Source organism: Arachis ipaensis, chromosome B4 (genome assembly GCF_059453495.1).
Source record: "Arachis ipaensis isolate K30076 ecotype BB chromosome B4, ASM5945349v1, whole genome shotgun sequence".
Classification (NCBI taxonomy): domain Eukaryota; kingdom Viridiplantae; phylum Streptophyta; class Magnoliopsida; order Fabales; family Fabaceae; genus Arachis; species Arachis ipaensis.
In genome coordinates this window covers 7,716,491-7,787,913 of record NC_142439.1, presented here as the reverse complement: position 1 = coordinate 7,787,913, position 71,423 = coordinate 7,716,491, and the positions used below count along the sequence as shown (strand labels likewise).

Below are 71,423 nucleotides of genomic sequence, written 5' to 3'. Positions count from 1 at the left end.
TCTTTCTACGCAGATAAGGCATACAAATTAAATCAAATTATTTAAGAACAGTTTCTATAAGTAACGCAAGGGTTGTTTCAAGTTTCAATTTTTATGGAATTCTTTAGTATAAAAAATGAGCAAGAGTTGAGAGTTGAGAGTTGAGTGTTGAGTGTTGAATATTGACTAACGAGTAACGTGTTTTCTTCCGGGTTTGCAGAACTTGCACTGCATTGGTTGTGTCTGATTTTCACAGAAAGCGAGCATTTTTCAACCTCCATCAACAATGGAAGGTGGTCAACAGAGTGCAGACAAGACGGAGTTCACAGAATGCTGGCGGAGATCCATTCAATCACCATATATTATGCGCCTCGCTCTTTCTGCTGGCATTGGAGGCCTTCTCTTTGGTTATGATACAGGTTTTAATAACAGTAACTGTAACACCCCCTTCTTTCATTCCAACAATTCATAATTGTATCTTTTTCCTATAGGTGTTATTTCTGGCGCTTTGTTGTATATCCGTGATGATTTTGAACAAGTTGATAAGAAAACATGGCTCCAGGTATCCATGCATCTTCATCTTCTCATCCTTTTGTTCTTTTCATGTTTAGAGAGGATATCATATGGTTTTATAGTATTTACATGAAAAGCATCTATGGAATTCCGTCATTAGGAGGGAATCAGCCGGGAATTCGCCATCGATTCCGGTGGTGGATACCCTGATTTCTCTTAATTGTTGATTGATCTAATGGGACAAGGCTTTGTTTATGGAAATACTTTGTTGTCATGTGTGTAATTATTGTTATAATTATTCATTGTTTTGGCAGGAAACTATTGTGAGCATGGCTGTTGCAGGAGCTATAATTGGTGCAGCATTTGGGGGGTGGATGAATGACAAGCTAGGCAGAAAGAAGACACTTTTAATGGCTGATGTCGTGTTCTTTCTGGGTGCAATAGTTATGGCTGCAGCTCCAGCTCCATGGGTTATCTTAATTGGGAGGATTTTGGTTGGTTTGGGAGTTGGCATGGCATCCATGACAGCTCCTCTGTACATATCTGAGGCCTCCCCTGCTAAGATCAGAGGAGCATTAGTCAGCATCAATTCTTTCTTAGTCACTGGTGGCCAATTCCTCTCTTACCTTATCAACTTGGCATTTACCAGGGTATGCAAAAACTGAGAGTGATAGATAAAATGGAACAGATTGAGTAGTTTGATTGATTTATGTTTTTTAATCGATCTTTCAATTTGATTTGTTTAAGGCTCCTGGAACATGGCGTTGGATGCTCGGTGTAGCAGGCGTTCCTGCTTTGGTTCAGTTCATATTGATGTTATCCCTCCCTGAGTCACCTAGATGGCTGTATAGGCAGGTAAATACTAAGTAATTGCCAAGCAAAAAAGTTTCCATGATGGTGAAGATTGAAATTTCCATGCATTAGTCTTGAATGATTCTTAATCTACTGAAATTTATGCTGTCTCTGACAAAATACTCACAGATATAGGTTTGTTTTTTCTTATGTTGAATAGCAAGGACAAGGCTAAGGTTTGATATCTGAATATCTGATACATAATTATGATGAAACTCAGATGTTTGTTAACTTCTTCCTGTGTATCTCATGAGCCACGAGCAGTCTCCTAAAAACCAATGCTGTGAAGGGTTTGCTAACAAATGCCCTTAATTTTTTTTTAAATTTCAAATGAGTATTTTCTCTCATTAGAAACCTTACCAAATCTTATGATTTAAACTAAAATTCCATAATTTTTAACATCTAGCTACTCTGTTGATGTCATGTGAGCTTATATAAGCATATAAAGTTGAAAAATTAATCCCAAATAATTTATTAATAATACATGAGAATGATCAATCATGTGGAGCAAGAATTCTGATTTCATACATCTGCTAACCCCAAAAGAATTTACATTGGTGCCAATTTCATGTATACTAATTTAGTTCTTTTTGGCAGAGTAAGGAAGACGAGGCAAAGCAGATTCTGTCGAAGATTCTTCTCGCCAACGAAGTTGAAGAGGAGATCAAGTTGATGCGTGAATCCATCGAAACAGAGAAGGCAGAGGAAGGCTTGATTGGGCAAAACCTAGGACAGAAACTCAAGGGTGCATTGGCTAATGAAGTTATCCGAAGAGCACTCTACGCAGGCATCATAGTGCAAGTTACTCAGCAGTTTGTTGGCATTAACACTGTCATGTATTACAGCCCTACCATTGTTCAATTCGCTGGAATAGCCTCGAATTCTACAGCTCTTGCGCTTTCTCTGGTTACTTCTGGTCTGAATGCGTTTGGCTCCATCTTGAGTATGCTCTTCGTTGATAGATTCGGAAGGAGAAAGTTGATGCTAGTCTCCATGATTGGCATTATAGTTTGCCTCGTAGCGTTGAGTGTTATATTCAACCTCGCAGCTCACCACTCTCCTACCATTAGTAACAAGGATACCCTCAGCTTCGGTGCAAACTCTACATGCCAGGCTTACACAAAGACTCCGAATTTCTCCTCATGGAACTGCATGCAGTGTTTGCAAGCAGAATGTGCATTTTGTAGCAGCAGTAGTGGTGAAGTAAGTTCTACTAGCTTCCTGTTCAGTTTCATATAATAATATCAAAATTTTTTGTTCACCATTTAATGATGCACAAGTACTATACACAATCATATATGATCGGTACCATGGTAGTATATTTTCAAGAACCGTGTAACCTATTGCATGGTCATATCATGTATGCCTCATGCTTTCCATTGTGTTCCTCCATTCTAAAATATGTCACAGTGAGAATTCGGTATCTTGATATTATCTTATCAATTTTTTTAAGTCAGATATTTTGAACACGGAGAGTATATTACTTGAAAATCTGAAATTTCTCCTAATGATACATAGCTTGATTAAGCAAGACTTAATTCTATATCTTTTTATCTGTGATCCAGTTTCATCCTGGAGCATGTTTGGCATCATCAAAGAGTGTCAGGGGCGTGTGCCATGAGCATCATCGAGTATGGTTTTCGCAGGGCTGTCCAAGCAGAATCGGGATCCTTGCAGTCGGACTCCTCGGATTGTACATATTGGCATACTCTCCAGGAATGGGAACGGTGCCTTGGGTCCTGAACTCGGAGATATACCCATTGAGATTCAGAGGTCTGGGTGGAGGCATAGCTGCAGTTTTCAACTGGTGCTCTAATCTCATTGTGAGTGAGTCATTCTTGAGCATGACAAAGGCATTAGGCTCCTCTGGCACATTCCTCCTCTTTGCTGGATTCTCTTTTCTTGGGCTTTTGGCTATCTATATGTTAGTCCCTGAGACCAAAGGGCTTCAGTTTGAGGAGGTTGAGAAGTTGCTTCAGAAAGGGTTCAGACCTTTCCCATTTGACAAGAAAAAAGAGGATAACAAGGAGAAAGAGCTAAAACAGCAAGGAGTAGTTTGATGCTAATAGCCACTTGTCTCCTTTGCTAAACAACAAAGATAATTGGTTGGCTTTCTTTATCTTTGTGGATGAATTAGTTGGAGGTGAAAAAGCTGTTTATAAATGTCGTTGGGGAATTATCAAGTATCCGTAAATAAGAGGCTTAATTTTCCCGCAAGGTCATGGTTTAGACCTCAATATAATACTTCTGTTGAAGAAAACTATTATTATAAGTGTGTGGTAATTTTAAGTGGACAAGAAACCAAGTATAGTTTGTGAATAATCTTATGAACAATTTCAGTTTTTTTTTTTCTTTCTCTTCTCTTGGTGTCTTTTCCTTTTTCTTTTTGGTTGGTCTTGGAGTCACACCATTGTAGAAACCAAGTTGAAAGTAACTTTGAGTAAGATATTGCAAGATATGGTGGAGTAAGCTCTAAGTAGTGTAGTTGACGAGAAACTCAACAACCCAAGCTTTGTTGAGTTCCGGTAAGTCCCAGGAAACTTCAAATATTTAGATAAACCAAAGAAATCTCATTATCACTAAATAGCTTCACTTTCTGATGATGCAAGCAATCAACCTAATAATAATTTATATAATATTCATACTTTTAAAGTGCATGAACTATACTGCAAACACCGACACTTGATCATTCAAAACTCTGGATTTGAAAGTGCAACCCTCCAAACAAACATCGTGACAAAACATACCTGCTCTGCCAGCTAATTGGTGATTATTAAAAGGGACAATAAGATTTGAAAAGTTAATAGAAAATAAAAAAACAAGATGTGAGATGCTGGATGAGGAAACTTTGTACAACAAAAAATGATGTAATCTTTGGTGGAATTGACTGCAAGGTGGGGCTCTAGGTGCAACTTGGAATCTCATATGGTAGAATACAGCGGTAGTGCCGCTTCGTTCACAAGGACAAGCCACCCGAGGGACCTACAGCATGATCACCACCCAAATTATTCATGAAAACACTAATAATCATGCCCCACTCTCGTCCTTAATCTTTCTTAACACCACCAAACATTTATCTTAAGTTGAAGATCTTTGCGGTAAGATAAGGTACGCAATCTAAATGGCCATTCAGAAGGAGGAAAAGGATAAAAGCTAACTCCAATATTACAAGGCCCATCTTGACTGAATCTATCAGATTCGCTCCTTTTAGGAAATTGATAATCAAGTGTTTTATAAGACTCTTGTCGTTTATAGAATAATTCTTTTGATTTTCTGTAGTATACTGATAATTGTTTGAATAATCACCACACCAACTTGGACCTTGCAGACAATTCTGAATTCTCAACAAGTTTCTGGGTTACCCTGCCTATGTCTTAAGATAAGTACATATTCCGTATTTTCACTCCCAACTTTCCAGCCAATCATAGTCCAAACCTTCAAGGCAAACAGCCATGAAATGAATAATTCCTGGGTATAAAAAAGCTGATACATTTGTTGACTTCGGATATGTTTACTTGGGGGGTTAAAATGAGTTGAAAATTTTCCATGGGTGAACGTCGTGTGTACTTTTTCACCTCATTTTTACCCTATAACTAAACATACCTTACAGAAGATTCTCTCGAATACCAGCTTCAGTCGAGAGTTACATCCAAAGTGTTAAACAGATAGAGTTCATCTAATAGCCTATAAATTAGGCAATGCATTCAGCAACATCCAATATAAGAAACTCAAGCTCTGTTTAGAGTTTAGACCATAGGAGACTATGGACACTAATCACTAAACATTCCAGAGGTAATAGTGTAGTAAAAGGACCGTACTTCCACTAAAAGCAGGAAAATTAACATACAATGATACAATCAGCAACCCTTTTCACAAAACAAGGGTCATTAAAAACAAAGAAAATTTAACAACCTAATTAAAAAAAAAAAAAAAAAAAATTCAAACACAACCAGGTAGCTCCAGGGAAACATAACGAATTGAACAAGGGAAAGCAAAATCCCAAACCTAGCTAAAATCCATGCATCTAAGGTGTCAGTCTATTATAACTCGCTAAGCTGCTTCTAAATTCAATAGACATCGTTCAAACTATGTTGGACACACTGTACAAACAAGCAAAACACTATATATACAATAACCAATTACATTGTATAATTAATTACCTCCCTAAGTAGTAGTAGTAATAACTCCACCTTAAGAACTTGAAGACGATGCTTCTTGTCTTGATTCTCTCAAATATCGAAGGAGTGTTTCAGCCTGCAAAGCCAGAAGCAAACATAAGCTTGAATACGAAAGAGGACAGCAAGGAAGAGGGTCATGTAAGATTTAAAAACTAGAATAATAATAAATTAAATAATAATGAGCAAGTTTTCAATCAAAATAGCACAATTTGCGGAGGATGGAAGACCTTCTCCTTGGTCAATTCCATTTCATATGTTGTGAATAACATGAATCACGTGAGCGTTATCAGGTCAAGGCAAGCTAACTGACATTGAACACTTTTGATAAATCGGCGTGTTTCAGTGAATGAGAACTCTTTGATGCAGATATTATAATGAGAAAATATAAGCACAAGATTAAAGAGTAATAAAGAGAAACTAAATAGAGAGACTCCAACTGACCTTGTGCTTAGCTCGAGCAGTACCGGACTGGGAAAGAGCAACGAGAGGAGGAATGGCGCCTTCCCTCACAAGAAACGCTCGGTTGATAGCACTCTCACTACACAGCTGAAGAAGCGTTAATACGGCGAACTCCTTTCCCTTCATCGAACCATCTTCGATCGCTTCAACCAGAGCAGCGATTCCACCTTCCTCCACGATTGCGTCTTTTCCTTCTTGAATAGCTGCTAGGCTGTTCAGCACTACCATAGCCTTCTCCGCCATGCCAGACCCCTGTTCCGCCACAAGCTCTACCAGAGGCCTCACCGCGCCGGCGCTCACTGCCCGCTCCTTGTTCTGCTTCACCGAGCACAGCTTGTACAGCGTCGTCAGCGCGTCCTTCTTCCCGCGGCTGGAGCCGTTCATCAGCAGCGACACCAGTGGCGGAATCGCGCCGGATGCGCCGATCGAGCTCTTGTTCTCCTCCACAAGCGCTAAGCTGAGAAGCGCACACGCTGCGTTCTGCTTCGAGGTTTCTGTTCCTGTCTTGAGCACGTAGATCAGCGACTTCACGGCGCCGGCATTGGTTATCGGCGTCTTGTTGTCCTCGTGGAGTGAGAGGTTCAGCAGCGCCGTCACCGCGTGCTCCTGCGTCATCGGATCGCTGCACCGAAGCAGCGGAACCAGAACAGGAACTGCGCCTGACTCGGCGATTAGGACTCTGTTATCGGCGCGGTTCTTCGCTAAGAGACGGAGCTTGGCGGCTGCCGATCGCTTCACGGCGATCGACGGCGACTGGAGGCCGTCGATGCAGAGCTTCACTGTTGGCTGAAGATCCTCCGGCGAGATGCTCTCGATGATCTCCGTGGAGAAATTCTCCCTCTGCAAAAACCCTACGCAAGGCTCTGGCTCCGTCTCCTGTTCCTGGTTACCTCCGTTGCCAGCGTCGTTGCTCTTCTGGACGTATTCCGGCGACGGTAAGCATGCGAGGCGCTGGAGCTCACCGGAGATGTCACTGCTGCAGGCGGAGAAGTCACTGAAGGCATGCGAGAGGTCAAGAAGTTCCTCATCGGGGACGGGTGAAGTAGGCTTGATGACGTTCCTGGAGGCGAGCTCGCCGAGGCGGAGGTCGACGACGGAGTCGGAGAGGTTCTCCGATAAGCACGTGGATTTCTCAGTAAAAGAGTAGCAACTGTTGCTGCTGTTATCGTCTTGAAAAAAGTTGGAGCGTATGGTTCGCATAGACCTCCCTATACGACGGTGCGTTTTGGGAGAAATCGCCGACACGGAGTGGTAGCTCCTCTCCAACGGAAAACGGTTAGTGTTGTTGGAGCCAGATTCCTCCAGCGAAACCATATTCTCAAACTGAAAAACCAAACAAGAAACACTAACGGTTATCGCGTATACCTTTAAAATGTTTCAGTTCATAGTAGCAAGTGAAGTGAAGAAGATTGTGCTTGGAGGAGGATTGAAGGAACAAGAGCAGAATAATTAAGTTGCCTTTTATTTATTTATTTTCCTTTTTTCTTTTTTTGTGAAATGAAGTTTTTAAATAGCTGGTTCTTGATGTGAGTGGGGTGGCTTTGGTATCAGGGGGAACGATAGCCTCACAGGGCGCTCAGATTTGTAGGGGTGACGGTCTGTCATGAGTTAGCTAGGGCCCACTATAATCGACGGTTCTGGTGAATCGAAGAGATGTCGGAAGGTGAACGAACCGTGGTGATGGGACTTAGATAATTTCAATTGGCGTTGTCAGCGTCGGCTTTAACCGTCGTCGTTTTGTGACCCCTTTCTACATTTTTTACTGTTCTACTCAACTTGATTTCAGGTCCACCAACAAAATTACTGAAAAGTCCTCGTCACTCTTCCAAGTTCCAACTCCACTTTACCCAGTTTTGATTTTTTAACCACTTTTTCTGAAGATTCTGTGGTTGGAGCTGTACGAAAAGACTAAAACACAGTTGTCAAATCCCAGGAATGTACGCCACGTGTTGCCCTCGCCATATATTCGCCGTCGGATCTGTGTACCATTGGTTATTTTTGGCAAGTCAAATCGCTGTTTTCATTCATGACCTGTTACTATACCATATGTAGCTGGGCTTGGGCTTTTTCCTGGGCCTCCGATCTTTTGTTTCTTATTCTAAAAAGTAAAACTCTGTGTCTGCACGTGCATGTTGGAGGGAACTATCGGCCCCTACGCAAAACCTTATGACATAACAGTCGAATAGTTTGGTTTAAGAACCATGATACCCATGGTAGTGTGTGTGAGTGTGTTGTTTGTGTATGTGTGAAACATGGGTGTAATGTTTATGATTGGAGGTTGTCCAATTCACTTGACCAAAAAAAAAAAAAATAGTCTAATAGTCATTTTATTTATCTGTTTAAATAAATATGATATAAGATTATTTATTTATTTTATTGATTAAATATTAATTAAATTTTAATGAAAATATTATTTTTTAAATTTTTTAATTATAATTAATTAATAAATAATAAATTTTTAAATAAAAATTTATTTTTAAGAAATTAATCTTTAACTTATCAAATTAAACCAAAAATGGTAGGAGATGAAAAAATTAACCTCGAAACCTACGAGCAAACAGTCAACCCAACCCCGGTAAAGTACAATTATGAAAAGGAAAATTAATGGGTTAGTACCTAAGTCAATATTTATTTAAAAGAATTTCAAAATGCAATCAAAGAATTAGGCATGCATGACCAAATATTTATTTATTGGATATCACTGTGCCTTTGTGTGCTGTGGAAAAAGCAATTGCTTTTACTACTTTAAGTTTGGTGGAGTAGCTTCTATATTCACATATCATTATCACTACTAGATAAAAAATACATAATTATATAGTATACCACCCAAAAATATATGTACTATATTTCTTAATTTCATATGATGTTGATGTTATAATAAGTCCAAGCCCCCACCCTTCGGAATTATCAATTTATCATAATATTAACATGTTTAATCCATTATTTTTAACTATAAAAAATTTTCTAAGTCGTAATTTGGTTAGGATATATACTTTTAATTAATCTGAAAGTAGACTAGGAACTTATTTAATTTCTTATAAAACAAAGAGTGAGCATTGAAACTTTCTGTCAAAGAGAACTAATTGATAAAAACTAATACTTGTGGTGACATAATTTTTGTATATTTCTTTATTATTGTACGCAATTGTTTGATTCTGTTCTAGATGAACATATCTGAATAAAGAAAAGTTGAGATATCGGCTTCAAAAGCGACCAATCAAAATGTGTAGTGTTTTTTATACCAATAACAACGTATAGTTTTGCCGGGTTCACTAATTAATTAATTAGTTTGATTAATTATTTCTGCGTTAATGATTTTTGCACGTACAATTAATGTACACATACAACGTAACCACTAGATAGAAAATTATAGTTAATATTATTATTGTGTCTATCTTTGATGGAACGGATCTAGACTACAGATGATACAAATTAATTAATTAAAATACTTGCAGTGCGTTCTTGGCATTATATATGTATGACTGCACATTAATAATTTAATTCTATTGTTATCTAATAATGCAGCATTATGAGTTGTCCACAACAAACCGTAGTCTGACATAGATTTAGACAAAATATATATTGGTTTCGTTCATATTTTGCAGGGAATGGTTTTATCTGATGCATGCAAAGTTCGATTGCCTTAATAGCAGACCAAGACCATTAAACTAATAATGAAGGAAAAATATTAATATTGTTATATATTCTACATTTTCTTAAATGAATAGAAGTTGGAAGTAGACATCCAAACAAGAGTTTAGATAATTTCACATTAGGTTATTATTATAGTGGAATAACTAATGAAGAAATAAATTTTGTTGCTTAAAAAAATACTATTTGTCATAAAATCATTTTTTTCAAAAATTTAAATTGATAAAAAAATAATATAAATAATTATATTTCTAATATTATCTTACCAAAATTAAAGTAAGAATATATATATGTTTGTAAGATTTTAAAAAGTAGTAGTATAATTTTTTATCATGTTATATAATATATTTAATGTTTTAAAATATATTTTTTCTTAAAAATTTGCTACTTGAAAATTTATTTTAAGAAGTGTTCTTAAGAAATTTAGTATCTAAATTAAAGTTACGAAATTATAATTTAAACAAGTAAATTGCGAATTGAATGTTTAATTAAGATAGAATCTATATGTAGAAGATATAATTTATGTGTTTGTTTCTATTAGTTTAATAAGTTTTTAGAAAAAATAGTATCATGATATAAATGATGATATTAAAGTTTCTATGACTAAAAATCTAAAGTTAGATCTTTGTTGAAAAAAAAACGAATTTCAGTATAAAAAAATTAAAAAAATAAAAATTTATAAAAAAAGTCAATTTTTGTGTGAAAATATTAGAGATATAATTATTTACAATTTTTTTATCAGCTTAAATTAAAAAAAAAAGTAATATAATGACGATCCTTGTTTATTATAATTAATATGGTTTATTATATATTTATGTCATCATATAGTTATATATTCAAGGGGAAACACTTATAATAGTTGACCAACATCTAATGGAAACGATTAATTAAGCTTAATTTTGATAGTTGATTGATATGTATACTTCCAAGAAAAAAAATCCTATGTATTATATATTTGTATATATTTAAAACTTCATTATTAAGAGAGTTTATGAGTTGAACTACGAGCGTTGTTGTTCATGATAACGCGCATTTGACCTAAAAATATCGCTTATTAGCTACCTGATGATGAAATAATTAGAATTAAGGAAATGTGAATTAAAGTGTTTGATAGAGAATTAGTTATTGCTTGAGTCTTGAGACACGCAAGGAAGCAAGATCACAAAGAGTGCGATATAGAGTAAGATCATTAAGATTATCTTGTATCCACAACAAGCTACTTTTCTATGTTTATGAGGCTAATGATGATGGTTGCGAACCCTTAAGCTTATCATCGTCGCACTTTAGTAAATGCGATACATAATTAAGAAACTTGTAGCAAAGTAAGAAAAGCAACCTAAGAATACGATGCTTATTGGTGTGGTCATCACTACTCACTAGTCACTACATTCGTGCAATGTTTCATTCACCTAGATCTTTTTTTTTTTTTTTGGCAGATTTATTATGTCTTGAATGTTCCATTTGTATAATTAAATTTTGAATGTGAAATCTGTATTACACTATTACTCCCCATCCTTGTTTGAAACCTGTCTTTAGAGCTGTATATATGTAAATTATCTTTAGAAAATCATACGTATAATCCATTCGACTATGTTAATGTTGCAAGTGTAAGGAGTATTGAAGTTAGTCCCACATCAAAGAAAATAAAGAAGAATGAGGAGTTTATAAAATAAGAGACTCATTTACTTGACACTTTAAAGTTTTGAGTTAGATGTGGTGTCTTTTCATTTTATATTCTCTTCCTTGATTTCTTCCTAATGAAGTATTGAAAGTCTTCTCGACAAAAGGGTGGAGACTGGAGATTCGCACTTAATAAAAAGAAAAAGTGTAAAGAAAATTTTTATTAGTTAATTAATATCAGTCAATTTTTTTTCGCTATAAAAAATCTCATTTTTGGGAGGATTTATTTAAAGAGTATAATTTAAGATTTAAAGTTAAGAATTTATGGTTTAAAATGTCTAGAATTTAAAATAAAAAATAATTTTAAAAAATTAACTAATATTGTGATAAAAAAAAAATGATTTTCTATCATTACTCTTTAAAAAAAAATCCTTTTGTTTGTAGCTAGTTAAACTCATGACAAATTATATGAAACATATACCGTAAAATCTTAAGCCTAAGGCATCAAATTAAAAGCTAGCGTAGCCGTTAATTAATACATAGAATTTCATAGAGCTTACCTTGTGTGTTCTATTTTCTTTCTCTCGTTTTCTTCGAATACGTACGATTCTATTAAATTTTCTAACAAAACAAAATATATGTCAAACCACTTTACATATAGACTTTTTGAAATTAATCAAAGTTGGGAGCACAATAATATATATGGAGGTTGTTAAATGATGCAACATATATAATTCGTGATAATGAATAATGGGCCATTTGAAATGGACAATGAAGCTTTGTTCACCTCAAACTACACTATTATATATTGTTGGTGTTTATCACAAAATTAATTAATGACCCTACTACAAATATGTTAGCTAGTAATAATTGAAAATTTTCTTCTTATAAGAATCCACGTGGGGGCAGCATATCCAAGACCAAGAGTTTCATATCATATGTTACAAATCTAAAGCATATATATATCCAATAAGTTGAAGAGTCTTCTAGCTTTTTGGATTTTTTTTTTCCCCTACTATTATTTTCCCCATTCTTTTTGTCACTTTATCTATCTTTCGGTTTTTGTAGCCTTTCCAAGTTTTAATTCATCTGGCTCTTCTTTTGTGATCCGTGTAGCATGGATGATGAAAACTCAGGTGCAGTCGATTTTCACGTGAAGTTGATATCTGCGTAATCGTTAGATGAAAATTTAGTCAAATTAGTCAAATTATTTAACTGCTCTCTACTATCAACTTCACGTGAAATTGACTGCACCTAAGTTTCCACCAGCATGCATAACACGACTCGAGTCTTTTTTTTTTTTTCCTTTATCTTTCCCAATTAATATTAAACTAATGAAAACGATTACATATAATATAATATCAAGCAAAGTAAGCATGAAAAATAAGTAATAGTTTGTGTAAAATATTATTCTTATTTCTAAGTTACATATTCACAGTAACCGATTTACCGAACCTGAAGTCGCAGGTTATACCTATATTATTTTACGTAAAATTTAAGGAAGATTCCGTACGACTAATTATTAACCTGCATCATCTGCATGTGGGTTCAAAACAACATAGAGTAGTTTGCAGTGCTGTCCTTCTTTCTTAGCATGCTTTTCATTCTTCACTTCTCACCGACACTCTAAACTACAACACAAAAAATAGTCATGTAAAACTGTAAAATCCCTTATTTACCTTTTTACAAAATTCGGTAGTTTGCTTTATCATACCAAAATAAAAATAAAAAGGAGGATGCTCTAAAAAATGTGTAAAATATTTTTTTGTAAAGATACTTATGTGTCACATTATTATTTGAGGTATTAATGAATCGATTATTTTTGAGTTTCTTAACAAATTAGAATAAAACTGATTTTTTATAACAATAAAAATAAATCCAATTGTTATCACATCCGGTCGAACTTACCAATTTACATAACCCACTGGATTATGATTTTTTTTAAAACAAAAATCAAAGATATATTTGTCTATTTATCAAAAAATTTAAACATGATTAAGTTTAGATTGTGTAAATCGATCGGATCAAATCGGGTCTAATAATTATAATGTAAACAATTGGATTTATTATTATTAATATAATAAACCGATTTTGTTCTGGTTTATTAAAAAATAAATTATTAACCGATTTAATAAAGATGTCCAATAATATCATAATACATGTAAACGTCTTTAAAAAAAGATATTTTATTTTAGTATCTTTATGAAAGTGGCCTCCAAATAAAAAACAATCACAACAACAAAATCTTAATATCCTACTAAATAAAGTAGATTACATAGATCGAACATCAAAGATACTTGTATCATATCATGTTTACAGTAAAATTGTTGACTTGTAGATTTTCTTAGATCAAGATAAAAATAAAAAAAAATCAAAGGAATAAAGTAAAAAAAATAAAAAATTTAGATTGAATACTAAAAATAAATAATAAATTAAATTAAATCACTATTAAATTTGTAATTTTTATAGTATATAAATCTACTATTTTAATTTAAAAATAATTATTTTTTATTTTATCAATTTATAATTTTTCCATTTTAGAAAAACTTGATTCGGATAGAGATGTGATGGCGGGGTGGAAAGTTGAAAGGAAGAGTTATAAGAAAAGTCCAAAAGGAGAGGCACATCAGCATGAATCCATAACCCATAAGGAGCAGTCCCATAGAGTATGGGCCTAGCTAGTTCTTCACTATGACTTAGGCTACAATAGAATCCTATTAATAAAAACAACTCGAGTGGGCCAAACTTCATTTTAAACTTTTATTTATAGCGTCAGAATATTTACTTTTACAAAAATACTATGTACATATTTAAAATTAGTTATTACATTTTTATATTTGTGTGTATAAATACTAAAATATATATTATTTAATTTATTTTTAATATATAAATAGTATGATTGTTAATAAGAATTTTGTTAACTTGTGTGTTAATAGTATAAGTTAAATATACTATAAAAAAATATTTTAAAAAAATTATTATTATATTTTATTAAATATGGCCTACTAGTTAAATCCTATTAATAAAATGATGTATGCTAAAATGATCTAAAATTTTGTGTCTCCAATTGTATGTACTAAAAGAAATGATGATAAATATAGTGGTTGCAGGGATTATGACATATGAATATGGATGATGGAGCAATGAGGAAGTATGATGATCATAGTTTGATATAGGGACAGGTGGAGACATAGGCCTATTTTATGGCCTTAAAATGGAACACGAATCACCACATGTCCAATTCAAATAGCAGTGTTTGGTTTTGCTTCTTTTCTTTGGTGGTCAACAACGCACCGGTGACTGATTTTCTTGTAACTCTAAATTCATAGTTTATTGTAGGTTTGTAGGCATGCCAACCCTTCAAGTCACTCACTATTATGACTTCTTATGCTGCCAACTACTTTGACCTTATCACTTCTTATGAAAGCATTTCATTATTGTAATAATGATTCTCTGCTCATCCCCATCAACTTCCCATACCAATTATGGTTTAAACAGAACTTCTCTATAATTCCTAAGAAGGAATTTTTTAAATGATATAAAAGTGTTGAATTTTTCATTTAAAAAGAGATAATGACTTCTTATTCTGTATTTAAAAAAAAAAAAAACTATATGCCTAGAATTTTAATATTTTATGAACATTTATCTAGAACTTTATCAATGGTGAGGTTCTTATTTGGGCCATGATGGGCTGGAGAAGTACAAATCAAATTGCGTATAAAGCCCATAAGTCTCATGAAGAATTGTGAGTTCTGGCTTCTGAGATATCCAATTGAGTTTATGGGCCCAAATTGCTTCCTTTATACAAAGAAAAAAAAGGTTAAAGCCCATTTCAATTTGGATTGTTGTCCAAAAAACAAAAGCTTTGAATTGTTGTAGAGGAAATATTCAACCTAAACTAGTGTCAAGTCCAAAAAAAAAAAAAAAAACTAGCGTCACACATCACAAATTAATTAAAAAATAAATAACTAATTTACGTCAACATGGGATTGATTTAGCTCCAATCATCCTCCTGATCAGATTTGTAGTAAAAACAAAAGAACATCAACATGGGATTGTTGGAGTAATTTAATTGCTAATTTGCTATAGTTCAATTAAACCCAAAACAGCTAAAAAAAATGTCATAGTTTTGGAGGAGGACTTTACACCTTAGTATATCAATTTGAAAAGGTCATGAAAAATGGGATTAACAAGTAAAAATAAAAAAAAATTGAAAAATCAAAATGGAATATATTTTTTCATCGGTTATATGGCAGCAATGATATTTGAATTTAGGCTTATTTAGATCTTTCATTGAACCATTTTCCTTCAATTTGAAGAATGTAAATCTTATATTTATTTTTTAACATAAAGATTTGGTTATTTTTTTTGGATATGAAAAGGATGTGTGTTGTGCATTATTGTAGAAGATGTGGGTGCTAGACATGGATGTGGGAACAGTTTTTTCTAAAACAGGGATGAAGAAATCGGACCATCCGATTTCTTTATAAAAAAAATTAAGCTTACTAATCGGACAGTCTGATTAGTGTGAAAGATGAAATTTAAATTGTGGTGAAGATAATCGGACCCTCCGATTTGTATTTAAAAAATTAAAAAAATTTGGTGTACTCAAAAATCGAACTGTCCGATTTTTACTCCTAACACCGCAGTTGCGTAAAGCACCTATACACTTCATATCTACGTCCTATACCATTCCCCTTTCCATATCTAAATTAAAAATGGTAAAGATTTCTGTGTAAAATCATTTTTCCAAATGTAAACTCACACTCTATGCTTAAAATATCCGAGAAATAATTTTCTTATACTATGAAAATGAAACATCCATTGAGTGAGATTTGAAATTGAAAGCGATATTATGATATATAATCTTGCAGCCTTTCATGAATCCATAAATATAAAATTGCTCCACATTATAAAAATAGTGACAAGGCTAACTCTCTTTGAAGGAAAGATTTGATGTTTTGATGTTTGAAATTGGAGAGAGTCAAGATTTCAGAGTCTGAGATTTTCATTCCACCCGCCACTACACGCACGTAATGACCTTATTATGTTCCACACTTTTTCTTTGGCTAATAATATTTTAATTGGTAAACTATGTTGTCTTTAATTAATATTTTTTTAAAAGTTTAAAAGATAATCTGAAATATGTTTTATTCTTTTTATTGTTTGAAATATGTTTTAATGTTATCTTTATTATTAATTTTTTGTGGTCAAACTAATAACAAAAATAAGATTAAAATTTATTTCAAAAATAAAGAACAAAATAAATCAAATTAAGAAATACATTTACCCTAATTTACCTTAACATACATGTGTTTGATCTTATATGTGTCCTTAGAACTAACAACATATATTCTATCTGGACGTACTTAATTCGACCCAATTCGATCTGTATATATTTAGAATATATCTTACTCTATTATATGTGTAGTAAAGAAAGTGGATATTAAATCCATAATAACTTGCTTCTTGTAAAAATTCAAAATAACCATTAAGTTAATAATTTAAATTACTAATTTATTACACTTGTTATTAAAGAATAATATTATAAGAATTTGGAGTTAGAAGAAGAACGACAAAATATTTGTCTTTGTTTGTGTTATTTTAATTTTATTAAGAAATTGATGATCATGTTATTGTAATTTTATGTTAAATTTTTTTAAGATTTTATTATTTTTTATTTTAATTTAAATTTAATTTTTTATGTTTATTTTATTAATATGTATGAAATATAGAATGATTAACATTATATTTACTTAAAAAAATTGATTTTTTTACGGATAGAATAGGATTGAAAATTTTAGAATGCATGTAAGGTTAAAGTTAAAAGATTCTTAACTCATAAATAAAATTAAATTAAATTAAAAAAATAATTCACAAATAAAATTAAAATAGAATCTAAATCCTATTTTCTCTTATCGATTGCCAGCCTTAGGTGCCGGTGTTCCATGTCCACCAATTCTAGGAGTAGTTCTAAGCTATTACTCAATTTTCAGCCACTAAAATGATTCTCTTTTCTATATTTCCTTTGGTGAAAATGATTTTTCAACAGCCCATTACTACACCTTATTATGTTCCGCACACACCACTTATTTGGGGCAAGAAAAACAAAACAGGTACAAAAGAGAGAAAGGAAAAATATTCCATCTTTTTCAAAGTAGATTTAATGATTTATAGATGGGGTTGGCTTAAATGTACCAACTTCAATTTGGTGCATGGTGTACCTTCTCTATCATGCTCTGATCTAACGGCTAAAAATTATGTGGCTCTATGCATGATAATATGATATAGCATTGTCCATCCATAAGTAGGGGTGTACGCGAATCGGATCGGATCAGATATAGCCAAAAATTCGATCCGATCCGCACAATTCTCATCGGATCGGATTGGATATAATATCTGCTTTTTTTAGTGTCTGATCCTATCCAATTCGATCCGTACATTTGCGGATCGGATCGGATCAGATATCGGGTATATCCACATAATTGAATATTCTCTTTTTAATCATATTTTTATGTAAAAGAAATTCAATAAAAATATTTCTTTCACATTTTTAAACTTATTTATTTCTAAAATATTTTTAATCAATTTTTCTAAATAACAAAAATAAAATAAAATAATATATGAATAATAACTACTAACTAAAATATACAATCAAGTAAATATAATATCAAATATATATATATTTACTTTTTTTAATTATTATTGTGCGGATCTGCGGATCCGCGGATCGGATACGCGAATGTAGAGTTGATATTCGCGATTCGATCCGTAAAGAGCACTATCCGATCCGATCAGACTGCGGATCGGATCAGATCCACAATTTTCGAATCAGATGCGAATATTTACCACGAATTTGCGGATATAATCCAATCCATGAACACCCATATCCATAAGAAAGAAACATTATTATTGTGTGATATATCATAGGCTATTTTTGCTATGGTCCTTATGAAAAAAGTTGTATTTATAATGACGCATATTTTAGTATTACGAGAATGGATCTTCTTAATTTTTTTAATTATTTGATAAAATATTATTTTTATTTTATATTTTTAAATAAGATAAAAAAATATAAAAATATTAAATAATAAAAAATAATACTTTACCAATATAATTAAAAGAAATTTGAGAAAATTTATTCTTCCTATAAGCTTTATAACGATGCATTTTTTGATAGTGATCACAATAGATTTTTCTCATAAAATATAATTTCTCATGTTATATTTTTTAAATGAAATTAAGAAAAAACATGTAAAAAGATATTGAATAATAAAAAATACTTTTCTAACATAATTGAAAAAAAATGACTATTATTTATTATTAAAGGATTCATTATTGTTGTTCAATTTCGTTAGATAACCAACAAAAATTTAATCAATAATAAGTCAATAAATATTTTTAAATTATACTCTATACTAATTAATTATTATTAATTAATGATATTTAAATTTTATTTTTTTAAAATATAAAATTAATAATTATTAATTACAATTATTTAAAGTTGACTACTTAAAAATTATTTATTTATATCTTTTTATTGTTATCTTAAATTTAAACTATGAACTAATTATTGTATCTTTAAAACTATAATTGTGAAACCTTTTTGTGATATGTCATTTTTGAATTCGTCAGTCAACTCATAGTTATCATATTCATTAAAAGTATTATTTTTCGCTCTATAATATTATATAGGGGTTCTTGTCCCATATAGTTATTGAAAAAATCATTAATTTGATTGGAAAATAGATATATTAATAGGAAAATAAACGTTAAGAGTGATCAATTTTAAATACATCAATTAATTACTCACTCCACAAAACCCTAAAACGTATAACTACTCTATGCATGTCTTGATATACATCAAGTCTAGTCATAGCTATCCTTCGGCGTCAAAAAATATTTAAATAATTAACTAGAATGTTAAAGCATGAGAACAAAAATGTTACCTTTCTAATAATTAAAGTACATATATATACATTATTTAAACTCCGAAACAATGCCAAGTCATATAGGATTCCAATAGTTTAGAGTTTTTTTTTTTTTTTGGTAGTGTTGTATCAAATCTTTAATATATATACGTAATTAACTACGTAATTTTTTTTTCTTTTTCATTACATGTTATTTTATTGCTAATTATACATGCATGCATGTTCATTGTCATGAGTTAGCAATGTATAAAAGAAAAATTGACTAAGCTTCAAAATTTTCTCCTCAAATTGCCAGTCAAAAACTCTATAGTAGTCTTCTATCTGATCTGACTTCAAATTCAGACGAATTGATAATTAAGACCACCAAAATGGAACATGATCATATGAATTCATTATATTACTCTTCCTTTCTTTTTCTCTCCCTTTTAATATCTTTCCATTCACTACCGTACAATCAACATGCATACGGCTTTGAAAAAGTAATACTCTCGATGATTATATTACAGATATTGATGTCATGCATGTATCTGAACAAATTTTGAGGTTTGTTGTTAATCAAATTATTAATTCGATAATGTTAAAGGAATAAAAAAAATTAAATTTATCTTATTTAATATTTATTAATTATTAAAATAAATTTATACTGTTTTAATTGAATTTTTTTATCTTTAAAAAATTATTGTTAATAAAAGGTGATATATCATATATGTCACTAATTTTTAATTGAAACCACTTAGATAAAGATGTCAAAAACGTCTTTTTTTAAAGATATTTTTTAAAAATTAAAATTTAACACATATAATCAATTAAATTGTATTATTTTTATTAAAATTAGAATTTAGCAAAAAAATTAATAAATTAAATTTTAAATCGGTATAAATTAATATTTTTTTATAAAAAAATTACTACAATATTTTTATTATAAAATACAATTAAAATATTTCTATTATATATATATATATATATATATATATATATATATATATTAATTTTAAAAATTTTAAATTCTAACCCTATAACGATAGAGAAGAAAAGGGTTAGAATTTAGAATTCTCAAAATTAATATATATAATAAGAGCATTTTAGTCATTTTATATAATAAAAATATTATAGTAATTTTTATAAAAAATTAATATTAATTTAAACGAATTCAAAATTTGATTCATTATTTTTTGATCAAATTAATTTGTCTGACCTAATTTTAACAAAAATAATATAATTTAAATTATTATATGTATTAAATTTTAATTATTAAAAAAATATCTTTTAAAAAAGATATTTTCTGTGTCTTTGTAGGAGCATTCCCTTTTTAATTAAACTCTTGTGATCAGTATGTGAAACGAAATGGTGAGATAATAACAACTGGAAACAGATAATAATAGACTCTCCAACTAATACGTTTAATAATTGAATGAAGATATGACAAATTGCGCGCTAATTAGCACCGGTGTTAGTTTTCATTAAAAGTTTAGGTGAAGGAATAAATTAAGAGTGGTAAACTGTGATTATCATCATCATCACTTGGCTTTATGAATGTGGAGATAGATCGAGAGGCTTAAGCCATGAAAATAGTGCAAGCAAAACAATGTTGATATAAATTAATTAAAATGCGCGTGGCACAAAATTGAGGCACCCGTTAAAACAGGTGTTTTAACTAAAAAACTCCGAGGTTTAGTTATAATTATTTAATTAACGTCTAATTCTAAGTTACTTACTTGCTTAACCTTTTAAAAGCTTCTAAACAAGTCCGGCTAAGAACAAAAGAGAAAGTCGCAAGAGGACAATTAATTAATTAAAGTAAAGTAAAGTATAAACCAAAGTATTATCGTTGTATTGTGTAACAAGTCAAGTGGGCCCCACCATGTCTCACGAGGACAACAGGAACCCCTCGAATTAATTCTAATATGTAATTTCATTTTTATTTTATTATTTTTTGAATTGTATATATATATATATTTATTTTCAGAAGTAGCTTTCTTTGCTAACATCAGAATTACCTCAAATATTCGTATGCATGATGCATCAAAATGTTTCTAGATAATTCAAATGAAATATACTAAAATTCAGACGCATTAAATGCCAGAGTTAAGTTTGTTATCCTGTATTTAGAGTTTTAGACATATTATTAATATTAATTTTAACTTTTAATATACATTAAATATATTTATGATAAAATGTTATTAAATTAGTATGACATCATCAATTTCGAAATCGCATCATCCTTTTTCATTAAATGCAATGTATTCATTTTTATTTTTTTGTTAAATTAATAGTATTACATTTTTCATAAAAGAAATCCATTTTAGCATTATAAAAAGGGTTTTGTAATATTTTTTAAATTAATGAATTATAGAATCATTAAAATATTTTTAATAATAAATTTTTACATTAAACATGTTGACAGATAACCTTCTCCCGTTAGTAATACTCTAAGAAAAGAAATAAGAAAAAAAATATTGTATTATGATATTATTTTACAACACTTAGTATTTTGACGCTAAAAATGCTATTGTAGTACATTCTGATATTAATATGTATACTTCTCTTCTAATAATATTTTAAAAAATATCTTTAAAATTATATAAAAATTGATATTTAATGACTAAAATTTTATTAATTATCAATTATTTTAATTAATAATTTGATATATATATCTTTTTTTATTATATAATAACCTTAATTAATATAATTTACAAATAAAATACATACATCTCATTGTTTAAATTAATTAGTTAAATTTCTATTAAAGAATAATAAATATTTTTCACATACAAGTTTTTTTCGTTACAAGTCCATACAAGTTTCTTTGACCTAATTCATCTTACGTGCATTATCTAACCAACTTTTTAATCAATGCACGAATATATAACTACCTTTTTCGAAAAGATTTCATTTTCATTTTTGGATTTTCTCAGCGTTTTCAATCCACGTTCTCTTCCATCTCTGCGTTTTCTGTGTTTTTCTTCGTTCGTTTTCTGCATTCTCTTTCTTCGTTTTTTGCGATTTCCTTCGTTCTTTATGTTTTTGAAATCAAGCTCTGAAATCAGTTTTGAACAATTATCTCATTGTTGAAGATAATGAATGATTCAAGTTCAGATTGTCAATTGAACCAGAGTAAAGTGGATTATTATTTTGAATCCAATCAAGTGGCTGAGGTGTAATTCAATTCTAATTAATGTTTTCATTAGTAGTTTATGATTCTGTAGGTGAATAATGTTTTTGTTTGTGAAAATTACTATTCATTATTGATGGTTTGAATTTAATGTAATGTAAGATTTTTGCATTAAAGAAAGTATTTTTGTGTATTTGTAGCAAATTTTGTTGTAAAACTAAGATATTTATATGTACTGTTAACAATTTTCGGTGAATGTGTACTGATAAATTTTGCATAATTCAAAACTCTTCTTCTCACTCCTCCTCTTCTTCTGCTGCTTCTTCTTCTTTTTTTCATCATCATCACCATCTTCTTCTTCTTTTCTTATTCATCTTTTCCTTCTTGTTTTACCTTCTCAAGTTTCTTCTTGTTTTACTCTCTTAACAAGAATAAAAATAAAAAAAAAATCAAACAAAAAAGAAGAAAAAAAAACATAATATTGCAAAATTACTTGGAAGATGGTGAACTTACATTCATTCAACTAAAAGAAAAAAAAATGCAGAGCATTAAAAGAAATATTTTTGGGTATTTACAGCAAATTTCGGTGTAAAACTAAGATATTTATTGTGTACTATTTAAAAATTTTCGATATTTTTGTACTGATAAGTTCTGCATAATTCAAAACTCTTCATCTTCCTCCTCCTCATCTTCTGCTGCTTCTTCTTTTTTTTCATCATCATCACCATATTCTTTTTTTTCTTATTCATCTTTTCCTTCTTATTTCACCTTCTCAAGTTTTTTCTTGTTTTACTCTTCTAATAAGAATAAAAACAAAAAAATCAAACAAAAAAAAGAAGAAGAAACACATAATGCTGCAAAATTACTTGGAAGATGATGAATTTATATTCGTTCAACTAAAAGAAGGAAAGAAATAAGGAAAAAAGAAGAAAAAAATGAAGCATTAGAGGAAATATTTTTTATTTTTGCAGCAAATTTCAGTGTAAAACTAAGATATTTATGTGTATTATTTAAGAATTTTCGATGTTTTTGTACTAATAAGTTTTGCATAATTTAAAACTCTTCCTCTTCCTCATCATCCTTCTGCTGCTTCTTCTTCTTCTTCATTTTCTCATAATTCTTTTCGAATTCAGTTTTGAAACTTCCTTCACTTTTCGCGACGATTTTGAGAGATTTTGATCCTTATTTGAATTTTGAGTGTTGCGGTTTTGATTGAGGGAGAAGAATCGTTTGTCATAATAGTTTTTGTGCTATTCAAGAGTTGGAAAAAACGTGTGTTTACACGCAATCTAAACTGATAGTTGTTTTTGTTGAGTTTTGGCCAACTTGTATGCCAAAAAGACTTATATATGTAGCAGACTTGAAAGAATAAAACCTACAAATAATATCATTAGATTATCTTACGATGAATATCATTCTACTATAAAAATGCTGATGTTATACGTTTTGGTGTCAATATGCATACCCCTCTCATTTCAGAAAAAGTATCTTTTTCAGGATTAAACAGAAATTGACATTTAATTACTAAAATTCTATTCATTGTCAATCATTTTAATAAATCTAATTTATATCTTTTTTATTGTATATCAACCTTAATTGATATGATTTGCAAACAAAATATATACACCTCATTATTTAAATTAATTAATCAAATATCAATTATGGAATAAAATCTACAAATAATATCATTTTAGAATAATCTTTTATGAGTAATGATTAATTAAGATACTTAATTTATCTTTTTAATTATCGTTTTAATATTTAAATAAGTAAAAATTTATATATTATTTTTAAAAATATTAAAAAATACAAAATACAAAAACTTTTTAATTTAAAAATAAAAACTAATTAAAAAGATAAATTAAAACTTCTAATAATTTGTATATAAATTAAAAAATAAAATAAAAATAGTGATAAAAACATAAATTAAATAAATATTTTTCGTATATAGTAAAAAAATATACTTTGAAGGTATAAAAATTTAAAAATTATTTTTAATATGGATAATATTTATGTGTTATGCAGCTATATTCCATTATGGTGTATCACAATGTGAAATTGCAATATTATTTGAGTCAACATGTAGGTAACGTCTTATTTGAAGTGGAAGTAGCTTTTTCAGCAAAAACGGAACGCATGTCGAGCCAACTTCTATGTTTTGACAGAGATCGTACTGTAGTTTCGTGAACATCATACTGTATGGAATCACAAACAAAAACGGATTCTCACACGCAAAACTCACCCCTCATATGTATTTCATATAATTTTATTGTTGTGGTAAACTATTATATTTACAGTGTCATCCATCACACTAACAACGTATTAAAACACCTCTCTCGCTCACAATGAAGTAAAATAATAACAAGTTTCAGTTTTTATATACAAAAGACCCACCTCACAGGTTACATGTTGGTATCATATAGAATCAACAGCTTATTCGTGTCCAACACGCAACATACGTGTTGCTTTCGGTGCTCGCCACGTATTCAACAACACATTGGGTGAGTGTTGCACCTGATCACGATACTTAGCTTGTTCATCACACTTCATGTGTGTTGAATCAGCACATAACTTGCATGTTGGATCTGTGATATCTGTAACATTCACTCATCTGTATATATACCAAAAAGATCTATATTTTCAACAAAACTCTACGTATCTTTTTTATATAGAAAAAAATAGGCTTTTTTTTATATAGAAAAAATATTAGTATTTTTGTTGAAAATGAAATTATTTGATGTAACTACAGGTGGGTGGATATTGCAGATGGAGAATCAACACACAGAATGCATATTGGACACGTGTTATCATTCTGACAACACGCAAGATGCGTGTTGGACACGTGTCAACATTTTGGCCAACACACAGAATACGTGTGGAGGCCACTCAAATATAGACGCCTAAAACGTCTATTTTTAAAGATGTTTCCATGTTGTGTTTTAATTGGTTTCTGTATAATTTATTCGGTGTTTCTTGTATTATTAAATTCCTCAAAAGATTTCCTTTCTAAAAACAATAAAAAATATTTAATTTAGACTAAAACAAAAAAGATAATAGATTAACTATTAGATTTTTTTAAAAGATTATTTACATAAAAAAATATATCACATTCATCTATATATATATATAAAACAAGCTCTTAAACTTTTTATAAATAAAAAAATAATTAATTTTTATTCGTATAATATATAAAATAATTACTATATTATTATTATATTATAGATTAAAATTTACTAATTTAAATTTTGTTTTTATTTTTAATATAAGCATTAGAAATAAATAAATTTTTATAACAAGATGTAATGTGACAAAATATATATAATATTAATTAGTTTTTAAAAAATTCTGAATAAATGATTTTTTCTAATAAAGTGTTATTAAAAAATTAACATTATAAAAACTAATTTCAACCGATATGATATAATAGGTTAATAAATATATTTAATAAAAAACACATTGAATATAAATTTTTATTGAGTTTAAATTTTAAATAATTTTTAATTAAATTTCGAATATTTTTATTTTAAAGAGTTAGAATATTTTAACATCATTTTTTTCGTATCTTTTTAATTGAGTCTTTGATTTTTTAAATTATAAACCTTATTTATAATTAAGAGTAATGTTTTAATACCACCAATTAGTCACACATATAAAAATACAAAAATAATTCTATTGTCATAATTATAATCTAACTTTGTAAGCATTACAATACAATGAAACTATATATAAATAATATAACTAAATTTTATCTACATTTATAGTCACATTTTATAAATAATATAATTAAATTATATTTATGTTTATAATTAAAATATGAATAAAAATACAAAAAATTATCAGGATAGTTAATTTTTTTCATTCATAATTTTTTTATTATTTTGTTGTGAAAAGTTTAATTATTTTAATAATTAATTATTTTTAAAAAAAGATAATTGAATAACACAAAAAAGTCTTATTAAGAGTAATTTATTTATATATGATTAAAAAATAATTGAATAATTATATACGGTAAAAAATTAATATTATTAAAAAATAAAATTAAATTTATTTTAAAATTAAAAATAAAGTTTATTTAAAAATAAAATTAAAAATCATGTTTTTTTTCTTTTTTCCAAAATTTATCTACGAGTAAGTCTATAAATATTTTATGATAAATAAAAATATTAAACTCGTACTAAAATTTATTCTAATAAAATTTATTTTTATTCTACTAAATGTTAAATAAACTATTGAAAAGAATTTTGTTTCCTCCATTAGAGAAGAATGATAAACTTCCATACTTCTATTATGTTATGGCAATAATTTGGTCTGTTATTTTTTAATGTACATAATAATAATAATAATAATAATAATAATAATAATAATAATAATAATAATAATAATAATAATAATAATAATAATAATAATAATAATAATAATAATAATAATAATAATAATAATAAACAAGTATATCACAGTAAAAAAGGAAGCACGTCACCAAATAATTTATCATCCAAATTATATATGAATCAAATTGATAATATGAGGGCTAACACTACAAAAATCAATAACAAGATTAGGGACTTACAAAACCTTTCTTAAGATCATAGAAAAAAAAACGTTTATATTTGTGTGATATATAAAACAATTATCATATTATTATTATTATTATTACATTATATATATATATATATATATATATATATATATATATATATATATATATATAAGAGCAAAAAAAGTCTAACTGTTTTAAAGTAAAATTTTCTTTTAATATTTGATTAAATATTCTTGTATTTAGTACTTTTTTTTGGCACTTCCTCTTAGTTAAAAATATAATCATTGTAATTTTTTAGTTATTATTGCTAGGAGTGTTTACAGATGGGATATGGCTGAAATTTCGATCTAATCCACACTAAACTTATTAGATCAAATTCGATATTCGCACTTTTTATGTTTGGATCAGATATCAAATATATCCATAAAATAAAAAATATTAAAAAAATTATTTTTATAAAAAAAGTCAATAATTTTTTTGTTTACTTTTGTAAACATATTTACTTCTATCTTATTAGAGTGTGGATCCGATTCGATCCAATCCGATCATCTTATAGATCAGATCATATCCTCAAATTATAGATCAGATACGGATAAATACTGTGGATTTATGTGGATATGATCTAATCTATGAACACCCCTAACTACTACTATAGGTTCATTGTTGCAAAAGAATGCTTCTTTTATTATAAACCATTATTAGATCTTAATTACCATTAAAATAACTTAATTGTCAACAAAGAGATAATACTTATTGGTCTCTGAAATTATGTTCGTATTTGAATCCATAGTTGTAAAAACCGAACTGGATCGGCTGGTTCGACCAGAAAACTAGTGAATCGGACTTGAACCGAATCGGTTTACTCCTTAGACCGTTTAAGGAATAAAACCGTTGTGAACCGATGCAAACTGATCTAACCGAACTAGTCTGCTTGAAAAATTTTTTAAAATGTCTCCACAAGGTCTCAAACCAAGAACCTTGGAGCAAAAGCAACCTCTACTTGCCACTTAGCCATTGCACTTCTAAGCATTATATTTGACAAATACTAATTATATAGTATACATAAATATCTAATTTAATTCAATTATTATTTTTTCTATTTTTAAAATTAATTATATTTTAATTATATACCATTATTAATATAAATATAAATTTCACTAAAAATTTATTAATTTACTTGATCTATTTTATTACTAGTATATATTGTGATTAAGGTTATTTGTTTTGATGTTAGTGTTAAAATCTACTGATATTATAGTTAGATGATAGGCTTTGTGAATTAATTATTTTTTTATTGTGTCAAAATAAGATACTATTGTAGTATTAAAATTTTATGATTTTTTTTATATTAATTATTTTTAGAAGTTGAGACTTGATTCTTCATAAAATGTTAGTGAAGATATGTATTTCAAATTTTAATTTTAAATTTTTAACTATTTTATATTTTATATTTACGTGAGACCAATTTTATCGGTTCAACCAGTAATTTATCGGTTGAACTAATAAACCAGTAAACCAGTAGCTTGACCGGTTCGATCACTGGTTCGGTTCTAACAACTATGTTTCAATCTAATTTCAAAAATTTCGATTTACTCAATTTAGTCTCCCAACTTAATAGTTATGACTCACATTGGTTCCTAATCTTATTTTTGTCACTGTCTCACAAAATCGTTAACGACATGCTGAGATGGACTAACGACTGTTACATTATACATTCTAGCGACTGTTTAATGTGACAATTGAAATTTTTTTTACCTTATTTTTTTCAACTAAACACTTAAAACCCTAATATGAGTCACGGATACCTAAGTTAAAAAATAAAACTAAGTAAATTAAAACTTTAAAAATCATATTAAATCTCGAATATAACTTCAAAACAGAACTTTAACTTATGTAGTGATTAATTTAAATGAGAATCAAATAAATCAAAATTCAACATAATTTTTATCAATGTTTCCAAATTCGAAATTTCTATACCAAAATTAACTAGGATTTTTCTTTAAATTAAAAATTTAATGAAATAGTGATTTTAATTATCTCAACCAATGTCCTAATTAATTACTTTTATGTCTTAAAAAAACTGTATATGAGAAGAAAATAATTAATTTGTCTACTTTAATAAATAGTTATTTTACTAAAATGAAAGAAACTATTTTTTTAGAATTTTTTAAGAACTAATTAATATTATATATATTTTGTTACACTACATTTAGTTATACAAATTTTATTTATTTCTAATGCTTATATTAAAAATAAAAAGAAAATTTAAATTAGTGAATCTTAATATATAATATAATAATAATATAGTAGAGTAAAATATCGTTTTTGTCCCTAACGTTTAAATCGTCCTATTTGTATCCCTAATGTTTGTAAAAGTGATTCAATGTTATCTTGCCGTCAATTACACATCATGAACGCTTTAGTTTGAGTTTTAAAAATCTCTTCTTAAAGTTAGAATACAAATGTCTGGGATAAAATCGATGATCCACTCTGAAAAATAGCTCATCAAAAGTTGAAACTAATTCTTACAACATTTACATAATTCACTTTTCTAGGGACATAATTGAATCTAAATACAAATAGTGGGTATAATATTAAAATCGAACACATCCAAGTAAGACCTAATTGAGAATGAATACATCTAAGTGAGAATAATTAAAAAATATAATCTGATTTGTTAGTATAATTGATAGTAGGATAACATTGAATCACTTTTGTAAACGTTAAAGATACAAATAGGACGATTTAAACGTTAGGGACACAAATAGAACTTACCCCAAACGTTAAGGACAAAAACAATACTTTACTCTAATATAGTAATTATTTTATATATTGTACGAATATAAATCAATTATTTTTTTATTTATAAAAATTTTAAGAGCTTGTTTTATATATATATATATATATTTATTTATTGATGAATGTGATATATTTTTTTTATGTAAATAATCTTTTAAAAAAAATCTAATAGTTAATTTATTATTTTTTTATTTTAGTCCAAATTAAATGTTTTTTATTATTTCTGGAAAGAAAATCGTTTGAGGAATTTAATAATATGTGATGAGGAATACCGAATAAATTATATAGAAACTAATTAAAACACAACATGGAAACATCTTTAAAAAAAGACGTTTTAGGCGTCTTTATCTGAGTGGTTTCCAATACGTGTTAGATACTTTTTTTAACACACCCACAATACCATAATACACTTTAAATATCAATATTAAACTAAAAGTCTAAAACATCATATTCATCTCTATATTAAAAATAATTTCTAAAAAAAGTCAGCAGGAAAATTTCTGAATTTTTTTTTGTCTAATATTGATACTGATATGATTAAGAAGATTCGAAGAATGGGGCAGCGGGCAGCCCATGGAGTGGGCTCCATCATGAAGATGTGAATCGGTTTGACGCTTTCAGCTTCACACGCAACAATGCGGTGCCGTTGTTGTTAATCATGATTTTCTTTTTTGTTTTTTGTTTTCCATATTAACTTTTTTAGATAGAGTATATGATGATGAACAAGTAATTACATGCATGAACCATTCTTTGGCTTTCTCTTTTTCTTTGTTAACATTCTATCTTTATTGTTTAATAATGTATTTTCATCACATGGCTATGATCTTTATTTTAGTTAATTTACTTTAATTTTAATTTACGTTTTTAATATATAAAAGAACAACTTTATTGTATCGTACCAATGATGTACGTATTATGTGAATATCATTTTTTAATTTTTTTTAATTAAAAAGAATTATTTAAATTTAAATTTTAAATTTATTATATTAAAGCTCTCACATATATACGATATAATACACGTAATTGAAAGAGATATTTCAGTACCATTTCATAAAGTAATGAGAGCACATATACTATTATAGTATTATCTACTCCTACTCGTATTCAATTCTTACTTTTTTAGAAGAAATACATTCGTATCGGCAAAGTTCAACGAAAGAAAAAGTATTCCAGAAAAGTTACAAAGTTAAATTAAGCCTTTACTACGGCTGTGAATATAATTTATGTTTTATAACACACTAATTTGAAAAACATAGGGGGTTTAATTTATTATAGAAGTTTGATTTGTGGGTATTAATACGACGGCGCTGATTTTTTCTTCTCTTTCTCTTTTCTTTATATATAATACGTAGAATATGCACACGTAAAAAAATAATGCATAAAAGAGGTTGGATCATGATAAATATCTTGCTTAATATATGTCTAGCTATTTGATTCGTTATTAGGGTTGGATATATAAAGACGGTTTTAAGGTATTATTAAATCATTTTTTTTAGAAAAATTTCTGTCTTTTACACTAAGTTGCTATAAAGTTAATGAAAATATTCTTTTAGAATATAATAAAACTTATAAATTTTTTAATTAACAATAATAAAATTTTTTTAATTTTTTTAATAAAAAAATTTCTTAATAATTAAAATACACACTTGTTGATATGTATAAATAGTAGACAAAAATTTTATTTATATTTATTGTATATAACAATTATAATTTATCATATATATAAATTATTGTGATTTTTTATTGTCAAATATACACCATTCTTAAAGAGATATCTTTTTAGTCAATAGATATAATATTTCAAACATATACTATTTTTAAAGGATTGTTGTGTTTTTTTAGTTAAATAATATTATGTACCATTATTATTATAATTGACAATATATGAACAGTTAGTAATCATTTATTAATATTAATAATAACATTAATAATAATATTAGCAATATTAATTAATTAAATTTGTAAATATCTTTTAATTTCTCCTATTTACAAAATTTTAAATATCATAAAAGTATATATATAAAGAATGTGTCATTAAGATTAAATATTATTTTAGTATAAATTTTAGAGCAGTTCTAATAAAATAATAGATGTCTAATCGATTAAACATATATTCCATATGTTAATACCAAAAATCAGGCACATTACTTATACCCTCAAAATTTAAAAGTCTATAATTTTAAGTACTTATATGGCATTGTGGTTATCTTAATTTCATAAATATTTACAAAAATAAAATTTCTAAAATTCTCAATTGGAGCTGCACTATTCCTATATTCATATAGGTGGAATCTTTTGATAAATAATATTATTATTTCACTTAAAGTTTTAATTCACCCTCATAATTTATTGTAAATAGCACTAAATCCTATACATTAATACTCTAATTGTTAAATAATTTATTAAACATTGAAACTAGTGGTCTACTATAATAAAGTTGGATTTTCATCATTTAACATCAATAGGTTTTAATCCCATGCATATTAGTAGTAGTCTTTTTTATTTTATCTTTTGACAAACTTTTAGTCAAAAAGTCTGCTAAATTTTCTTGAGATCTTATATAAGTAGTAATTACACTATTATCTATTAGTTATCTCACAAAATCATGTCTCAAACTTATATGTCTAAACTTTCCATTATAAACTTTATTATATGCTCGAGACATGGTTGATTTACAATCACAAAAAATTGAAATGAATGTTGTCTGTTGTGGCCACAACTTTATATCATATAACAAATTTTTTAATCATTTTGCTTCTTTATCTACGGCTGATAAAGCTACAAACTTAGCCTCCATAGTAAAATGTGTAATAAATGTTTGTTTTTTTGAGACCCAACTTATAGCTCCACCACCTAGGATGAAAATCCATTCTAAAATGGATTTGTTATCACATGGATTTGTTATCACTAAGATTTGTAATCCAACTTGCATCGAAATAATCTTCTAAAACTACGGGATAATTACTATAATGTAATTCTAAGTTTATGATTTTTTTGAGATAACAAAAAATTCTTGTTATAATTTTTCAATGTTAATTGTTAGGTTTTTCCATAAACCTTGATAATTTGCACACAACAAATGCTATATCAGATCTGGTATAATGCATTGCATACTTTAAACTTCTTATAGCACTAGCATAATCTAATTGTGCTATAGGTCTTCTCATGTTTTCTTTTGCCAAAAAGGTGATAGTCTCAAAAGAAATAAAATCTAGACCCAAATCCTTTTTTTTTTCTCACTTTTAAACTCTTCCTTGGTTCAATTAATTCATTGTCATTTAGATGTTTATTATTTTAATTATTTATTTTTTGTGAAATATTAGTATTATTTTAGAGATATTTTGAACCAAAAGTTGAATCATTGATAAATTTATTTTCAATAAATTTTATCTCTCTTTATTCAACAACTACATTAGACACTAAATCTAATATTTTACATGCTTTAGAATTTTGAGCATATTCTATGAAAGTGCCTTTTATAGCTCCTGGTCCCAATTTGATTCTCTTTTTATCAGGAACTCGATAAAAAAGCTAAACATCCCCACACTTTCAGATAATTCAAATTAAATTTTCTTTCTTTCCAAATTTTATAAGGAGAAATATTTTTATATCTTGATGGTATCTTATTATGGATATGACATGATGTCAATAATAATTCACCCCACAAATTTTAAGGTAATTTTGTTTTTAGTAACATTGAGTTAACCATATCCACTGAGGTACAGTTTTTTCTTTTGTTAACATGTTATGTTTTATAACTATGTCAATATGCATATTTTGTACTTTTTATTCAACCATAACAATTAAATTCTTCTCTTCCATTAAGTTGGTCTTTGATGTTTTCTTTTTCAGAAGTCTACATTCTTTGATATAATATCTTTTTTTGTGACAATGATAACACTCTTTGTATCTTTTTGTCATATTGTGAATCTTTTAATAATTTTCTTTTCTTCTTATTGGTGTTGTCTTCACCAATATTATTCATTTTAAAACTTTGAAAAAGATACACAGCATCATGCTTTCGAGTTTCTTCCTCTATCGTGTATACCTTAGTAATTTCTTAATTGTGAAGTCCTCACCAGAATGTAAAAGTTTCTTCCTGTAACTATTCCAAGATGAAGACAATTTTAAAATAATTGCTCCAACTTGTAATGATTCAAGAATCACTACTTGTAGATCACGAAGTCTACTTACAAGGATTTGTAATTCATGAATTTGATCCATAACAGGCATAGTATCATTCATAATAAATTCAAAATATTTTATCATAATAAATTTATCTATTTCTTCTCGTTCAATATTGTACTTTTCTTTCAAAAACTTCCAAATCTCCAATGATGATTGAATTGACATGTAAAGATCATAGAGTCAGTCAGATAAAGTATTGAGAATATGACTTCAACATGCAAAAGTATCTTCATCTTGTTTCTTCTTTAATTGAACAATTTTTTCTTTCTCTTCCGGTGTGGAATTTTCAACGGCATCAACAATTGGTGTAGTCTTCGGTCAATCACATATACAAGATTGAGAATCGAAAGAAGAAACATCATCTTGTCCTTCCAACGGTTGAAATTCATTCCATCAAAGCGATCCAAACTTGACAAACTCTTGATTCATAACCTTGAACGTAGTGTTTCGATCTTGTGTCATTTTCAAGAAATATCTCTCTAAAATTGTTGGGTATATGAAGATGGTTTCAAAGTACGATTATATCGCTTTTTTTTTAGAGAGATATTTGTTTCCACAATTGTTATAGGGTTAATGACAATATTCTCCCAAGATACAATGAAAGCTAAGAATTTCTTAATTAGCAATATTAAGAAATTCTTAACTCTCTTGAATAAAAAAAATCTCTTAATAGTTAAAATACACACATGATTAATATGAACAAGGATTTTATTTATATCTATTGCACATAGCAATTATAATTTGTCACTACATAAATTGTTATGACTCTTTTATTATCAATAGGTACAATGTTTTAAACATACACCATTCTTAAAGAGTTATGTCCCTTTAGTCAATAGATATAATGTTTCAAATATATACCATTTTTAAAAAGTTGCGTCCCTTTAATCAAATGATACTATGTATCATTATTATAATTGACAATATATGAACTGTTGGTAACCGTTTATTAATATTAATAATAATATTAATAATATTAATTACTCAAATTTATAAATACCTTTTAATTAGCATAAAATAAAATAAAAATATTATTCATATACTAAATATTTTTAATATTTATATAAAAATAATAATTATTAGTTAATTATATATCTAAGTTATTTGTTAATTAATAAAAAAATATATATTTAATTATTAAAAAATACCAATATTAAAACCGTGTTTATTATAAAAAAAAAAAACATAAAAGTGGAATTGAAATCAAAATACGAAGAGATGAAGAAGGAAAAATGTACATCCACAAATGGAGTAATTTTATAATAATTAAGCTATTTAGCACTATTATATTGGGAGCATTGATGAGCCAAGATAGAAAGTATTAAAAAATTAAAATAAGTACATAGTTGTTCAGTTATTATTCCTCAAAAAACATTATGCATGGAAATTAAACAACCTAATCCGATGAAGAACATGGAAACATTGGTTTAAATTATTGGTCAGTTGGTAGCTACGATTCTACTCTACCATGGGTGACTCAATCTTTGAGTCATCATAAGTTTAAGAGAAGTTGTATTATTATGATGGATTAGTTTGGTTGAATTAGCTTAGCGCTACTACTGCTCACATTTCTTGACTTTTAGGTTTCTGACTTTCTTTGAGTTATATCGATAGGTGCATCTTCCAAACTCCAACATGGAAATTTGAAACATTTATTTTTCTTTTATTGATATCCAAACTTTATAACTAGAAACCTAATAATAGAGGTGTTATCGGTTCGGTTTGGTTTAGTTTTAGACAAAAAACTAATCGAATCGATCTATTCGGTTTTTATAGAATATCAATCAGTCGATTTATTGTTTGTGCCACAACTAAATCGAACCAAAAACAGTTTGGTTTGATCAGTTTTTTCGGTTTTTAAATTCTAACTAATAAAAAATTAATCTCAGTAAAATGATGTTCAAAACAATTAATAAACTGAAATAACATTACATTACATTCAAATTCAACACAATTTCAACTCATTCCAACTAGGGCTGGAAGTGAGTCAAGCCAGCTTATGAGCCTGCTCGAGCTCGGCTCGTTAATAGCTCAATAAGCTAAGCTCGTTAGCTAGTGAGTTAAGCTTAAACCTGAAGTTGAGCTCATAAATTAAATGAGCCGAGCTTGAGCTTGGATAAACTCAGCTCATTAGCTCGTGAGCTAGCTCGATTATATATAATTATTAATACACATATCCTATATGCATCTAGTCTATACTTTTAATATTATATATATACTTATAAAATAGTAATATATAATTATATATATTAATGATCTTAATTATTTAAAATTTTATATTTATTTATTACACATAATTTTGATGTAAGACATAAATAAAAAATTTATATTTATTGATAGATAAACAATAATTGTTCTTTTCAAATATTTTTAAAAATATATAAGTTATAATTTATTGATATAAAATTATAGATTATGTATTTATGTTTCTATTATTTGAGCCAGCTCGTGAGCTTGAGTCAGCTCGTAAGCTTTTGGTGAGTCGAGCTTGAGCTTAAAAAATAGGCTCGATTGTTAATGAGCCGAGTCATGAGTCAAGCTCAATTTTGGTGAGCCGAGCTTGAGCTTGGTCTAGCTCGGCTCAGCTCGACTCACTTCCAGCCCTAATTCCAACAACTAAATATAAAACAAACACATTTGTTAAGTCTAAAATTTTCATTTCAATGCATTACTAAACCACTTCTTCGATTCGGTTCGATTCAGTTCGGTTTCTACCGAACCAACCAAAAACTGAACCAAATTAACCGGTTTAATTAGAAAAAAAATAAAAAAAAAAACAATTTTTTTTAATTTTTTATTCGATTGTTGTAAATTTCAACTCAGATTTACAGTAAATTTCGGTTTGATTCGATAACTTACACCCCTACCTAATAATATCACTAGACCAATTCGGTATTAGTAACTTTTGTGTATATATGATTAAAAAATGTTAGGTTTTTCTTTATATTTATCATGCATTTTTAATTTTAAATGAATACTAACTTTTTTTTATATTTTTTCATAAAAAATGTTAGTCTTCTAACACGCTTAAATATATAAATTTTCTTCTCAAAATTGGTTGACCGACTCAATAAATATGTGCCGCCTGAATAATAGGAATAATAAATGCTTAAATTGGCAGCATATATATTTTGGGTTGACTCGAAAGTCGTAACCCTAACTTCCGGAGGTAATGAATGGGCATATGTAATGCATTACATAAGGAATCAAACACAAAACAAACGCACCGAATCACTTGTGAAAAAACCAAAAGAGAAAGCAATGGCCCAAGTTGACTACTGTGTAATTATATATGCTTTCAGACAAATCTCACTTCAATTTTTAGGGAAAAGCCAAACTATTATTAGTGCAATAATTTCGAAGAAGGAAAAAAAAAAAGAAAAGAAAAGGAGTACTAGACTAGGCATTCACAAAAACGTGTATTTCAATCCACGTCTTAGGACCTCAAAGTTGTAATAAAATTTTGAAAAATTAGGGAGAATTAATTTTTAGTTAATCAATACTAGTTAATTTTAATATTTAACATAAGTAAAATAATTTTAAACAAAAATTGATAATATTGGTTGAAAAAAGTTGATTTTTTTAGTATTACTCAATAATTTTATATTAAAAAATATCAATTTTAAGATTTAAAAATATTTATTGTATATAAACGAATTATTCAAAATAGATAACTTCAACTAACTATTGTACTTAAAAGTAAATTCCTTTTTATTAATGTGCTAGTACCTATTATTGTGACCACAATTGTACAAACTTCTCTTTTTCAAATTTCAAGTATAAAGTAAGGATAAGTTGTGCTATGGCTTTTTACCTATTCATTCAAAGTTGCTTTCAGAAACAGTTATGATTTACGTAAGAATAGATTTTAAGAGTATAATCATGAAATTATTATTTTTTTGTATATACTTACTGTATTTAAACTTGAAAAGTATAAAAGAAAATTCAATTTCTTAATAAAACATATATACTCTGATCTTGCTTGAAAATGTTTTTGTCGTTTTGATCTTTCAAAAATATTTTTATTAGTGTTTGTTTTTGGTGATTTATTCTAATTATAATCTAGCAATGAAAGGCTTTTGTAACACAATTTTCATCTGTCTAAGAAATTACCTCAAAGTAGTTATGAGTTTAGAAAGGTTATTAGATATAAAGTTCAACTATGATGGCACTCCACACATATATCATACATGACTATGAGTCATAACTCACAACACTAGATGTGGATTTCACCTAAAATTCTAGCCCGCTTTTTAGGTAAATAAAGTTAAAATTGTAGCACTTTAATTTGTTTACAAGGTAATTATATATATATATATATATATATATATATATATATATAATTTTAATATACTGTTAGTATAAAATAATTTTACACACATATCTAATTATATAATGTCACATCAGTAAAATAACTATTTTTTATATTAATTATGTAAATATTTATCCAAAAAAATAAACGTAATTGTATAATTATATAACATATTTTATATTGTCATTATATTAAAATTAAGCTCATATATTGCATCAGCAAATTTATAGTTATAAGAAAAATTTTAAGTGTATCAAAAATACTAGTGTTTTAATTATTTTAACTGTTGATTTTAATTAATATATAATTATATATTATATATTTTTTTATAATTCAGATCAACGGTTAAAATAACTAGAGATACACTTAAAACTCTTGCACAGTTATATACCAACATTTCATTATAAAAGTACGGCGTCAAATCAATATTTTATGGAAATTTCCGTTCGTACAGCAAAGAAAAGGGTGTATAACACTGTTGTATCATATGCGTAAATTGAAATCCTCAACGGAAGATAACGTATTTATTTATGTACATGTCTAACAAAAATATTATTTGTTTGTATACTAAAATTAATTATTATATATTTATATATAAATATATATTTAATTTATTTTATTTTAATAAATATTTTATATTTTTATATATTTTATATTAATAACTGATAATAAAAAATGATTTAGGGTAATTTACCTAAATAAATAAATTGGGTGAAAACTTTACTCAAATACACAAAACGGAAATTTCTTACATACATGTGCATTTTCACACTTCTATGTAAATCGTGGGAAGCTACCACGGTTTCTGATTTTAACATAAACCGTGGCAAATTATCACAGATTATAGTGTTTGTGGTTTGTGTGTAAACTGTGGCAAGCTCCAACGGTTTACGAAGAGAAAGCTAAGCATAAACCGTGGCAAGCTCCCACGGTTTATGAAGGAGGAATTTTTATTATAAATCATTTATTTTTAGATGTTTGATTGCATCAATGTGGTATCATTTAGACTGCGCATGATAATTGTGACAGAGTACATGTATATAATAGAAGTTCAAACCGCTTAAACTATCAAATACATAGCAGATAATATATTAGACAATTCTCAAACCTTTTTAACTATCATTTCCTGTTACTTCATTATTGTGTCATGTCATGCACCCAACAAAACTAATCTAATGTAATCTAATCTTCACTCTCAAATCTCAATACTCACTGCTCAATACACAATAGTAAAACAATTTTGTTAAAACATTCATTGTATTTTTTTTAAGTTTTTTGGATTATAAAATTAAAGTATCAATTATATGTATAAAATATATATTAAAAATAAATAAAATAATATATATTTATACAAAAATATATAATAATTGATTATATATATATATATATATATATATATATATATATATATATATTGAAAAAATACAATATCAAATTTTTGAAATATTAGACAATGAGTACAATAATTTTTAAGGAAATTTTTTGACTTTTTAGGAGAAAAAAAATATTCTTCTTAAATTAACATTAGATCTAATGAGGTTTCAAGAGTACTTGTTAGAGATCTAATGTTAATTTAAGAAGAATATTTTTTTTTGTCCTAAAAAGTCAAAAAATTTCTTTAAAAATTATTGTACTCATTGTCTAACATTTCAAAAATTTGATATTGTATTTTTAAAAAAAAAAAAACTTTATATATATATATATATATATATATATATATATATATATAAAATCAATTATTATATATTTTTGTATAAATATATATTATTTTATTTATTTTTAATATATATTTTACATTTTAATATATATTTTATACATATAATTGATACTTTAATTTTATAATCTAAAATTTAAAAAAAATACGATGAATGTGTTAATAAAATTGTTTTACTATTGTGTATTGAGTAGTGAGATTTGAGAGTGAAGATTAGATTACATTAGATTAGTTTTGTTGGGTGCATGACATGACACAATAATGAAGTAATAGGAAATGATAGTTAAAAAGGTTTGAGAATTGTCTAATTCTAATATATTATCTGCTATGTATTTGATAGTTTAAGCGGTTTGAGCTTCTATTATATACATGTATTCTGTCACAATTATCATGCGCAATCTAAATGATACCACATTGATGCAATCAAACATCTAAAAATAAATGGTTTATGATAAAAATTTCTCCTTCATAAACCGTGGGAGCTTGCCACGGTTTACACACAAACCACAAACACCATAATCCGTGGTAGCTTCCCACGGTTTACATAGAAGTGTGAAAATGCACATGTACGTAAGGGATTTCTGTTTTGTGTATTTGAGTAAAGTTTTCACCCAATTTATTTATTTAGGTAAATTGCCCAATGATTTATGTTTACTAATTCTCAAACTCAATTTATTCATATGAAAAAAATTAATAATTAAAATAAGATCAAATATTTTAAATTGATTTTTTAAAAATATAATCGTAAATTAAATTAATCTTTTAATTGGTCAGATGATGATTTATCAATTTTCATCATGGATACGACAAAAAAAATTAATTTGATAGAAAGGGGTAAAAGAAAACAATAGAAAAAAAATTTATGTGTATTTAAGTTATCGTAGAATGATACAATATAAAATAGTATTTATAGGTATTAAGAACGTAATATCTTATAATAAATATTCAGATATGCTAAATAATTTTAATAAATATTAATTAATCATAATATATTTTAACCTAATTTATTGTTATATCTTTTAAAAATTAATTTAAATGATCTGAATTTAATCAAATTAAAAAAAAATATCCTAAAGTACTTGCTAGACAGGTAACAAGTGGCAACTGTTTGGTTTAAACTGGCCAACGAATTACCGACCAACCATGAATATGAAAGGTGCAGTTTACAGAGTTTTTGGAAAAGTAAATGTTATAGTGTCTAAAAAGTGATGTCTATTTACTAAAAATGATTAAAAATTATTATTTAATTTAAAAAATATAAAAATAAATAATTTTTAAAAATTCAAAATTTACTACAAAAATTAAACTAAGCAAAAATTAAACAAAAACTCATAGACACTATAGAATTAGCCTTTTGGAAATTTCCAAATTCCAAAACTGAAGAGCATAAAATGCGTGTGTAATGTGAAGTTGGACAAAAAGGCAGGTGTGAAAACTGAAATGGGTATGGTAGGTTCAGAAAGCTAATAAAATCTTGATGACTGAGCAACTTGGAATTTCAGTTTTCTTTGCAGAACTAATCAAAGTGTTTACACCACACACACGCCATGGAAGCTTCCTCTCTGACTCGGACGTATCCAAATTCAAACAAGTCTATAACAAGTTACACTAATACATCTACTCTCTCTCTTGATAATTCATTTCAAATTGCAAATGTAAAATTTAATTATTTTTATTGGTATAATAATATGTAATTTAATATTTGAATCATGTGAGATCATGATCCAATCTTAGATTACTTTTTTTCCATTAATATAAATAAAATAGAATCTAAGTGTATATTAATAAATTTGAAGTTTCAGAACAATAAGTTATATGGGTCCTATAATACTCTAATTAATCATAATTTATACTAACATGATTTTAAGCATCTAGAATTTTCGGTGTTTATTTTAAGATTATTGTTATTATTATTTTCCACTTTTTATATGGTAAAGATTTTTTTTTCCCCATTTTTAAGACTATTAACTTTTGAAGTCTTCGCTGTACATCAACAACTCAACAACCCAAACCCACCAAACCTCTTTATAATAACCTCCCTCTTCTCTAATTTCCTTGGCCACAACGATCATCACTTTGATCCATTCCCTTTGTTGGAATCCACAACCCAAAACTCAAAAGACATAAACAAGACTTGAAAGAAACAAAGATTGTAGCATTACCAACATGGGTAGAACAAACTTGATGCTGAGGATTGTGTTGTTAATCTCTGTGCTGAGCTCCATGATGTTTGGATCTTCAGCACAGACAACATGTAAAGGACAAACCTTTAACAACAACAAGGTGTATGCCACGTGTCGTGATCTTCCACATTTATCATCATACCTTCACTGGAGCTATGTTCAATCCACTGGAAAACTTGACATAGCATTCAGGCACGCAGGGATCACCTCATCAAGTAACTGGGTAGCTTGGGCTATCAATAAAAATAACGACTTGCAATCAGCCATGTCTGGAGCACAAGCAATTGTGGCTACCACAACTGGTGGTACCACAAAAGCATACACTTCACCAATTGCTAGCGCCAACACACAGTTGACAGAAGGGAATATCAGTTATGCAACCACTGGTGTGTCTGCTACTTATCAAGGTAGTGAGGTTACCATTTATGCTACTGTTACTCTCCCTAAGGGGACCACATCAATAGTCCATCTTTGGCAAGATGGTGCTATGTCTGGTTCTACTCCTCAGATACATGCTCAGAATTCTGCTAATCTTGATTCCAAGGAAAAATTGGATCTTGTTTCCGGTTCCAGCCAAGCAGGATCCAGTGGTGGATCACTTAGAAGAAGAAGAAATGTAAGTGCCTTCATTTCAGTCTTAATTTTAAAATTGGAAACAAAATTTTACTTTTCACCCATGTGAAAAGTTTGGATCTTTCTTGGTTTTTGTTTTAGTGTATAGGGTGGATAGGAAAATTAGGCAAATTCTGGCCTCCTAGGGATTACTGTATTTGTTGTATTCCTGTCCTAAAATAGTTATCAAATAGGCCATAAAGGTCCTCTTTACTTTATCTTTAGATTTAGATGTGAGAACTTTGTTTGATTCAAAGATCTTAAAAGTTTTCAATATATTTGCAGGTTCATGGAGTGCTGAATGCATTGAGCTGGGGGATCTTGATGCCTATTGGTGCAATAATAGCAAGGTATGTGAAGGTGTTCCCATCTGCAGACCCTGCTTGGTTTTACCTTCATGTGACATGCCAAACCTCTGCATACATTATTGGTGTTGCTGGTTGGGGAACTGGTCTCAAACTTGGCAGTGACACACCTGGTGTGACTTATCATACCCACAGAACACTTGGAATCATCCTCTTCTGCTTTGGAACCCTTCAGGTAATGAGATCCCCTGATTGAGTTTAGATTAAGATTTTGTCATGTTGCTATTATGATGTTTACTGACAGAAACATTTGTTGTTGGATGCAGTTGTTTGCTTTGCTTCTGAGGCCAAACAAAGATCACAAATACAGACCCTATTGGAACATCTACCACTACCTGATCGGATACGGCACCATAGCTATCAGTATTGTTAACATCTTCAAAGGGTTTAGTGCACTGGAGAAATCTGCTCAGGATCGCTATGATAACTGGAAGCATGCATACATTGGCATCATTGCAGGTTTGGGTGGACTTGCTCTCCTTTTGGAGGGTTTCACATGGATTGTTGTCTTGAAGAGGAAGAAAACAGAGGGAAAGATGTCACATAATGGAGCAAATGGTGCTAATGGATATGGGGTTAGGCCACAGAATGTGTAGGATTTTAGTGGTTAACTGGCTATACATTTGAGTTTTGATGTTGGAGCTTACTGTGTGTATATTTGCTCACATATATTGAGAGTGTAATTTTTAGGGTACTCCAAGCTGCTTAGAGCTTGGTTTTGGAGATTATTCTTTCATAGAAATAGTGAGTTCCTGGGGCGTGGTTCTTCTCCATGCTATTCCAGAGGATACTTTGTATCGGTTTCTTACTATTTGTATTTATTATTTACTTTTTTCTGATTACCTTTGAGTTTCAAGTGTTTTCTTTTTCTTTTTCTATTTTTTATCATGTTCTTCCTCAGGAAAATTTGTAGAATAGTAAGAGTTCTCAGTTCAAAGCTTAGATTCTTGGTTTCTCTTAATATGGCACATGTAGGTGAACCCTGACCCAGCTTGTTTCAATCTTTTGAATTGGTCAGATGAAAGGTATAGATGCTTTTATCCTGTCTCTTAACTTTTCTGATTTGCTTCACCTAACAAGAGCATCCGATAGTTGTTTAGTTCTTCGTTCCTTTCTTTGCCCTGTTCTTTTCACTCAGTTCACACGGCCTTTGAATATGTTCCATGTCAATCACTTTCTATAATTTAATGCAAGTTCATATTTTCACAAGAGCTTGAAAAAAAGAAAAACCAAAGCCACAAACAGAGGTATCACCAACTCGTTTTAAGATCAATGACTTGCTACTTGCAATTGTTCTCCTATCTCTGTCAAATTTTTGTTCTTGATACGGTATCAGCCACTAGCCTATACGAGACTATAACAATGGCCACATATGTAATAATAAAGTATTCCCTCTGTTCTGTATTGATGATGGTATTAATGTTTTTAGTATATTTATAAATCATTGTATCTTACAATATACTTAGGTATATTCATATAATTGTATCTTACGATGTATCTCAAGGCAATGCATAGCAATTTTTCCTGACATTTGTCTTTGTTTTTATACCAATGGTGCACTTGTCTTACGTGCTAAACTTTCATTGGTTGAATACACGAGACAGAGGAGTTGTATTTCTAAAGATGCAGAGTATAATAGTATATTATAATTTTGGTAAAGCTACAAAAGCAATTAGAAAATTGAGTCATCCCCACTAAGAATTATTTTTGCAAAAAGTGATGAACTAAACAAGGAACAAGGATTTATTTATACGGATGGATGGCATTTTCTCCTCGTCCTTTGACTAAATGGTAAATGTCTCACTCTGTTTGGCGCAGTGCTTCAACAAATGCATCCTTCAAGGAAGGGTTTGAAGCTGCTACCCGCTGAGCTGTTACATCAAATTCTGCACCAGAACTGAAGCAAACGAACCATTAGATTCAACCACAAGCATAAAATCTTTCGAAAGTATCTATGCAACTTTTTAGTTATTAGTTTTCTAGAATGATAATGACTCCTGCCACTGCATAAAGATTGCCACATTTCATGTCTAACTAACAACATTGTCGGAAGATGAATAAACATGTAAAACGTGAAATGGACAATGTACCTAACGGTTCTTAGACCATCTAGAACTTGGTAGGTTTTCCATTCGTTAAGAATAAGGATATCTAAGCAAAGTCACTTACGGATCAAATACAACACCTCCAGCTTCTGTAACAATGACAGCACCACCTGCCACATCCCTAGAAAAGGGGAAGACATAAAAAAAAAATAGAGGCCATGAGAATCACAACAGTGAAAAGCAGAGTGCCTGAAATTCATGCAGGAGAAACTCATACCAAGGACCACCAAAGCCAGTTTCATAGAATACATCCAGCCTTCCACATGCAATTCCACAAAGATTCAGAGCACATGAGCCACTCATTCGAAGAGATCTCACCTGACACAGAAAATGTGTTGTTATGGCAGTCAATCATATCATTTAGTCCTGGAGTATAGACTACATGGCAAGTGCTGGTCTTACCTTGGAAAGCAAGCTATTAATCCTTTTGGTAGAGGCGTCTAATGTTACTTTGTCACGTTTTGTTCCAGCCTGCTCACTCATTCAGGATGAAAAGCTTGATTAATTTCAAATTTGTCTTGATTTGAGAGGAAAACAATTATGAGTGAACTTCAGAGATGTCTACATAAGAATGTGAAATGCTATTTGTGTCATCCTATGTCAAGTTAGCATCATGACAACTAAGTTAATCTTAATAAGAGTGCTTTGCAAAATATAACAAAATGTTCGGATTTTGTTTTTTAGCTTTTAAGGTTTCACTTAACACACATAAGATTACAAAGGTTATGAATGTTTGAATGGCAATTGGCAAATAGCAACCAATACATGACACTCTAATCTAATTTGCCTGCCCAACATGGTCTAAAATCAATTTAAAACATCCAAGTTTTGAGGAGCACATAAAATTTATATATCCAAAACGGGGAAGTTACATGTATATAAAGCATAAAAAAATTTATTATCAGCAACAAATTTTGTTGAGAGATTTTTTAGACAGGGTTCTTCACCAACTGTATTAGAGATAAAATGATATCCAACAAAAAACATTGGAGTTATGTCAATATATGCATATTAATCATACTTTGGGAAATAAAACACATAGTGAGTATTACAATTTAACTGGGTTCAGCTTCAGCAGTGATGACCATGATGTAAGATGATACACAGTACCATCTCAACAAGAAAAACATACCAGTTACCGTGGATGAAAATACTATAACTACATATGGAAAGTTAGTCTGGAATAATTTGTGGAAAACGACTATCAAGTAACAATGTGGATCCCCTATTTAATAAAAACATAAAGTCATGGGATATAAAAGTAAAATGGAGCATTAGACCCAATAAAGCAAGTTCCGATACTCTTCTAGTAGTTCGAATTCAGTTACTCTGGTTAACTGAAAGGCCTTTTTTCACTTTATGCATATTCTCCATATTGAAGTTTTGCAGCAAACAATATTTCTCGGTTCAGTAAATGTCATTGGCACAAGTGTGTCCAATAAGGAGAGAGAGCAAGAGGGGAATCCATTTTATTGATGCAAATGAAATTAACAAAAGGAACAGATTTCATATAGTCAATGCAAACAGACTTGACATACCTCAGTTGCAAGAAGAGAGCTTATTAGATCAGTTTTTGTTGATACTGCAAAATATCAATGCATAAGCTTAGTGATTAAATCTAAATGAACAACAATTAAAAATATGAAGAGTAGAGAACACACCTTTTATGGGCTTCCCATTCAAAAAGGCACCTTTCCCATGGACTCCAGTGAAAAGCTACATACAAGAATTACAAATTTCATTTTATATTAAATTATAGAGGAAAACTAGTAACAAGATATGGAATAATAATAATCCAGCAAGTCAGTTCAGACACATCCAGTTCACTGAAAAAGCTATTGATAAATGGACAAGACATATCAATTGACTCCAATTTCCTATGACATTAATCTTGCTTTATTTCTAACAATTTGGCCAGTATACCAGAACCAAAAATGAAAACCAGCACAAGCAGAGTTATGTTCTAACAGTGAATAATTTTGCATATTTTTCTAACCTCAAGCGAAAACTTTGAACACATCATGGTCATCTACTTATAAACAAACTCTGCAGGAAGGAAAATTTCTCACCTCATCAATAATCGGATTGTAAACAACACCTACAGTAGGAACTTTTCCAATTGTAAGACCAATGGAGACACAAACAAAAGGAAACCTAAAGATAACAGAATTATCACGAATCAATACAGAAGCGCAAGTATATATATATGAACCCAAAAGATTGAGAACGGATAATTACCCATGAACAAAGTTCGTAGTTCCATCCAAAGGATCAACTATCCATGTGGGTTCATCTGTAAGTTCGGTAGTGCCACATGCAGCTGTGGTTTCCTCCCCTATGAACTAATCAATTGGAACACAGATTAAAATCACCTTAACAGAATAGAGAGTATAGATGCACCACTTGAATTATATGTAATAAAGAGGAAATGTTAGCCGGAGAGCAGAACCAATGAACCTTATGAGTGGGGTAAAGGTTCTTAAGATGATTGAATATGAGATCTTCACATGCTTTATCAGTTTCCGTGACCAAATCAACCTGTGCATCATCCATCACAATAAAAAATGTAAAAAAATTCCTTTGATGGTTTTATCAGTTACATGCTGCAGTAAGTGTCCCCATTATTACATACACAAAGTTTCTCCAAAAAACTTGTCACTCAATTTTTCTCCAATGCAACAAGCATGTGGTGTGCTGCCTTGATTATTAATTTCTCAAAAAATAATATTCTTTCATGGAATTATTAAACTTAAATCATAAGCTGGCATATGAAAGATTGAACTAGAGTAGCAGTTTTTACATTTAGCCTCGTACTTCCGGATCACGAAGCTTCACAATATCACATTGCGATGAATTTGACATAAATGTTGGAAGAAATTGAAGAGAATGAGAGAAATACCTGTCCTTTGTGCTCGACGTGTTTGGTCTGATAGAATCCTTTCCGAATAATCTAGAAACAACCATTCACGATCAATAGAAGTAAGCAACGAAATAAACAGAGGAGAGAGAGAGAGAGAGGAGGAGGTGAAGTTACGAAAATAACCTCGCCGGCTTTGCGAGCAGCGTCGACGGCAGATGCGAGGAAGTCGGAGAGGGAATCTGCAGCTGAATCCATACAAAGCAAACAAGTGAGTATAAAAATTCACAAACGCGTTCTCAAGTGTGCTCAGAGAGAGGTACCAGTGTCAGCCATTGCCTCGTTGATGGTAATGGAAACAAGAATGATGGAAGCTCTCTCTAGTCTCTACTACACACGCTCAGTGCAATGCACACTCTTCAATCTAAATCCTATTCATAAATTTAATGGTAAGAATTTTAATAAGGTTTTGTTGTTTTTTCGGGGTTCAGGTTGTAGACATTTTATTCACAAGTATATGAATTCTGAAGTATCTCTTACGCATAAATTTATTTCCAAATCAGATCATAAATTTTAGAAAAATTTTTATTTAGTAAAGTGCTATTATAAAATGTCATTTAATCAACTAAAACTTAAATATGCACCAATGGAGGGACTTGCATGTAATAAAACTTACTGATTTTTTTAATTAGAATTTATCATAATCATCTTTTCTCGCTATATATCTAAAAAAATGAAATTCTCACCTCATAAGCATATACTTACTTGAAAATATTCAAATCCTTACAAATCATTTATGCCTAGAGGAGTAATGAGTTACCTTTTTTCAATAATTCTGCTATTTGGTGATGAGTTAACGGAATATACCAGCATATCCTTAAGACAGAGATACGGTTAGGATTGGTACATTTGGACACCGCATCTTGTCTTCTTGCGCCCTAATGAAGCTTCCCTCAGCCACAAATGAAAGAACCTACCCAATGACCAAATACAATTAGGAACATCATCATATAAAATAAAATGAAGGAAACAACCCTCCAAAAGGAAATAAGAGGCACATTGTCTATCTTTGATTGGACTTTTTGGCTTTTGGAAAGATGGGCATAAGAACCACTTTAGTCTATTATTGAGTGCCGACCGAAAAATGAACTCATATCCATTGTTGATTCTAACTTTAACAAGTGTGTAGAAAAAATGTGTACGCAACTCAAACAAGCTTCTAACAGAACGCCAGGGTGTCTTGACTCAGAATTGATTCCAAATTCCCAATCGTAGTCAACATGCCATGGACGCCGACCACTGGTGAATTGACTCCACTAGGTGATTATTTTTGCATGGATCACGTGTGGGAACACTATCTAATTCAACTATAATACAGCCTACTTAAACTTGGTTGAACACTAACAAGTAACGAGCCTCTACAAAGTACAAACCGAAACCGGTTCAGCAAGTAGATAAAAGGTAAAAACGCAATCATAATCAAGTTAAAGATAATTGGTCAAGCAAATTTGAGAAAGGTCATATTGCATGACCTGGTACAGTTTACCATTTACAGGGTAGCTAGGATGAGTTGTTTGCTAATAATAATACATTGGAAAAAACATAAACCATATGAAGCTAACACTTCGGCAATTTATTTGTTTACTATGATACAAGGAACGTGGTAAAATTACATAACGGAAGCATCGAAAAAGCTGTAGTTACTAAATGATATTCTCATCTTGAAGAAGTGAAGACTAACACAACTATTACAACACACAATTGCCACTTGTCTCACGCGCGCTGTTCCTTCAGTTCTAGAGCAGCAATTTCCCTCATAACCTGAGCTTTGTCAGCCTCGAACTGTTCATCCTCTGCACGATGCCAATAAATATGAGATTATGGGAGAAAAACAACTATTCATACCATTGAAGAAACTACAAATTCTTAAGAAATGGCATATTTCTTACCTTTTTCAAGTTTAAAGTCCTCCAATAGTCTCAGAATTTTGCTTTTGTTTGCGACAAGTATGCTGATGATATCAGCTGGTTTGTTTTGGTTAGCAGCAAATAGCTGTTATGACAAGCATATATCAATGATGGCAGCGGAAAAAGAATAACCATTTCCAAATATCAAAATTATAGTACCTTGAAAACATGAAATGCTTCTATCTGTATGCTCTTGCTTGTCTCCTGCGGATAGGAAAATAAGCAATAAGCCAATAGCTAGTTAGACCTACTTTAAACATACATCTATATGACTAGATCCTTGAATTCCTTTTCTGAATTAAACATAGTGATCGTTCAGGACAAAACTTAATTTGGACATTTGTCTTTAGTATACAAATCCTGATTCCTAGTGATTAGAAAAATCAGGGAGAGTAGCAGTGAAGCTAAGACTTAGAGGTGACATATTTTGACAGAAAGATACATCAACATTCAACACTGACTAAAAGCAACATAATAAAGGAAATTAATACAACACATGCATAAGAGATACAGGGTTGGCAACACATAAGCAAGAAGTTAAGTACCACGACATCTCATCAAGTTTTTGGTAAAGGACCATACTCTTAGAAGATTCATCAAAATCCTCAAGTTGTCTCTTGAGCTCACGTATCGTGTCATCACCACTGAATTTGAACGATCAAGTAACATATCTCCCAACAACTGTGAAAGTGAAAGTAATCAATTCAACTATTATGTATGCATCAATGAAACATAAGTAACATAATAAAAATGGTGAGAACAGTGCATTGACATATTACATATGGATGATAACAAAGAGTGCAAAGACCAACTAGCCAATGACCCAAATTCCAAAAGCCAAAAACAGGAAACCATTGTACTAGGAAGAAACTTGTTGGGCATTTTATTTTTCAAAACATTTGTTGGTTTAATGAACACTAATCGAAGTTAAAGTTTCAACACGAATAGTAGCTGAAGCCAAGATGACTGCATGCTTGCGTTGTTCACTCAACACTCTAATAAGTTACAATTGAGATAAAGCCCGAACTTATATCGCACCTTGACAGCTTGGCGCCTTGTAATGTAATTGGAAGATTCCAACAGCTTAGAATTATATTCTGCAAAAAACTAAAAGCAGAAAAAAGTAGTGAGTGATAGTTGAAAATGATTATGTTCTCCCTTATTTATACATGGATTTTTTAAATATTATAATATCTTGAGGAGGTTTAAACTTAGGTCGATGAGCAACCTACCCATTCATAATTTTTAGAAAGGAATTCTGCTACAGTAGATTTATGTCTTGTCAAGAGTTCCTGAAACAAGATAACACAGTATAATGTAAGATGTATTGCAAAAGTTTGTGCACCACACAATGATGAAATAGTGACCATTAGTTCTTTCAGATGTAATCCACCTTAAAAGTTGCTGCAGCATCTGCAGCAATGTCGAAATTTGGGAGTTGAATATAGTCAAAAAACTTCTTCATGTGAGGAGAGTTCAGAACATATCTGATATGAAACCGTGAAGAGTTAGAGCATCACAAGAACTACGGTGGAACAAATATCATAGTTAGACCCTCTCTTTCTTTTCTAATTCTAGAGCACAATTCTCTGTATGAGTTCCTGTAGAGCATTTTGCATAAATCTCCAAAAGATGCAAGCATACGCAATATAGGAACCAAACATGATTGTATATGACTAGATGCAATACTATTCTAATAAAGAATATAACCCTGACCAAAATAATTGTGTTTCAAGCTGTCATTATGAATAGCCTAGAGCTTGAAATCACACAAAAGAAATTGAAATCTGATTCTTTTTCCTTACTTTGCAACAATCTGGTGTCTTATGCACTCTCTCAGCATTGCACCATAGTGTAAAGCCATGTCTGAGTTTTCGTACCTAAAAAAAGCAAAATAGCACTTAGTGGCATATTAAAATCAGATCGCAAGTTCATGACAATCATGATAAGAAACAAACGAAATCACATGACATAACAAAACATGAACAAAGATAATTGATAACCAATTCCCAACCAAGATTTACAAAACCTGATGATCAGGAATTGGGATTGCCATGAATAATTCACACATAAACATTAAATTTTCTCCTGATGCTTTGAAATAAATTTAAAATTTTTTCCATTGACTTGTTCAAGTAGAAGAGTCAACCAAACAGACTAGAGAGCTTACTAGAAAAAAAAAAAAAAAATCAGGAAACCAGGATATTCATAAAATGAATACTTACCCAAGAATCAAAATATCCATAAGATCCATATTTGTCTCTAGGTAATCAGATGCAATCAACTTAGAATGAACTTGTTGCCTTTGTAAATTTGCAACAACTTGAGTGACATCCTTTCTAGACTGGAAAATCCCAGAGTGACGTTAGCAAACAGTAAACAAAGTCTAGCATTAAGACAAAGATTCATGTCTGCAGTTTGGTTAATATGCTAGTTAGTCTGCATTACTCACTAGTCACTACCCAGATGATGCAAAGAATGCTATAAATTTAATGAGCATTCAAATCCTATATAAAGTGTACAAGCAAATAATAACAGCAACAGACAAGTAAACTAATTAGCATATTAACAATGCTACACATATCTGGATGTCTCTTGAATTTCCTTATTACCTCCAAATTCAATTTGGGAAGGCATTTAATGAGGAGTCGCAACGTGTTCTCCCTGAAGAACTCCTGGGTCAACTGTGCACAGGCCTCTGAGACTGGCTCAGATTCACTATTTCCATACAGGATCGACTTTAGCTCCCTGATATTTTTATACAGCTCGGACATCTGTTGTTTGATGCATCACACAAGCAAAATAAATATCAAATAAGGGTGTTAAAGAACTAACCGAAAAAAGAAAAAAAAAAACATAATCCAAGAGTATGGACTCCAGCCACAAGCACGTACTTCTTATGCATGTCAAGCACAATTGGATATTTACATTTAAGATTTAGCAAAACCAAACTAAGAAACCAACACTATATTAAACACGTCCCAGCAGGACAGCCGGAAGAAAATGCAATGGCAAGCATCAATCAATAATAAATTCAATATTAAACAACAACAGCCAGCTGCAGCAATCAACTATACTTGCTCTAAATCAACTGCAAAATGGAGAATATCAATAACTCAAATAGAAACAAGTGAGATTAAAACCAAGTCATAGCAAGTTACAATAGTTCAATGCTCGTAGCTCAAGAACATTAACGAACTACCAAAACGGGAAAGAAATCTTCGTGATACAAAGATCGGTTCTATAAGATTCCAGCACATTGCTGAAATGAAATACGCATCAACAGGAACTCAAAAGCCAAGCCCAAAATAAATAAATAAATAAATAAAATCACCACAAAAAGAAATAAAAGGAAATAAATAAATAACTGGAAATGCAACGAAGATAGAAAGAGAGGAGCACCTTCTCTTCGCGCTTGCTTTCACGCGTGTCGGCGGCGCTTTGATCGACGAAGAGAAGAAGCTCCCGCGTCTGCCGCACGACGTCGACGGGTGTGCGGGGCTTGGACTTGAACAATCCCTTCATCTTCTTCTTCTTCTTCTTCTACTTCCACTTCCAAAGAAGCTCACACTATGAACACTACTGCTACAGTTACTTGGCACTTTCTCTGCAACTGTCTCAAGTCCACACAGCAATTAGGGTTTTGTGAATCTGTGAGAGAGGAAAGGAAGAAGATCAGCCACGAGATTTTAATTTTATGTGTTGAGATATTTTTTGTGAGGGGGGAAAGTACATGGATGCGAACGGTTACAGATTTGTTATGTCAGCTGAAGGAAGAGGAAACGTTTTTAGCCGCTTCATCTTTTTGCTTTTTCATGCCCATCATATTATTTTTAAGTTTTGACCGCCCACTTTTGAGTAAAACTAACTCAACAAATTTTCTTTTTCAAAAGGTGCTACACAGTTTGGAAAAAACAGATTGCCGCTGCTGCTACCTACACAGCACATGATCCTGTTCTTTCTGCCGCTAAAGGATAAGTAGCCCATTGCATATTTCAATTCTTTGACTTCAAAATAGTGTCGTCTCTTTTTAGATGTATTTTTATTAAAAAAAAAATGCTATTTGTACATCAAAATTAGCCACTAAAATCAGCCACTAATGTACTTGTGTATAAATACATGTGTGGTTTAATTTATTTTTAATGTGTATTTATATTTCAGCATATATTTTATGCTGATAACTGACTTTGGTAGCTGATTTTAGTGTACACATAGCATAACTCAAAAAAATATATATAGGTATTAAGTAAGAAATTTCATTTAATATCATAAATTGAAAAAATTAAAACTATAAATTGTACTTTTCTTAAGCAGATAAGTTTTAATTATTTTTTATGTTGTGATAAAGATATAGATAATCACTTATGATTTGGGCAGTTAACTTTTTCAATATCAAAGAATCACTTTTTTAAGACAAAATTAAATAAATGAAGTTTAAAAATAAAGGTTCGTTATGTGTATAAATAGGAAAAGTCACGCTTGAAGCAATACACAAGCAATAAAATAATTTTCTCTTTTTTTTTATGTTGCAACTATTTTAAATATTCTTCTTTCTCACTCTTTATATATAATATTAGTAAATATATTAATCATGGCTATTATATTAAAATAGTAATTATGGTGAATATTGTTATCTAATTATACTTTTTTATTTTATATTTATTATATCTTCCTTATTTATTTATTTATTTATTTATTTACAACACGTTATCAGTATGGGACTCTGATAAAATTTTAGGAAGACTCAGGTAATAATTTTTCATTATGTCGAAATTCTCTCATCTTGAATTTAATGCTCTTGATATATCTGGAAACAATTATTTATCATGGATACTAGATGCTGAAATCCATCTTGATTCAATAGATTTTGGAGATACCATTAAGGCTGAAAATAATGCATCTCAGAAGGATAAAGCCAAAGCCATGATTTTTCTTCGTCGTCAACTTGACGAAAGATTGAAAAATAAATATCTCACATTAAAAGATCCTGTAGATCTGTGGAAAAACCTTAAAAAAATGTATAATCATCAAAAGACGGTGATACTTCCTCAAGTCTGATATGAATAGACACACTTACGTCTACAAGATTTTAAATCCATAAATGAATATAATTCAGCAATGTTTCGAATCACCCCACGAATGAAATTATGTGAGAAAAAGATAATTGATAATGATATGTTAGAGAAAATTTTCTCAACCTTCCATGTCTCGAATGTGCTCCTGCAGCAGAAGTATTGAGAAAAAGAATTTAAAAAATATTCTGAGTTAATTTCTTACCTTTTTGTTGCTGAATGCAACAATGAGTTGCTTTTAAAAAATCATGAAACACGCCTAGCTGATGCCGCCCCATTTCCTGAAGCAAATGCGGCAAATCATAACCCCAGAAGAGATAAATGGCAAGGTTTTGACAACAAAAAAAATTATAGAAGGAAGAAAAATTATGTTCACAAGAAATGATCTCACCAGAAGTGAGATAAAGAAAGAAACAATGGGTAAAATAAATTAACAGAGGATAAATGTGTCCGTTGTGGTGGAAAGAGCCATTGGTCGCGTATCTGTCGTACCCCAAGGCACCTAATCGATCTTTATCAAGCATCTTTGAAAAAAGACGACAAAGGAAATGAGATGAATTTTGTTTCGAATGATGCTGAAAATTACACCACTCATTATGAAGTATCTGATTTTTTTGAGGATCTTGAAGAAAATATTGGTCATTTGATCAATGATGGAATAGTTTAATATATAGAATTGTTAAGTATTCATGTAAATAAATAATGTAAGAAACTTCTTGTTAAGTTTTATTTTCTATGCATTTGAATTTCAAGTGTGATGTATATGAATAATGTTTGATAAAATATTTATGTTTATGAATTTCAAAATTACTAAATGTGTTAAGTTCTAAAATAATAATAAAATTTTTAGTATATACTATAATTTTTAGAAAAATATTTTCAATCAAGAAAATAATTTTACTGCACAAATATTTCTACTTATTTTATTATTATTTGTCTTTGAAAAAAATGGCAAAGACATATAGTGAAGATGTTTGCCTTGTGGATAGTGCAAGTTCGCACACCATTCTCAAAAGTAATATATATTTTACTCATCTTGTGCCAAAAGAAGAATATGTTAATACTATTATTGGCTCAGACAATGTGATAGAAAGTTTCGGAAGAGCTATAATTTTGTTTCCCAGAGAAACAAAATTCATAATAAATAATGCAATGTTGTCAACTAAGTTTCTAAGGAACTTATTGAGTTTTAAAAATATTTGCTGAAATGGATATCATATTGAAATAATGAATGAGAAAAATCATGAGTACTTGTATATCACAACTCATGATTCAAATAAAAATATTATATTAGAAAAATTATCCTCACTTTCATCTGGGTTATATTATACTAAAATTAGTGCAATTGAATCACATGGCATTGTAAACAAGAAGTTTACTAACTCAAATGAATTTATAACTTGGCATAATCGATTGAGTCATTCGGGAACAACCATGATGCAGAGAATTATTGAAAACTCCCATGGACATTCACTAAAGAACCAGAAGAAAGAAGATTCTTTAAATCTAGTGAATTTAGTTATGCTGCATGTTTTCAAGGAAAGCTAATTTTATGGCCATCACCAGTAAATAGGGCTGGCAATGGGTAGGGTTAGGGTAGGGTCCTAACCCTACCCACGGGTTGAAAATTTTATTAAAACTCTACCCTATCCTACCCGCGAGTTGAGAATCTCTCAACCCTAACCCTACACGCACCCTAAAATTCTAAACCCTACCCTACTCTACCCTACCCACAGAAATATCAAATTTTTTCAAAGTAAATATAAACTTCAATCATTTCAAATTTTATACATGTTAATAACATAAAAAATAAAAAACTAATGCTCTAAATTACTAAATTAACTAACTAGTTTTAGTGGTTGTTTACTTATTGTAAGTCATTACATAAGGGAGGTTGTGGGTTCAACTCTCACTTCCTTTACTATATACCTAATTTTTATAAAATATGTGTTATATATGAGGTGCGGGTAGGGTAGGGTAGGGTACACCCTAAACCCGTACACTACCCTATCCGCAGGCATACTCGAACCGTACCCTACCCTACTCGCAGCGGATTCGGTAGCCTTCCCTACCCGAACGGGTTGGACCGGGTTGGATACCCGCAGGTAGAGTATGAATTGCTAGCCCTGCTAGTAAAGATTGGATTTGAGTCCCCTGAATTCCTAGAAATAATTTAAGGCGATATATGTGGACCTATTCATCTGCCTTGTGAATCTTTTAGATATTTTATGATCATAATAGACGCATCTTCAAGATGGTCAAATGTGTGTTTATTGTCTTCTCGCAACCTAGCGTTTGCGAGATTACTTGCTCAAATTATTTGATTAAAAGCACAGTTTCTAGAAAATCCAATTAAAGTAATTCGTCTTGATAATGCTGGTAAATTTATTTTCCAAGCCTTTGATACTTATTGTATGGCTAACGGAATAAGCGTTGAATATCCACTAACTCATGTTCACATACAAAATGGGTTACTAGAATTACTTATTAAATGCCTCCAATTAATTGTTAAACCCTTACTTACGAGAACAAATCTCCCAACCTCGATTTGGGGCATACTATTTTATATGCCACAGCACTTATTCGTTTGAGACCAACAAGTTACCATCAGTTTTCTCCTATACAATTAGCTTTTGCCCAGCAGCCAAATATTTTCCATTTAAGAATATTTGGGTGTGCGATATATGTTCCTATTACACCACTTTCTTGCACCAAAATGGAACCCCCAAAAAAATTGGGGATATATATTGGATATGATTCTTCCTCTATAGTAAAGTATCTTGAGATACAAACTGGAGATGTGTTTAAAGCTCGATTTGCAGACTGTCATTTTGATGAATCAAAATTTTCAATATTAGGAGGAGAGAATAAGTTTTGTGAGAAGGAATTTAATTGGAATGCATCATCCTTAATGCATTTAGATCCTCGATCAGGGCAATGTGAACTAGAAGTTCAAAAGATCATACATTTGCAAAGAATAGCAAATGAATTGTCTAATGCATTTTCTTATACAAAGAGGATAACCAAATCCTATATACCAGCTGAAAATGCCCCAATTCGAATAGATGTTCCAGTTGGACAAGTGGCCACTGAAACAAATTCACGCTAGAAGCGTGGTAGACCTGTCGGTTCCAAAGAAAAAAAATCCTTGAAAAAGAAAAGAGGTAAATACTATTCCTGTTGAAAAAGATATAGTAAAGACACCTACAGTTGTCCAAAATTCTAATATAGTTTTGACGTCAGAAGACGTTTAGATACCTGAAAATTGTGAAAATGACGAGATCCCGATAAATTATGTCTTTATAGGAGAAAAATGGGATCAAAATAAGATAATTGTCAATGAAATATTTGCATATAATGTGGCATTAAATATCATGCATGAAACTAAGAATCTTCAGCCAAGAACAGCTGAAGAATGTCGACAAAGGAATGATTGGCCAAAATGGAAAGAAGTTATGAAGACTGAGTTAGACTCACTTGCAAAACGTAAAGTCTGTACACCAGAAGATGTAAAACCTGTTGGATACAGATGGGTACTTGTGAGAAAATGAAATGAGAAAAATGAAGTTATATGCTACAAAGCTCGACTTGTGGCACAAGGTTTTTCTCAAAGGCCCGGTATAGATTATGAAGAAATATATTTCCCTGTAGTGGATGCAATAACATTGCGTTATTTGGTTAGTTTATCCGTATACCATAAACTACATATGCATTTAATGGATGTGGTAATAGTCTACTTATATGAATCATTAGTTCGTGATATATATATATGAAAATCCTTGAAGGTTTAAAGATATCAAAATCGTCCAATGAATATTCACAGGGATTATACTCAGTTAAATTCTAAAGATCTTTATATGGTCTAAAACAATTTAGACAAATGTGGTATAATCGTCCTACTGAGTATCTGGCCAAAAACAGATTCAAGAATGATGATATATGTCCATGTGTTTTCATAAAAAAATCTGCATCTGGATTCATTATAATTGCTGTGTACATTGATGATTTAAATATCATTGGAACTACTGAAGAGATTCCAACAATTATAAAAGCTCTAAAAGAAGAGTTTGAAATGAAAGATTTTGGAAATACTAAATTTTGTCTCGCCCTGCAGATCGAGCATACAAAAAATTGGATCTTTATTTATCAAATAACATACATAGAAAAGATCTTGAAGAGATTTTATATAGATAAGTCACATCCATTAAGTACCCAAATGATCGTAAGATTTTTGGATGTGGAAAAGGATCAATTTCGTCCTAAAGAAGAAAATGAAGATATCCTTGGTCTTGAAGTACCATATCTTAGTGTCATTGGAACGCTAATGTATCTTGTTAATAATACACGACCCGATATATCATTTGCTATGAATTTACTAGCAAGGTATAGTTCCTCTCCAACCAGAAGACATTGGAATGGAATCAAACAAATATTTCGATATCTTCATGGAATGGTTGATATGAGATTGTTTTACCCCTATGGATTCAAGTCACAACTAGTTGGGTATGCAGATACAGGATACTTGTCTGATCCACATAAAGGGAGTTCTCAAACAGGATACCTGTTCATATATGGTGGTACAGCTATATCATGGAGGTTCACAAAATAGACGATTGCAGCAACATCCTCTAATCATGCTGAAATACTAGCGATACATGAAGCAAGTCGCGAGTATTTTTGGCTCAGGAGTCTGATCCAATATATTCTGTCATCATGTGGACTAATTGATCAGAAGATAGCTCCAACTATTCTGTTTGAAGATAATACAGCATGCATTGCTCAACTTAAGGTGGATACATCAAATGTGATAGAACAAAGAATATTTTTCCCAAATTCTTCTTCACTCATGATCTTCAAAATCAATAGACAATTGATATCCAACAAATTCGCTCAAGTGATAATCTGACAGATTTATTTACAAAGTCACTTTCAAAAGAGGCGCTGATTTCGAGCTATTAAATAATGTCGACAAGAGGAGGAGACTGTACTCTTTTTTCCTTGGTCAGATTTTTTTCCATTGGGTTTTTCTTGACAAAATTTTTAATGAGGCATTCCCTATCACAAAGGATTTTGTACTCTTTTTCCTTCACTAAAGTTTTTTCCCATTGGGTTTTTCTTTAGTAAGGTTTTAATAAGGTATAATCCTAAATGGTCATCCAAGGAGAAGTGTTGTGATAAAGATATGGATGACCACTTATAACTTGGGCGGCTAACTTTCAATATTGAAGGAATCACTTTTCAAAACAAATTCAAATAAATGAAGTTTGAAAATGAAGGCTTGTTATGTGTATAAATAGAAGAAGCCGTGCTTGAAGCTAGGGGTGAGCACGGGTAGCGGGTACCCGATTACCTGTCCGAACCCGAACCGAACCAATTAAATTGGTTCTGGAACCAACAGGTAATCGGGTCCAACCCGAACCAAACCGATGGTCTTTGTTAGTGATTGGTTCGGATATCGGTTCTGGGGTGCGGAACCCGAATCAACCCGTGAACCCGATCATATATTAATTAAATAAAAAAAAATTGGTGTTTAATTAAAAAATTTGTATTTCCGTTAGATAAAGATTATTCACTATTAATATGTTTAGATTTTAATGAGTTTAGTTTTTAATATATTTGGTGTTTAACATGTTTGGATTATTTCTATTGATGTTATTGTTGAATTTTTAAGATAAAAATTTGTTTTTTTTTTATGAATTTCAAAGTCATCGGATACCTAATTACCCGAACCAAACCAATCCATTTTTAATCGATTTGGTTTGGTTTGGGTGAATACACAAAAAAATGCAAATCCGAACCAAACCGAACAAATTACATTTTAATCGGTTTCGTTCTAATTTCATCTTGAACCTGAACCAAACCGACACATACTCACCCCTAACCTTTTGACGGCTTCTTTTTCTACAGACTTAGTTTTTTTTTTCAAATTTCTCTTATTCTTCTCTTCTCTTCCTCATTTTTCTTCATCTTTCTCTTTCATTGTTATCGTTGTCACTGCCACTACGCCACCACCTCTATCTCCTCATTCTCTTTCTTTTTTTCATTTGAATTTCTTCGATCTCCTCTTTATCGTTATCGTTATTGTTATTGTCATTGTCATTATTGTCATCTTCTTCTTATATGTATAACAGTTCGAATCCATAATGCAACAAAATTACTTAATGATGACGACACACAAACAAACTGAATTCAAAACAAATTCAGACTAGAATACACCGAAATTAAATCCAGAAAGCACCAAAATTAAATCCAAAATGCACTGAAATTACTAAATGATAACTCAAAACTCCTCTTCATCCTCCTTCTTTTTCATTATCATCATCTTCTTCTTCTCTTCCTTCTCCTCCTCTTTTTTTTTTCATTTTTCTCCTTTGTTATTGTTGTCGTTACTACCACATCACCACCACCACCACCACCTCCTCCTCCTCCTCATCCTCCTTTTCTTCCTCCTCCTCCATCATGATTATTATCATCATCGTTATTGTTATTGTCATTATTATTGTCTTCTTTTTATATGTATAACAGTTTAAATTCAGAATGCACCGAAATTTTTTAATGACGACGACACACAAACAAACTTAGTTTAAAGCAAGTGAAGACTAGATTGCACCAAAATTTAAATCCAGAATGCATCGAACTCAAAACAACTCCTCCTCCTTCTTCCTCTTCATCATTATCACTTCTTCTTTTCTTATTTATCATCTTCTTCTTATTTTACATTCTCATTATTTTTCTAGTTTTACTTTATGAACAAGAATAAAAACACACGAAGAAGGAGGAGAAACGCGAAAAAGAAGGAGAAGAAAATTAAAGAGAAGAGGAGGAAAGAAACGTGAAACTGTTCACGTAATTGGAGCAATTTTTATTAGGCTTAGACCAACTTAGTTAGACTTAATTGTCAAAATAATTTAAATGTATAACATAAGTCAAGATTAAAATGATAGCATAAGTGTCACCTAATAAAGTGCCGAGTCCTAAATTCTTGTTGGCCGTGAATAAGTTTAGTGATTTTGTTGGTTAAGTAGTTACACAATTTATGGTATTCTTTATCCCTTCACGAGTTGTCCGCTAAACAAACAAGTCACCAATGATTATCCACGTTTTTCTTTTTTAATTATACTTTATTACGAAACATTATTCAGTATATTTTACAGCATCAATAAGTATATTTTAAAGCTTTTGTTCTTACCCTTCAAATTCCGAGTCATGGATATAGACTATAGAGTAACTGATATAAAATTTCTAATAAGTTGAAAAAGAAAAAAAAAAAAGAAGATATTTGTGGATCCAGCAATAATGTTCATTATTGTAGCTGTACTTTAATAGCGCTAGAACGAGAAGAAAACGATGAAATAAAAGGCGAGAAATGACTAATGAGAAAACATGTGTGGTGTGTGTGTGAGATTTGCAAGTTGCAGGATAAAAGCAAGAAAGAGCAAGAAACATTTGTGGTGTCGTTGTGTTATATATGAGATGCGACAAGACCGGTATAGTAATAGGCCACTATAGTCTACAGTTAATTAAAAAACGATAATTAAGGTTCTTTGCTTTTACATCTTCGCATTCACATGTTTGATGTTTCCGGTAGCATTTTTATGGGGAGGGATCGGTTTCCTTTGCTCATATTATGAACAAATTTAATGCTAAAAGGCTTAAAAAGGTTGCAGTCACAGATTGCTTTACCTCAATGTAGAAGTAGTAGATAATGTTAGATTTTTAGTATCTGGTATGGTGTTCAGTGTTCACGGGAGGCGGACATTAGTATCTTGTAAAGTCTTTTCTTTTTTTCTTTTTCTCTTTCTTTTTTAATCAAGAATGTCACTACTAGTTGTAAAGCAATATACCACCAATTATGGATTTGCCAATAGAGATTAACAATTAACGACGAGTTATAAAGTTTTTATTAAGATTATCAAAACTGAATCAGTAATTATTCATAAAATTAGATGTAACATAATAGAGTTTGTTTTTTGTATAGCTGTCAAGTTGGTTAGTTTGTTAGACATAATTATAGCACTATTAGTTAGTAATTTATTTTTTTTTTGCTATATATATTGTAATTGGTACTCAGTATTTTGTGGTGGTTCTTTTAATCAATTATTCTCTCTTTTCACTTCTTTCTAATTCTTCTTCCATTACTTTAAATTTCAATGACCTGAGAGTACATCACCAACCTTCTTATTTTCTTATAATTATTTTTGTAATTCACTTGAATTTTAAGCTTGGTATCATTTTACATGGTATCAGAGCGAGAAGATCCAACTATGGCAGATAATTTAGCTAATCCGAATGCAAGCCCTTCATCAAATTCCGGTGCAGATTTTGAGAATTTCACCGCTTTCATGCGTCAATTCTCTCAGTTCCAGGCACATCTTGACAGATCTAGTTCCTCTTCTGCAATTTCTAATCCGATTAGCCCTTATTTTCTTCATCCAGGAGAAAGTCCTGGTTTGGCTCTAATTCCGCTTAAATTGACACCTCAAAATTATTATCAGTGGTCGCACGATATGTGGAGAGCACTCAGATCGAAGAACAAGGTGAAATTCCTCGATGGATCCATTCTAAAACCAGGTGAAGGTGATCCTAATTTTGAAGCATGGGATAGGTGTAACAATTTTCTCCTCTCCTGGATCAACCACTCTCTCAGCCCTGAAATCGCTAAGAGCGTGATGTGGATTAGCTCAGCTCCAGACTTGTGGAATGATTTAAAACGTCGTTACTCACAGGGAGATGTCTTTCGAGTTGGTGCGTTAAAAGAAGAATTTTATGCACTCAAACAAGGTGATCTTACTGTTACCTCTTACTTTGCTATGTTGAAAGCTATTTGGGAAGAATTAGAAAATTTATGTGCTATTCCTAGTTGTGTTGCTTGTGTTAATGGATGTTCATGTGGATTACGAATTGTTCGAGACTATGCTTCTGAGGAATATGTTGTCAAATTTTTAAAAGGATTGAATGAGTAATATTCAAATGTTAAATCACAAATCATGCTAATGAAGCCGTTACCTGAAATCAACACAGTACTATCTATGTTAACCCAACAAGAGCAAGAATTGAATTGTGACCCGTAAAATAGCAACATAGTGACTAACTCTTTAGAGGTGCAAACCTCAACTGGAGGCGGTTCATTTTCTGGAAGAGGCAGAGGCCGTGGATGAAATTCAGGCAGAGGAGGAAATCAAAAATCTTATAGTCGAGGCTACACTTCAAAGTTTTGTAGCTACTGTAATCGAATTGGTCATTTAGCAGAGACATGCTATAAGAAAAATGGCTTTCCTACTCACCAAAAGCAGCGAGTAGCCAATCAACTTAGCACTGACAAGATAGTTGAGAATTCTAGTGCTGAGATTGCTGATTCTAACCAGGATAAAAAGAGCGATGATACAGTACTTGTGTTGACTCCAGATCAGAAGGAAACCTTACTAGCACTCCTTCAACAATCACGCATGCCAACTTCAAATAGTGTAAACCACATTACTTCTTCCGCCACCCTTACTCAACCAAAAGGTAGGCATTGCTTGAGTGTATCATCAAATTTTACTAAAACTTCTTGGATACTTGACAGTGGAGCTACTGATCATGCATCCTATATTCAAGAGTCTTTCAAAACTTTTCATTATATGAGACCAGTTTTGGTAAATCTACCTGATGGTTCTACCACTACAACAAACATTTGTGGCACTGTGCAACTCTCTAAACATTTGATTCTTACCAATGTTTTATTCATACCTCACTTTAAATATAATTTGATTTCAGTGTCTAAACTCACAAAGTCATTACATTGTGAATTAAAATTTACTGATTCTTTTTGTGAGATACAGGTACTCCCATCATTGAAGATGATTGGGCAAGCTAAAGTCATTGGTGATCTTTATGTGATGGATGCTCAACCTTGGAAACTAACTACACTAGAAGTTAACACACATTCTGTAAATGTCACAGTGCAGCAAGATTTAGGAACTCTATGGCATGCTAGACTAGGTCTTTTACCATCCAAAAGAATGTCAATCATGAAAAATACATTTCCATTTATTGAATGCATTTCATCATCTCATGTTTGTGATTCTTGCCACTTGGCTAGACAAAAGAAATTGTCTTTTCGCATTAGTAATACACAATCAGAATATATTTTTGATTTGTTACATATAGATATTTGGGGACCACTCTCACTTTTATCTACTGCTGGCCATAAATATTTTCTTACAATTGTGGAAGATAAAACGAGGTTTACTTGGATTTATTGCATGAAACTAAAATCCGAAACTAGAGTGTTAGTAGAAAATTTTGTTCAAATGGTGCAAACTCAATTTCATAAAGTTGTGAAACAAATTAGAACAGATAATGGGATGGAATTTAAAATGAACTCCTTCTATAACTCAAAAGGAATATTACATCAAACATCTTGTGTTGAAACTCCTCAACAAAACGGAATTGTTGAGAGGAAGCATCAACATATACTGAATATTGCAAGAGCACTTTTGTTTCATTCTAATGTGCCAAAATGTTTTTGGCACTATGCTATGCAACATTCAGTACATTTAATAAATAGACTACCAAGCACCTTCTTGAATCATCAAACGCCTTATGAGGCACTTTTCAAGAATAAACCAGATTTGACTCATCTCAAGGTGTTTGGTTGTCTTGTTTTTGCTACCACTTTGAGTACTAATAGAAGAAAATTAGATCCTAGAGCTAGAAAATGTGTTTTTCTTGGTTATCAATCAGGAACAAAAGGGTCCATTTTGTTTGATTTAAAATCCAAAGAAATTTTTATATCAAGAAACACTGAATTTTATGAACACTATTTCCCATTCAAACAAATATCAAGCACTGATTTTTCTATAGATCAGCCTTCAATTGAATCATCCAATTTTGACCCTTTTGCATTCTTTTATAATAACTCTGCACATACTTCTTCATATGAGCATACTCATGGCATAATTGCACCTCACACCATACACACTACACCTGATTTATCTGCCACTTCTACATCACCTATGGCATCTCTTCATGATATAGCAGATTCTGCATCACCCGCCACCTTAGACTCAGCATCTGCATTGGCACCATTGGAACATTCATCCATTCATATTGAGTCACAATCTGCTGCACCAGTTTTGAGAAGGTCTGAACGAGAAAGAAAAACACCCTCTTATCTTAAAGATTTTCATTGTTTCTATATTTCATCACATAGAGATCCAATCAATGCGGCCCAATTACCTTCAACATGTAAGTATCTCCTTTCTCACCATTTGTCATATTCATTGTTTACTCCCAAGCACCAGGCCTTCACTTTTGCTCTCATAAATAACTCGGACCCCAAACACTATTCTGAGGCTGTTATGCATGATTGTTGGAGGAAGGCTATTGAGGCAGAACTCACTGCTCTTGAGCAAAGCAAAACCTGGATCATCACTTCTCTTCCTCCTGGAAAGAATGCAGTTGGTTGTAAGTGGATTTTTCGCACAAAATTCCACCCAGATGGCACTATCGAGAGGCATAAGGCACGTCTTGTTGCCCAAGGTTTCACTCAAATTCCTGGAGTCGATTACATTGACACCTTTAGTCCCGTTGTGAAAATGAGCACTGTGCGTGTTCTTCTTACCGTTGCAGCAGCAAAGAATTGGCATCTTCATCAACTTGATGTGAATACAGCTTTTCTCCATGGAGACCTACATGAGGACGTTTATATGAAACTTCCAAAGGGGTTACAGTGTTCCAATCCAAACTTAGTCTGCAAGTTGACAAAATCTTTGTACGGTTTGAAACAAGCTAGTCGCCAATGGAACATCAAGTTGTCTGCTGCACTTGCTGATCTGGGGTTTACTCCATCTGAAAATGATCACTCGCTTTTTACCAAATCCACAGGTACAACTTTCACAGCTATTCTTGTTTATGTTGATGATCTTGTGTTAGCTGGAGATGATTTGAGTGAAATTCAAGCTGTCAAAATGTTTTTGGATGATAAATTCAAAATTAAAGACCTTGGCCTTCTTAAGTTCTTTATTGGGATGGAGGTAGCACGAAGCAATGCTGGTATTGCACTGTATCAAAGAAAGTATGCATTGGATTTGATCACAGACTGCTGTTTGCTTGGTGCAAAACCAGCATCTACTCCTATGGAGTACACTACTTCTCTGTCTAAGGCTTCAGGCTCCCCTCTTCCTGATGCAACCATCTATCGTAGATTGGTGGGCAGACTTCTGTACCTTACTAACACAAGACCAGATCTCAGCTACTCTGTTGGATGCCTATCTCAGTTCATGGATTCACCAACTGATGCCCACTTGAAGGCTGCCTATAGGATCATCCGGTATCTAAAACAATCACCAGCAACTGGCTTATTTTTCTCTGTCAACAATTCTTTCACACTATCTGGTTACACTGATTCTGATTGGGGGGCTTGTAAAGACACCCGAAAATCCATCAGTGGTTATTGTTTCTTCCTTGACCAAACTCTTATTTCTTGGAAGAGTAAGAAGCAGGCTACAGTTTCAAGGTCGTCCTCAGAAGCAGAATATCGCGCCCTTGCTAATGGCACTTGTGAACTCGTTTGGTTACTCAAACTACTAAAGGAATTCAACATTCTTCCTCCTCTTCCGGTTGATATCTTCTGTGATAATAAATCTGCTATCTATATTGCTTCAAATCCTATCTTTCATGAAAGAACCAAGCATGTTAAGGTTGATTGTCATGTGGCTTGAAACAAGTTCAAAGAAGGGGTTTCTAATCTTAGGCACGTTGTCTCCAGTGAACAACCGGCTGATCTATTCACTAAATCCCTTCCTCCAGGACCATTCTCTCATTTGCTTTCCAAGCTGGAATTACTTGATTTGCACAAACCACGTAATACCAGCTTGCGGGGGATGTAACATAATAGAGTTTGTTTTTTGTATAGCTGTCAAGTTGGTTAGTTTGTTAGACATAATTATAGCACTATTAGTTAGTAATTTATTTTCCCTTTTGCTATATATATTGTAATTGGTACTCAGTACTCTGTGGTGGTTCTTTTAATCAATTATTCTCTCTTTTCACTTCTTTCTAATTCATCTTCCATTACTTTAAATTTCAATGACCTGAGAGTACATCACCAACCTTCTTATTTTCTTATAATTATTTTTGTAATTCACTTGAATTTTAAGCTTGGTATCATTTTACATTAGAAGTTTAAAGATTCAACTAAATTATATATAAGTTTATTTTAAATGCATTAAATATATAAAATATTTTATACAATTATTTTTGCTAACGTGATGTTATGTTATTAAATTTGTATAAAATTATTTTACATTAATAATTCATTAAAATTAGATTAAATTATATATATTAAACTGATTAACCACTAAAAATAGAATCAGTTAACTTGTCGCATATAAATTAATTCGTCATTTTTTAAACTTTTTTTTTGCAACTTTTTTTATCATTACATTATCTCATTCCAATCTTAGTTGGAATTTAAACTTGGCTAAACTTGTTTAAAAGACAATTTAATTTACTATTTTTTTTTCAAGATCCTATCACACACGTCTATCTTTCTTTCCCTTCTTCATGGGTTCTATATAACAATTTTCTAGACATGGCTAGAATTTGAATCGATACACCTTCTAACAAAGCATACATGTATGTCATTAGTACATGCCTTGCAGTATCTAATTTACCACTTGATCTAGGTCTTTAATCAATGTTTTGAAAATTAGTTCAAATTGGTCATTCAGACCGGTTGAACCAAAAACTAGGGCGCGGATTCGGTACGCGGAAGGACAATGCGCATCGAAACGCCATTTTGGTGTTTGGCGCACCGGTCAGCTAGGGAGTGCCAGAATGAAAATGCATGCTTTTTTCGTGTTTTTTCTGCAATTTCATATAAAATAGGAGGGGTCATTTTTACGATTTTTAAAATGCATACATTTAACTTAATTGTTAGAATTAGTTGGACACTCAGTATTTGGTTAACAACTATTACTGCCGCCCTCTTCCTCCCCTTCCCCTCCGTTGCAATCGCATCGTCCCTTCCATCATCTTCACCACCGAGAGCGACTGAAACCTCCCTACTCAGCTAACTTCTTCTCCCCCACTCAGCCATGGTGGCTTTGGCAGCGTCTTGTTCCAGCAACTCATCAGACAAGATTCGCAGTTTTTGAACCACGAAATGCTATTTTTTTGGGATTGAGAAAGTGTTCAGTGTTAACGATTCTGTTTAGGCGGATCCAAGCACACCAACAGCCTCACCTCTGATGACAATGGTACCTGATTTGCATTGTTGGTTGTCTTCGGCAATTGATGGCTTTGCCGTCTCCATCAATGGAAAGAAAGTACCTATTGTATTATCACCCTTCACTTGATTTACAAATATCTCCTTTTGTTTCGTCATAGGCCACCAATTTTCTTTGAAGGACATCCCCTAATTTTACGTGTTTCGCTAAATTACCGCATTGTTGTTGTTTGGCACAGGGTAGCCGGAGATGAAGATACCCTTGGGGGCGTGCGTGTCGCCGAGAAAGTAGAAATGTATGATGGAGCAGACCATGGAGTTGGATCGGTTGAGGGTGAAGGCTTTGCAGGGATGGAGTCGGACGAGTACGATTTACAGGAAGATGAAACAGAACACGACCATCATGCAGAGGCCGATGTCGACAATGGGGATGCGGTTGAATTGGAAGACAATTTGGACGGCGTCGGAGGAATGTCTGACAATTATGCGGATGATGAGTTGTACGCTGTTGATTCTGGCGAATTGATAGGTTCGATTGATTTTTTAAACTTGAGCGAGGAGGAGGTTCTCCGCTTTAATTTTGCAGATGTTGACATTGCATTTGAGTTCTACCAGCAATATGCAAAGCACCATGGCTTTGGCACGAGATGTTTTAGAAGCGAAAAACGTGGTGAAGTAAAGATACGGCAGGAGTTCATGTGCCACCGACAAGGGTACCGATCCCGAAGTTCTACTCAATGCCTAACCGGCAAAAGAGGCTAAGGGCCGAGACACGGTGTGGATGCCCTGCAAGGATGCTACTTCGCATGGACGATGAATCAGGACGTTGGCACGTTGCATACTTTTCAAACGCGCATAACCACCACGTTCTTGAGTTACGATTTTCTTCCATGCTCCCAAGCCATCGGAGGATGAGCGAAGCAGACATCGAGCAGATGAACGACATGCGCAAATGGGGCATTGGCGTCTCGCGAATCCGCAGTTTTATGGCGAGCCTGACCGGCGGGTATCATAATGTCCCCTACATAACAAGGGACATGCACAATGTAAATGCGAAGCAACGAAGAGAGGGTGGCCTAGATGCGGAATCGTGCTTAAGGTATCTCCGAGAGTGCAAGGCAAATGATCCAACACTATACTACAAAGAAGTTGTTGACGAGGAGGGCGTGTTACAACATTTGTTTTGGTGTGACGGCACCAGCCGAATTGATTACCAGGTATTTGGAGACGTGGTTGCATTTGATGCAACCTACAAGAAAAACGTTTACCTTTTACCTCTTTTAGTATTCTCCGGTGTGAATCACCACAACCAAACGGTTCTCTTTGCCGCTGCACTCGTGGCAGACGAGAAAGAAGAGACCTATGTTTGGCTGTTTCAATAGTTGCAAACTGTAATAAAAGGGAAGGCTTACCGTGTCCATAATAACTGACAGTGACCGGCAAATGAAGTCTGTGATCGAGCAAGTTTTCCTAGAGGCTCACCATCGACTCTGTGCTTGGCACCCCCTCCGAAATGCCACGAGCAACATCGGAAAGCCTAACTTCACCAGGATGTTTAAGGATTGTATACTTGGCGACTACGAGGTTGGAACATTCCAGAAAAAGCGGTTTGAGATGGTGGAGAAATTTGGCGTCGCTGATAAAAGATGGGTACAAGACATGTACGAGAGAAGGCATAGTTGGGCCACAGCACACATACGAGGAAGGTTCTTTGCCAGATTTCGCACAACCTCAAGGTGCAAGGGCTTGCACGCTGTGGTATCACGGTATGTTAAGTCTCGATACAATTACACTAATTTTTTACGTCATTTCCATCGATGCTTGATGTTCGTGCGTGCAAAGGAAGTGGAGGCGGATTTCGAGTGTGCAAAGGGTGACCCTGTTATGACCACCAACCTGAAACAGTTGGAGCAGAGTGCAGCCGAGAACTACACTGGGGCAATATTCTATTTGTTTGTTCCTATTCTTGACAGGGCCTGTGCAATAAAGGTGGTTGATTCTAAAGACAACGGTTTGTATTTTATCCACACCGTCTCTTGATACGGCACTCTAGGGAAAGATTGGCATGTTGTTGCAACGTCTAAAATGAGCAAGATCCGATGCACGTGCATGAGAATAGAATGTTTCGGGGTCCCCTGCGAACATATAATTGCGGTGCTTTGTCGATGGGAACAGCAAGAGGTGCCACCATGGCGTGAAGTGGAA

The 71,423-nt window shown here is 31.1% G+C and overlaps 8 protein-coding genes across 14 annotated transcripts in view; 5 read left to right on the top strand and 3 right to left on the bottom strand.

Moving 5' to 3' along the window:
* INT4 (inositol transporter 4) overlaps positions 1–3,695 on the top strand; it is a 3,953-nt gene extending 258 nt beyond the window's left edge. For 2 of the 3 annotated variants that reach the window (XM_088484051.1, XM_088484050.1), the window contains exons 2-7: positions 200–398; positions 471–541; positions 807–1,142; positions 1,240–1,347; positions 1,942–2,547; positions 2,910–3,695. In XM_088484051.1, coding sequence (XP_088340177.1) covers positions 266–398; positions 471–541; positions 807–1,142; positions 1,240–1,347; positions 1,942–2,547; positions 2,910–3,404 — 1,749 coding nt within the window. In that variant the 5' untranslated portion in view covers positions 200–265 and the 3' untranslated portion in view covers positions 3,405–3,695. Of the gene's footprint in view, positions 19–199; positions 399–470; positions 542–806; positions 1,143–1,239; positions 1,348–1,941; positions 2,548–2,909 lie in introns of all 3 variants that reach the window. The other variant, XM_088484049.1, reaches the window with a different exon arrangement.
* A 1,448-nt stretch (positions 3,696–5,143) lies between these two features.
* Positions 5,144–7,533, bottom strand: LOC107638704 (ARM repeat superfamily protein). The gene is made up of 2 exons (XM_016342066.3): positions 5,964–7,533; positions 5,144–5,598 (listed from the first exon to the last, which is right to left on the bottom strand). Exons 1-2 carry the CDS (start codon positions 7,293–7,295, stop codon positions 5,536–5,538), a joined length of 1,395 nt encoding a protein of 464 aa, XP_016197552.1. The 5' UTR covers positions 7,296–7,533; the 3' UTR covers positions 5,144–5,535.
* A 33,943-nt stretch (positions 7,534–41,476) lies between these two features.
* On the top strand, positions 41,477–43,847 carry LOC107638700 (cytochrome b561 and DOMON domain-containing protein At4g17280). The gene is made up of 3 exons (XM_016342061.3): positions 41,477–42,644; positions 42,926–43,180; positions 43,272–43,847. The coding sequence occupies exons 1-3, from the start codon at positions 42,012–42,014 to the stop codon at positions 43,599–43,601; spliced, it is 1,218 nt and encodes a 405-aa protein (XP_016197547.1). The 5' UTR covers positions 41,477–42,011; the 3' UTR covers positions 43,602–43,847.
* A 694-nt stretch (positions 43,848–44,541) lies between these two features.
* Positions 44,542–49,113, bottom strand: LOC107638701 (inositol-phosphate phosphatase). Of its 3 annotated transcripts, none has more exons than XM_016342062.3 (13): positions 48,788–49,113; positions 48,291–48,398; positions 48,154–48,215; positions 48,010–48,060; positions 47,568–47,648; positions 47,349–47,452; positions 47,180–47,264; positions 46,772–46,826; positions 46,649–46,692; positions 45,513–45,581; positions 45,328–45,428; positions 45,175–45,231; positions 44,542–44,902 (listed from the first exon to the last, which is right to left on the bottom strand). In XM_016342062.3, the coding sequence occupies exons 2-13, from the start codon at positions 48,301–48,303 to the stop codon at positions 44,806–44,808; spliced, it is 819 nt and encodes a 272-aa protein (XP_016197548.1). In that variant the 5' UTR covers positions 48,304–48,398; positions 48,788–49,113; the 3' UTR covers positions 44,542–44,805. The 3 variants fall into 3 exon arrangements, with proteins under 3 accessions (XP_016197548.1, XP_088341293.1, XP_088341294.1); XM_088485167.1 differs by having other exon boundaries at positions 48,733–48,804; XM_088485168.1 differs by lacking the exon at positions 48,788–49,113 and adding an exon at positions 48,714–48,747.
* A 361-nt stretch (positions 49,114–49,474) lies between these two features.
* LOC107638699 (putative MO25-like protein At5g47540) lies at positions 49,475–53,910 on the bottom strand. Of its 3 annotated transcripts, none has more exons than XM_016342060.3 (12): positions 53,686–53,910; positions 53,337–53,585; positions 52,547–52,708; positions 52,160–52,278; positions 51,740–51,814; positions 51,328–51,421; positions 51,167–51,226; positions 50,973–51,041; positions 50,517–50,615; positions 50,094–50,138; positions 49,917–50,019; positions 49,475–49,820 (listed from the first exon to the last, which is right to left on the bottom strand). In XM_016342060.3, the coding sequence occupies exons 2-12, from the start codon at positions 53,457–53,459 to the stop codon at positions 49,741–49,743; spliced, it is 1,029 nt and encodes a 342-aa protein (XP_016197546.1). In that variant the 5' UTR covers positions 53,460–53,585; positions 53,686–53,910; the 3' UTR covers positions 49,475–49,740. The 3 variants fall into 3 exon arrangements, with proteins under 3 accessions (XP_016197546.1, XP_016197545.1, XP_016197544.1); XM_016342059.3 differs by having other exon boundaries at positions 53,668–53,897; XM_016342058.3 differs by having other exon boundaries at positions 53,337–53,909.
* A 9,333-nt stretch (positions 53,911–63,243) lies between these two features.
* LOC148566587 (uncharacterized) lies at positions 63,244–67,710 on the top strand. Its single transcript, XM_088484320.1, has 4 exons — positions 63,244–63,965; positions 64,227–64,722; positions 64,828–64,987; positions 65,852–67,710. Exons 1-4 carry the CDS (start codon positions 63,244–63,246, stop codon positions 67,708–67,710), a joined length of 3,237 nt encoding a protein of 1,078 aa, XP_088340446.1.
* Positions 67,711–70,024: 2,314 nt separating this feature from the next.
* On the top strand, positions 70,025–70,600 carry LOC107635951 (protein FAR1-RELATED SEQUENCE 5-like). The gene has a single exon (XM_016339497.1). The coding sequence runs from the start codon at positions 70,025–70,027 to the stop codon at positions 70,598–70,600; it is 576 nt and encodes a 191-aa protein (XP_016194983.1).
* Positions 70,601–70,661: 61 nt separating this feature from the next.
* The window catches only part of LOC148566586 (protein FAR1-RELATED SEQUENCE 5-like), an 897-nt gene continuing 135 nt past the window's right edge, over positions 70,662–71,423 (top strand). Inside the window, exons 1-2 of the mRNA XM_088484319.1 lie at positions 70,662–71,229; positions 71,272–71,423. The exon at positions 71,272–71,423 is cut by the window's right edge and continues 135 nt beyond it. Of these exons, the coding sequence (XP_088340445.1) occupies positions 70,662–71,229; positions 71,272–71,423 (720 nt within the window). The remainder of the gene's footprint in view (positions 71,230–71,271) is intronic.

Excerpts from the sequence above, each read along its gene's own strand:
- LOC107638704 (XM_016342066.3), bottom strand. The coding sequence starts at position 7,295 with ATGGTTTCGCTGGAGGAATCTGGCTCCAACAACACTAACCGTTTTCCG. Across the intron at positions 5,599-5,963 it reads CTGCTCGAGCTAAGCACAAG|GCTGAAACACTCCTTCGATA; the intron begins GTCAGTTGGAGT and ends CTGGCTTTGCAG.
- LOC107638700 (XM_016342061.3), top strand. The coding sequence starts at position 42,012 with ATGGGTAGAACAAACTTGATGCTGAGGATTGTGTTGTTAATCTCTGTG. Across the intron at positions 42,645-42,925 it reads CACTTAGAAGAAGAAGAAAT|GTTCATGGAGTGCTGAATGC; the intron begins GTAAGTGCCTTC and ends ATATATTTGCAG. Across the intron at positions 43,181-43,271 it reads TCTGCTTTGGAACCCTTCAG|TTGTTTGCTTTGCTTCTGAG; the intron begins GTAATGAGATCC and ends TGTTGGATGCAG.
- LOC107638701 (XM_016342062.3), bottom strand. Across the intron at positions 47,649-48,009 it reads ACGTCGAGCACAAAGGACAG|GTTGATTTGGTCACGGAAAC; the intron begins GTATTTCTCTCA and ends GATGATGCACAG. Across the intron at positions 44,903-45,174 it reads GGAGGTGTTGTATTTGATCC|TTCTGGTGCAGAATTTGATG; the intron begins GTAAGTGACTTT and ends CGTTTGCTTCAG.
- LOC107638699 (XM_016342060.3), bottom strand. The coding sequence starts at position 53,459 with ATGAAGGGATTGTTCAAGTCCAAGCCCCGCACACCCGTCGACGTCGTG. Across the intron at positions 52,279-52,546 it reads TTCCCAAATTGAATTTGGAG|TCTAGAAAGGATGTCACTCA; the intron begins GTAATAAGGAAA and ends GGGATTTTCCAG. Across the intron at positions 50,139-50,516 it reads TTTTGATGAATCTTCTAAGA|GAGACAAGCAAGAGCATACA; the intron begins GTATGGTCCTTT and ends TCCTATCCGCAG.
- LOC148566587 (XM_088484320.1), top strand. The coding sequence starts at position 63,244 with ATGGTATCAGAGCGAGAAGATCCAACTATGGCAGATAATTTAGCTAAT. Across the intron at positions 64,723-64,827 it reads AACATTTGATTCTTACCAAT|GTACTCCCATCATTGAAGAT; the intron begins GTTTTATTCATA and ends TGTGAGATACAG. Across the intron at positions 64,988-65,851 it reads TCTATGGCATGCTAGACTAG|ATCAGCCTTCAATTGAATCA; the intron begins GTCTTTTACCAT and ends ATTTTTCTATAG.
- LOC107635951 (XM_016339497.1), top strand. The coding sequence starts at position 70,025 with ATGGACGATGAATCAGGACGTTGGCACGTTGCATACTTTTCAAACGCG.